This window comes from Phallusia mammillata, chromosome 1 (genome assembly GCF_965637545.1).
Source record: "Phallusia mammillata chromosome 1, kaPhaMamm4.hap1.1, whole genome shotgun sequence".
Classification (NCBI taxonomy): Eukaryota; Metazoa; Chordata; class Ascidiacea; order Phlebobranchia; family Ascidiidae; genus Phallusia; species Phallusia mammillata.
In genome coordinates, this window is record NC_137252.1 from 5,870,610 (window position 1) to 5,921,836 (window position 51,227).

General features: G+C 36.6%; 5 protein-coding genes across 5 annotated transcripts; 2 read left to right on the forward strand and 3 right to left on the reverse strand.

Moving 5' to 3' along the window:
• Positions 1-2,361: 2,361 nt before the first annotated feature.
• LOC145209396 (corticotropin-releasing factor receptor 2-like) lies at positions 2,362-3,709 on the reverse strand. The gene is made up of 2 exons (XM_080079676.1): positions 3,244-3,709; positions 2,362-2,704 (listed from the first exon to the last, which is right to left on the reverse strand). Exons 1-2 carry the CDS (start codon positions 3,689-3,691, stop codon positions 2,445-2,447), a joined length of 708 nt encoding a protein of 235 aa, XP_079935802.1. The 5' UTR covers positions 3,692-3,709; the 3' UTR covers positions 2,362-2,444.
• Positions 3,710-18,928: 15,219 nt separating this feature from the next.
• On the forward strand, positions 18,929-20,216 carry LOC145238688 (uncharacterized). Its single transcript, XM_080101934.1, has 2 exons — positions 18,929-19,166; positions 19,502-20,216. The coding sequence occupies exons 1-2, from the start codon at positions 18,968-18,970 to the stop codon at positions 19,633-19,635; spliced, it is 333 nt and encodes a 110-aa protein (XP_079958060.1). The 5' UTR covers positions 18,929-18,967; the 3' UTR covers positions 19,636-20,216.
• A 140-nt stretch (positions 20,217-20,356) lies between these two features.
• On the forward strand, positions 20,357-30,231 carry LOC145205674 (uncharacterized). The gene is made up of 26 exons (XM_080078411.1): positions 20,357-20,573; positions 20,909-20,984; positions 21,599-21,648; positions 21,729-21,795; positions 22,336-22,494; positions 23,056-23,224; positions 23,704-23,781; positions 23,840-23,896; positions 24,055-24,114; positions 24,191-24,255; positions 24,544-24,649; positions 25,207-25,272; positions 25,351-25,485; positions 25,825-25,927; positions 26,342-26,430; positions 26,507-26,625; positions 26,817-26,848; positions 26,951-26,988; positions 27,051-27,078; positions 27,147-27,226; positions 27,597-27,716; positions 27,880-28,071; positions 28,184-28,285; positions 28,710-28,832; positions 28,896-28,951; positions 29,934-30,231. The coding sequence occupies exons 1-26, from the start codon at positions 20,498-20,500 to the stop codon at positions 30,049-30,051; spliced, it is 2,364 nt and encodes a 787-aa protein (XP_079934537.1). The 5' UTR covers positions 20,357-20,497; the 3' UTR covers positions 30,052-30,231.
• Positions 30,232-31,010: 779 nt separating this feature from the next.
• LOC145238239 (FACT complex subunit SSRP1-like) lies at positions 31,011-43,423 on the reverse strand. The gene is made up of 16 exons (XM_080101353.1): positions 43,225-43,423; positions 42,781-42,966; positions 41,577-41,682; positions 41,123-41,313; positions 40,493-40,587; positions 40,254-40,389; positions 40,076-40,179; positions 39,211-39,339; positions 38,658-38,882; positions 35,610-35,676; positions 35,056-35,232; positions 34,192-34,341; positions 33,822-33,992; positions 32,610-32,707; positions 31,972-32,116; positions 31,011-31,229 (listed from the first exon to the last, which is right to left on the reverse strand). The coding sequence occupies exons 1-16, from the start codon at positions 43,285-43,287 to the stop codon at positions 31,143-31,145; spliced, it is 2,130 nt and encodes a 709-aa protein (XP_079957479.1). The 5' UTR covers positions 43,288-43,423; the 3' UTR covers positions 31,011-31,142.
• Positions 43,424-46,696: 3,273 nt separating this feature from the next.
• Positions 46,697-48,733, reverse strand: LOC145220095 (uncharacterized). Its single transcript, XM_080087418.1, has 5 exons — positions 48,718-48,733; positions 48,581-48,676; positions 47,974-48,101; positions 47,601-47,709; positions 46,697-47,091 (listed from the first exon to the last, which is right to left on the reverse strand). Exons 1-5 carry the CDS (start codon positions 48,731-48,733, stop codon positions 46,697-46,699), a joined length of 744 nt encoding a protein of 247 aa, XP_079943544.1.
• Positions 48,734-51,227: the final 2,494 nt, after the last annotated feature.

The window sequence follows — 51,227 nt, forward strand, 5'->3', positions numbered from 1 at the left end:
GTTGCTCTAAGTCTGGAATGGCGTAAATCGTCATTATTGTTTAACGTATTTCTGAAAACTTATCTAGCAAAATCATAGGCATATCTGGCTTGTGCTTTTTAGTGCAGTATAACATTTGTCATTTGACGACCTTGACGCTGAACCAACATAAAATTTGCTTCCTACGACGTCATACAACGGTCGTCAATTCCTTAAGTAAACTTTCGTTTTCTCCGAGACTGTTCGTTCTTTTCTTAAACGTTGCCATACATGCTTCCGGAAAGTTCACTCGTACTTGTCTGACAAAACGTAAGTATTTCCTACTGCAACGTGTTTAAATAAGAATAGTTTCTACAAACGGTGGTTTCAAATCATCAAGTTTTCATGCTACACGCTTAAAAGCCTTGTACTTCCGTTTGTTTGAATAGTAAGCTATAAAATCGATGTAGAAATGTCAATGGTGGCGGAGAAATATAGTGTCTTTAAATGGCAACACCTCTGGATCTTTTAAATGTACTCCCAACGTCGTACTTTATTGTTGGTAGTCTAAAGTTTGCCTTAGACCAGTGTGTGTGTAAATGACTAAAGTCGCCCTTTAAAAGAAAAGGGATTTCAATTTCACTTATGTTTTTGGCAGACAACTTCACAAGTGACATAGTCCATTTTTCGTCATGCGACAGTCACTGATGAACTAGTGTTTTTTATGCCTAACAAAACAATGTCGACCAGTGTTATATAAATGTGTAGCCCGCACTTATACTGGCTTTAGTAATATTGGTTGTACATCCCTGCCATATTGCATTGCTACCAATTAAAGCTGTGCTGTTTGCGGCAAAATTGTTTCATGTTTCGACAATGCTAAAGTAACTCGTTAGAATGCAAAACAGGGGGATATATGCAAACATACAATTTAGATTAGCCCAAGGGTGCACCACAAAAGTTATGTGGATATGTGGGTACCAGGCCTATATGGGTTCACTAAATTGGTGTAATTATCAGTATGTTTGTATGATAACGTAATACCACCACTTTTAAGCAGTTTTATTTTCAAAAATTTAGACACTGCCCTTTTCTAGTTTGACATTATCTATAATGTCTGCAAACTGGACAAATGATCTTCATTTGGTGCATTATAACAGATACATCATTTTTTTCATTGACAAAGAACAATAACAGCGGTTCAGTGCTGGACCGAATTTGAAACTGTCGTACTCTCTCCAAAAACTGCCGAACTCTCTTTTACTTTATCACGTACCAAACGCATTGAAGTTATCTTTAGGCACTCGTAGCTTCACATTTAGCAAAAAGGCACGACCTCATAAATTTCCAGTTACATGTAACTTATGTTGTAATTTGATACCGATTGGCCTTGGCGTAACCATTCATCAAAATCAACATTTTAGGTTGCGTGATGCAGTGTTTATAACGTGGGTAAAACAGAAAAAAAGCAACTGCAAAAGTGACACCATGCAAGTCAAAATGTTAAAGAGTCAAAATTTATGCAAATTCAATTTAAGTTTTTTTTTTACTGAGATAAAGAAATCATCGCAACACAATTGCACTCATTTACCAAGCCGGAATCAATCTGCGCAACATTGGGAACTACGAGGGAAAATAGTGAAAAATTAAATAATTTCACCAAATACAGGAGTGTCCAAACTTTTTGAGGGCCTATTTTTATCAGATAAAGGCATCCGCGGGCAAAAGTTTTTAAAAGTAGAGTTATAACACAAATACACGGGATTTGAGGAAACATGGGGATTTGGTATGTTAGCACAATGTATACTTCCTTTTGACCGGGAAAAAAAGTTCCATTGAAAGCTTTTGCGTGAAGTTTATCGTCTTCACAAGCAGTAGCTATTTGTGTTACCAATGTAAAAAAACTTGTTGTTTGGAAAATGTTTTAACACGTCGATTAATTTGTTTAGCTTTAACTTTCGAACAGAATCAGTGAAAACCCGTTTCACATGCTAAGCTCGCCAAAAGAGGATTAATTGTTTTGCTAAATGGCAATGATTTCATTGTCTGCGTAAGTGTAGCAGACTTGATAGTGATTGAAAATACGTGCAGTAAGCGAAACACAATAAAATTGCACAAACAAACGCAATACACAATAAAATCTATACACACATGCAGTCACACATAATAAATAGCAAATTTTCAATACAGGAACGATAAGCAGATATTTAAAATATCTTCAAAGTCAAATGACTTCACAAAACAACAGAATTTCATTCATAAATTTCATAAAAATCAAGGTAGTCTATTTCAGTCTTGTATTTGTCTTCATAAAACCGCATGCTTAAATTTGTTGTTTTTTCAAGTTTTTTTTAGTTAATAGACTCGTGTGACCATCGTTAAAAGCCTATACTATGTATAAGTCAGTCTGCATTTCAAAGTACGTTTTAACGCCTTGTAACACAACCGTATAATGTATATATTAAATGTGAAATTCAGTAAACAGTCTATTTAAAGACATTGGTTGAATACGTAGCAATCAGGGAAGTCGCTCGCAGGGAATCGACTCCTTTGCTTACGGTGTCGCTTTTTTGCACTTTTCTCTGGCTGAGCCGTTTTTGCCCAGGCGGTTTCATAAAGGGAAAGAGTTTATCTCTTATAGCGTCGTTTAGGATGCAAAAAAGCACGAATACAATGATGCCCTGGGATCCATTGATGAGGCTGTTCAAGTACATGAATAGAATCTGACTTGTCGTGTTTCCAACCCCTGTAAATAGAAGTGCAGTTACAATTCACTGTTAAATACCATCCTGATAAAGTTTGCTGAAATTTATCTTAGTTTTGTTTGTTTTTTAAATCTTGAGGTTGGGACTTTAGTTTCTACACGGTCCGAAATTTCTTATTCCTATGAGCAGAACTCAAAATTATGGCAATACACTGGCAAGACATTTCCGGATTTGGACGTATTGACCAGCTGCACTCGTCACCAGCTGCACTGATGAGACCTTATAGGTCGAAACAGTGTGCACTGTCTGCAGCTTATCATTTGTTGGCTCTATGCTTTTACATGGACGTATTGAATTTCGGGCATCGTTAGGTGCATAGAGTATAGGAGAAATATAGGAGACAAAACGAAAAAAAAATTGTACTTGAGTACAAAATTAGTATTCTTTCTTCTGGTAAAAAATCATATAACATCTATGCTAAATATGAAAATAGGTTCCCTAAAAAAACTTAGAAATATATGTTTTGCCTAAAATTGGTATCAACAGTTTTTGATTCAAGTAGAATCCTACAATCATTTACCTGTGAAAAAAGCAAGAATCCACGTCCCACCGAGCATCAGAAACAGAAAGAAAAACGACTTTGTGGCTCTTGTCAAATCCTGGTAGCTGTGTCCTCGGTTCCTCTTCGCCTGACGTTTGGATTTCAGCATCACCAAGCTCGTCTGAATCGCTACCACAAAGTTTAAGATCAACATGACAGCAAGAGGCCCGAGCAGAGTTCCATAGAAGACCCATGTTCCCGGCTCCATCCAGCATCTGTTATACTTATTAATTTGGTTATTTGCTTCTCGATATTTGTTGCATCTGGTGTAGAATGGCTGAGGTTTTATGTATTCGCCCTGAGTGATCCCTAGGCTAATGCCGACGACAACAATGATTGCTGGAGAAATCCATCCAATAGTCATGAAAATCTTGAACCTTTTTCGAGGACTTTGAGAGTTGTAACGGATGGGGTTAAGGGTCACCATAAAGATACGGATTCCCTCCACAAACATCCATGTTCCTAAAATAAAAAGGCATAATTAACCTGTGCTTTTGTGTACGTTTGTCATTTGTGTGTGTGTTTTAATCCGTTACTTTGAATATGTGTATCTTTGTGCAGAGTTTAGTTTGTGTTAAAGAAAGTGTAAAATTTGCATTGAAATCAACACTTTTTACTCATAATTCAATTGTTCAGTGTTTGGCACTCGATTTTACATGAACATTAGCTGATGCCAAACCTTAGGCGGAATGCAATTTTCTTTCAAAACATTTCTGTACACCTACTTTGGATTTCTTTACGTAATGATGGTACTATTTTCCGTTAATCCACAGACCGTATTTACAGCGCATCTTTAAGACTGTCGGTATATGCAGATATGCTTGCGTATGTAACTTTCTATATACCTGCTGCCAAGAAGAAATAGTGGATGGAGATGGCAAGGGCAAAGCACATATTGTCTTCAGCAACTACAGAGTCGTGTAGCAGGTTAAGCGCGTGAACGAACAGAAGCACAACAGCAAGGTTAATTTGAATAGGAACCCCGTCTCCCTTGATGAAATTCTTGTACCGATAAACGATTACGATAGTTGCAATGAGAAAAGCCACAGACAATGATTCAGTAACAAAGGTTAATGTCTGAAACAAAACAGTATTTTATGGGGCTTTGTATTTTAAGTGTAACGTATAAACAACAATTTTCAAAGGCTTTGTATTTAGGTAATATCTGACAAGCAAATTGAGGGCTTTGTTTTTAAGTAATATCCGACAAAAATTGGGCCTTTGTATTCACACAATGTCTGACAAACAAATTGAGGACTTTGTATGTAAGTAATATCTGAAAAAAGCATTGTGGGTATTGTGTTTGTGGGTTTTCTAGTGACCTCGTGTTTTAGACTCAGATACAGCTGTTTAAAGACTTGAGCGTGTACAACAACAGCATGGTTTACTTGAGTGTAAACTCTTACGTTCGGATTTGTTTTTTTGGAACTTATGATCTGGTCAGAGTTGTAAGTCGGACTGGGCTTTTCGGGCCGGGTTTGCGACGGGTTTGGGCTTGGGTTGCTAAAAAAAAACGGGCTTGACTCGGGCCTGACATTACACTCTTTGTCAGTATTTTTTTAATAAATTTAACCAGCTAAGTAGCCCGTTGCTGGACCCGACCTTACGTCAAACTGCCCTAAAACGTCTTTTTAGACCAATTGTCTATTATGTTGGTTGTCTTGGTCTTTTCTCAGGCTTTAATGTATACGCCTGTCAATCACACTTTCGGGCCTAAACGGGCGTCCCAAAAACGATTCGGGTTAGGGCCGGGATTCGGGCTTGTACTTTGGGGTTCGGGCTTCAGTTTCAGGCCGGTTTACAACTCTTGTCCTGCTATTTGACATGTTTAAAAATACAGCAAATTTGAAACGGGTTGAAGGAAATGTTGGAATTAAATCTCCATGACTGGAAGGAATGTAGACAAAGGGGCCATGTTTTGTTCCAACTAAAATGTTTAAGGTAATTAAAGTTTTTCCCTTCCTAACTTGTCAGGTCGGAATATTTTATGACTTGAAATCTGTAGGACCAACTTTAATACACGAAATCAATTACAAGAGTGCTTACCTTTACTCCTGGAGGTATGGTAACTTTGGTGACAGCCAAGAGCACAGAAAATAGGGTAGTATGATTGCACGTACATATCGTCGTATCATCGTTTTCTCCTGGTCGAGTGGTGCAACCTCGTGTCAAATATAGCTCGGTTTCGTCAAGAAAAACACACTTGTTGGCCAGTTCCGTCACTTTCGTTGTGGTAGAGTTCAGCAACTCCAAGGTGATGCTCTCGCAGAGGTTTTGCGCCGATACCTTTTTGAACAGAAGTGTAACATTCCCCTGTACGGTCTGTATGTTGTCATCGTTACGTTTCTTTCTGCTACCAACGCCATCGTCTAAAAGAAATCCTTCAGCGTTCCAAGCGGACACTGTGACGAACGGTACTTCGTCTGGCGCCTCTAGTGTGCGCACGTCAAGTGAGCTGCTGTCGGCAACGGTGTCATTTTGAAGTGTGTCGTTAGTGAGTCGGGTGAACCCAACGACTGTGGCCACTATTTCCCTCGCACCGGTTGTGTTAAAGTCCACGCTGGTTTGTGTCACGTCCAAGTCCAAGTCCGGTGGGTGAAAGATGGAGCTGGGTGGCAACTTGTCCTCGATCCTGACCGACATCTGGACGTACGTGAGGTTCAAGATTTCATTCCCTGCTAGAATAGGGTGACGAGATGCTTGCTCGGTCCCATCCTCAATTGCCTGCAGACCTGCTGAACTTGCGTCTGTCGGTTCTCTCTCTATAGTCTGCATATGTTCCACGATTTCTGACTCTTTAACTGAAAACACATCAAAGGAGTTAATATAGTTTTGAGTTTTTGCTTTTACCAAGATGGTGTTAGACATAAAGATGAAGAACGTGGCTTAATATTGGGATCGGTTATATTCCTATTGTCAAGAAACAATATATTGCAATTTTGTAAACCAGTGCTACTTTTTGTGCCTTTCTCTTAACAACTTGATGACTCAACAACGCCGACATAAGATACGAAACCTATAGCGGTTGATGTTAATACACTGACACTATATTATCAGCTGAAGTAGAAATAAATCACTACCAGGTGGTCAGGAACGTGGCCGATCGGTCCATAAAACCCGCATAAAAAAACTAATATCAGAATTCGTTTTCAAAAGCGTTGTGGGTTCGAATTCCACCGCAGGCTATATTTTTTTTACGGCTTGCCACATGCTGGTAAATGCTTGATGGCCAGCTTTTGGGCCTGGTGTACTGTGATTTATATATGAGTGTGGCGTGATCGCTAGGCTGACTCTGAATAGACGCTTCACATTGCTTCCTGTAGCGTTTAATTAATTTCCTGATACAACAATTTACTTTTCCCCCTTGTATTTCAAAACATTCCAACAACTAAATTTACAGATTTTCTACTTCCAAATAAAGCTGATCCTTTTTTGTTTGCAACGCTTTTGGTTTGTTTTCTTTTTCCCTAAAATTATCATGTTTATTTCTAGGCGCAGTAAACATAATAAATAACTATTGATTCGGGACTGATCCCAGTTCATCCTAATAATATTAGTTGATTCCACCGCGTTATGGCTCAATGCACAAATTTCTTTACACTGCTCCAATGTAACGAGTTCTACGTTTAAAATCTTTACTACACAAGGCGGGCAACTCTAATGCGTATCTTTATCTTATTGTTATGCTATTCTGCCACAAGCGTTATTCATTCGCTTACTTTCATATACGCATGCCACATCAATAGGCTTTCCGCAGTCCACATTGATCCAATAAGTCATGTTGACTTTTACATCGATGGCACCACAGACAAAGGCCGTTTCGTTGTTCAAAGGTTCTATCCATTTGTCGTAAGTCAACGACGTGTTGTCACCTTTCCTGTAAGCTTCTTTATGCTCCGGGTAACTTTCGTTAAAGGAACGCACATCTGCGTAAATCAGAAGATTGCATAACTCTAAGTCAACAAACAGTTCAGAGTTGTAAACGGGCCTGAAATTGGAGCCAGAACCCGGCCAGAACCTGAAAGTACAAGCCCAAAACCCGGTCCAAACCCGATTCGTTTTTTCGAAAGCCCGTTTGAGCCCGAAAGTTTGGTTGATAGCCCTATGCATGGAAACCTTGAGAAAAGACCAAGTCAACAAACAAAATCGACGATAATAGACAATTGGTCTTGAACAAGGCGTTTAAGCGCTGTTTGACATTAGGTCATGTCCAGCAACTGGCTACTTAGTTACAACTCACAATTATTTAAGAAATACTGACACAGAGTGTAAAGTCAGGCCCGTGTTTTGAGTAACCTGAGCCCGAACCAGGCCCGAAACCCAAGCCCGAACCTGACCCGAAAAGCCCGGCTTGACTTGGAACTCTGATACAGTTAGCCTACGTAGTTGCTGTAGCACAACCCTAGGACATCTTTGCCAATTGCGCCACCATACAAAACGGCTTTTGGTCAGTTAGTGGGTGCATGGGTAGAGATTAAAGAAAGCTGAAATAGCTGTTGTATTTGGTTAAAATTTTGGTTAAAATACTGTGAATCTCACGTACATCAATACCCGTTTAAACCACGAAAATTCTCCGAATTAGGCGAAGATCCGGATAAACCCATGTCGGTTAGTTAAAAACTTACCACATTACAACTCATTTGTGCCTCAAGCTTTCTTCAAATTAGGCGAGGATCCTGATTAATCGAATCCGTTTTAACTGGCTTTGAAAAGGTTTTTGTAGAGCCTCCTTCCCTTGGTGCCCCATTCGAATATATAACGCTATGCTAACTGGTAGAGCTACTAACACAAGAAGTCACAGTAGAAAAGTTTGCCTAATGCCGATAGATGGCGTAAAGGGAGCTGTTCTTTAAATTTACATTGATACTGGGATAGAGTTAGAGACTAAATTTAACATAAAGAACTAGGTTTTAGGTTGATTTTATTGTCATTATTATCGTGAAACCCCAGATCAATCCTAATTATTCTAACCGTCAGCATTTTTTACACAAATTACTTGTGTTTTTTTTTAGCTAGTTCTATCACAAAAGTCATATTTTCAGTCGGTTCTGTAACAAAAAATGCGTTGAAAGTAACCAGTAGGCTAATTCTAACCGGTTCGCAAATCTCGTGAGACGGTTCTATAAAAACAATGCGAACCGGCTAAATCCCACCAGTGCAAATTACACTTAAAATATTCGCGCTTGCCCTCTACCAGAATTTAGAAAACTTGTCTACTGTGAGTTCTGTGTCTACCAAGCTAACTGCTTAACGACTCACCAATAACTACATAGTCAACCCCAGCGGCGGCTCCCATGCATGTGATCAATTTATTGTCATTTTCTGTTGTTGGAGTTGTAAAACTTTCCTCTTGACTGCTGGGTGCACAAGCTTCTTGATCCACATAAGTGATATTTGTGATGTTCTTGCTCAGGACAAACCCAACTTTCGGAAATGGTAATACGCCTGAAAATAAGCAGTATAATTTTAAAGCATATTTTAGCTGTTAAAGTTGGTTTAAAGCTATAGCCTATAGCAGTAGTTCCGTTTTAGTGTAATTCCCCACTAAAGTCAATCACCAAGTTCGAATTTCTTATTCTGCCACATATATGATGATGTTTTGTGCCGTATATTATCAACAAAGTCCTCTATTCGATTAAATATGCTAAATATTGTGACCAAACAAATGGATTTAGGATCTTGGATATTTGAGTAAAACTTAAAACAGAAAGTTAGTCATCATTGTACCCCTCTGCATGTACATAATTTCCCACGGTTAAGAACCACTGGCTTATCGCCTATATCCTAAAGAAACCAAAAGACAGCAGCTGCAACTTTACCACTGTTATTTCGAAGCAATATAATTGACCTCGCGTTATCAAGTTTATAGAGCTCTTCTGGCAAATGTAATTTTATTCCATCGTTTCGACGTCCTATACTGGTCGTCTTCTTCAGGGCAAATAACACTGAATGCGATCGGTAGAGTGCACGATAAACAAAGGAAAAAAAGAGTAGAGCGCAAGCACTTCACAACGCAACGAAAATACCTTGCGTTATGTCAGGCCGAAATTAATACTGTAAACAGTGTAAAGTTTGACCAATGTATTTTCGCAAAAAACTGTGCGCTGAAAAACCTTTGGTTGCAAATGCCCAAGAACACGGAAAGTTCTTGAGTATTTACTTCGCTTGGTGAAAGGAAACATAAATCACCAAGCCGAAAAATAGCTGCGCAACGTTGACGCAAAATAGTAGAGCACACAATCGGTGGATAATGGCTGAAAGCGCTGCAGCTACACCGTAGACTTTGCAGCAGCAAAGCAATGGATTGTACTTATGTGCATGATACACTAATAATAGCGGGATCTTCACAGAACCAGACGCTGTTTATTATTGTCCATTTGTGTCGGAAGTGACACCGTGTGATGCACGAAATTTACACCGAAGTAACATTACGCGATGTTACGTCATAGTTAGGAAGTCAGGTGATAAACACATCGAGATAAATAAGATGAGTGGATTTTGTAATTAGAACACATTTCGTGTAAACTGTACTTGAGTATTTAAATCAAAAATAATCAAAAAAGCTGTTAAAATTTCAAGACAAATATATATGAAACTTTTCATATATTTGGTGCACATTTAGTGAAGTTTTTTGTCTAACTGGTAAAAAATTATGCCAGATGTTGGTTGAATAATTTAACCGGTAAATTAAATTTAACTTAAATGCGTTACATTTTAGTTCGTTAAGTTATCAATCCTTAATGCTGCTGCATACTGTACAATCGCTCGCAATGATTTTGTTTAATTCTCTGATGATGCCCACCTTCGTGCTGGTAAGCGAAACGGCAGGATTTTTTACAACAAACGAGTCTTTTCGTAATTTTACTCCAGTTCGACCAAAACTCTAAACCAAAGGGGGCCAATGACATGTGGTGTTTTAGCAGACAAGACGAGTATTTTCACATTTTTGCATCAGAGTGAAACTCAAGTACTTCTGTCTTTCAATGACATCAATTCTATGTGTTTTAGTAGACAAACTTACCTACTATCAGGAATCCCAGTTGTACTTCTGCTGTTTCAAGAAGAAACTTGCAAAAACCTGTCACCGACATACTCTTTGCCTCTGAATGATTAAACATGAATTTACTTCCGAATTTACACATTTCGAAGAAGAAGCAAGGCACGAGATAGTTAATTGTTTTGGCCATAGAAATTCACGATTTATCATTCCTTCGCGTGACTCAATTGCATATAAACGGCTGTAACTGATGTTGCCTTCATATCACTGATGACGTGAGGGGCATTTGCCGAAACGTTTGAAATAAAAGCATGTCGCTTTTTTACGTTCATTCAGGCCGTTATTTTCACCATTAGAAATACTCAAGATATTCAAAAACATGACTTAAATACAGCTAGCTTTAAGGCGATTACGGTCAATAAGTACTTTGAAGTTATTGAAATCTATACACTCTCATAGCAGTTCAAATATTTTTAATTTGTTCCTGGTATATTCGAAATTCCTACGGAACGGTATAAGTTCTCATTACATTTAACACAGATAATGACAAGAAGTATTTTTGAAACGTCCACAAGAAAATGCATTAATTATGGCAGCATTTTGAAACTTTAAGTCCGTACCGACTTTTTCTAACTTGTAAGTTAAGAAAGCAAAAATATGTAAAATAATACCCTTACCTTTAGTGTTGCAGCTATCATTTTTGAAACGCTTCCAAATGTCTAAAGCTCTCATGCTTTTGTTCTTGTCAACTTTCTCCAGCAAACACTGGACAAAATCATCACAAGAAATATCACCGCAATGATCTGGGAAAACACAAGTTGTATTTGTAAACGTATAACAGATAGTATTTGAATGGAAACCATTCCTAAAGGTCAGATATCAGATAAAAATATGACCCTCACAACAATACATTAAGATAAGCTACAGATAGTACAAAATCAGTTATTACACTTCTATGACTTTTCTCAAAGGACCTTTGGTAGTTGCTACATTATTTTGGCAGTACATGCTGAGTTTACATGCTTTACATGCTGAGTAAACGTATATGCCACCACCTGCTATAGGCTTTTTATTTGGCATCTATGGACACTTTGGAGGCCTTAGGACAGGGGTGGGCAAACTTTTCAGTGCAAGGGCCGCATTAAAAAGTTTATAATCTTATCGGGCCGCATGGTATTTCACCAACGGCCGCCAATTGCTTGCTTGTTGTTTTGTTTTGAAACAACTGATGCAAAGAATAAGGTTTGTATCATATATATACCATTTAAAGTCGCCTAAGATGCTCTGATTAACAATTTCTAACTTGTGCACAAGTTTAGCTGAACAGAGCTAACTGTTTATGACGTCATAAACTGTATTGTGACGATTGCAGTGCCCTTTTTCGCATTGTTTGCACATAATAAGCGGATAAAAAGCCTGGCGTATATGGTTACTAGACTGGTAATCTTTTTTCCAGTCCCACGAAATCTGTTTTAGCAGTTTGAAAATCAAAATATTTAGCAAAATAGATTGCGGCCGCAGGTTGTGCACCCCTGCGCAAAATTATTACATAGCATATTTTCAGCTTGCAAATACTTTTGTTCATGATTGTACAAACAATGGTTGAAACGCTACAATTGTAATTGTTTTTTTTGAAAAAACAAGCGTTTGTTGCAACAAAGGCTGAACCACGTTTTTTGTTAATGAAGTCCTTGTGTCAAAGTTTGGGCGTCAACAGTGCAAAGTGGGCTGTATTTGAAAACGTGAATCGCTTTTACTTTTATCGAACGAAGAAATTGTGTCAAGTGACGATTTGCATAATAACGTGGCAGGCTAAAGCACGTGAAAAGTATCTGTGTTTGGTTCCAAAGTATCGTGCGCAGTGTTTTTTTTAAAGGTGTTTCGGCCCCCCAAATTTCTACAGCGGTTTCCCAAAATTTGGAAATGGCTATTTTTTGGTATTTAAATGAAACACTTGCGGTCTCTTAAAACTACTTAGCGGTCACCCAAACCAAACCTTAAAAAAAACTGATCGTGCGGGTACAGATACTGCACATGGTATTGGTATCGGCAAGTCACACCCCCGGTATTTTTAAAACTCTGCTCCTGTGCTCATAGTACTATTCAGCGTTACTCGGAAACATTTGGCGGGCCGCATGAACTCCTTTGCCGGGCCGCATGAGGCCCGCGGGCCGTAGTTTGCCCACCCCTGCCTTAGGAGAACCTGTCATGCGGTATGAAATGAGGGAAAGTTTGTGTAATCCTGACTTAAGGCAAGACTGGTCTGACAACACAGCTTACGGGGCGGACTTACTTTCCCCCTCAGTTTCGCGGGTTTCTCTTGGACTGCCTTGGATCATTTTTATTTCCACTTTTCGGGGTTGTACATCGTTGATCAAAAGTCTGGGTTCCGGAGCATTTCCGGCGTTAAAACTTAGAAGGTAAACTGAAAAAGATAAACAGAAATAAGTCAGGTTCCAATATTTGCGATTTAAACCAGTGCTGCTCCCCTTTCAAATCGCCAACCAATTATCTCATCCCCGTACGCTTTCGTATTTATATAGAATAGACCTAACCAACCTTAATGATTCAGCATCCCCGCACCCCCTAAGAACAGCACCCCTGGTTAAAAACCTCTGATTTAAACGATTAGTCCAGTAAGAAATTGATCAAAAAACAAAAAAAAGCAGCCGTCAATCACCAACGGTTCATTTTTGTCAGAAAATCAATTAAAAAACTTTGCGAAGGCCCAAGATATACTTATTTGGTTCGGTTTCAAAAATTGTTTCCAAAACTTAAGTTTTTGCAATACGTTTTTATTTTTTCTACGATGGTCTCCGACTAAACGTTCTAAAATATGCCTTTTCAACTTTTCTACTATTAACTGATTAGCTTAACAAGCAAAAGAAAATAATTAAAGTCAAAAAAATTAATTAAGTTTTACCTGTGTATTGTATGGATACAAAACCGATTAGAAGCAGAAATTTGTAATACATGCCATTACTGTGTGGTTTACCGAACAACAGCATGTTTTTGCTTTTTTTTTTTTTCTACAGTTGTGTAACACATAAATGTCTGTCAAGCAAAACACTTATTATAGCAACGCGTTGCCTGCTGTTAAAATTTACAGAGCTGCACAGCTTCTTGATTATAAGTCTAAATGTCTCTGCCAATTATGATTGGTTTATATATTACTAAACTGAAAACCGTTTTAACGGAACAATATGTATTTTACGTTTCTTGCTACATAAGTTCTTTTTTTTGTACCGATTCTGCTTCCACGCTGCGAAAAGCCTTCGGTTTTCTAAGACATTTATTTATATTACGACACAAAACAATATTACCCTAATACTGTTTTTTCTGAAAACATTTCTCTCTCCTTACCCCCAATTTATTTAACAGACTAAAAATGCATGTGCAAAATACCTTTTGTTTGCTCAAATTATCATGTCAAATTTAACCCTGTCACAACTTTCACACCTTTTAAACAAATTTTATAAGTGTCCTAAAGTGTCCAACCGCGACAGATCCAAATTTAAGATGCTCATTAATTGAGACTTGCGTTGAATAAACAACATCACTCCTTCATCTGTACACCTGATATAAAGATGCGGTATCATATTTCCTGGCATTTGATCGCCAGTGAAATTATCAAGTATTTGACGTCATATCCATGCCATAACAGGAATGGTATGGTGTTGTATTGTTCTGTTGAAGCCAATAATATGACGGTGTATATCTTTCAACCTTGTGACGACTTTGCTTTCTTGATCTCCATAACGTCTTAACCTTGTACGCTAAATACATTCAAACCAATTTGATTAGGAACTGAACTGTGTTTTATTTTATAGCATGTAGTTTTTCTTTTGATTAGTCTCCAGTAGGCTTGTACTTGAAATGAAACACTATGAGCAAACATATGCAACGTGTTGTTGTGTCGTTTATGTAAGTTTCTGACTTTTGTTGTTTTACAAGACTCTTGCAATGTCAAGTCAAATTTGTTTACTTACTTTATCACATCTTCAGACATATCCATGTTGATAAGTTTTGTAAAACAGTACGGACACTTAAAAACCATAAGTTACCGAGTCAAGTGGCCAGTTATTTAAGTGGTGGTTGGGGTGCTCTGGGTATGTTCTGCCGTATAGGATCGCAACCTACCGACATACCTGGCGGGGAATGCCCGGTTGCATATGACGGTGGTTAAAACGTTCCGGCACAAACTATTGTCTTTATAAGTTGTGATTTTTGGTTAGAATAAATTGGTTAGAATCTTATTTCATTAAGAAACTGATAATCCCATAAGGCAAAAAAGTCTTTAATTTGAATACATTGCATTTTATAAACTTAAATTATATAGTCTTTAGCCACTAAGTAACAAGTTGGATGATATATATTCAAAACTTTAAACACAATTATTTGAAAATCAGTCGTGTAGAAAACATGCCAGGTCAATCCAAGACCACAACACGACCTTGCACAGTAAATTTCAATCAAACACTGGAACATATACATACCCTGTGCGGATGTTTTCAGTTATACGATGTCTTAATGGTTCGTGTTTACCGTTTCGTAGACAAGCGTTTCTCCAGGAAATTTAAGCACTATTCTTAGGTCGCCGGGTCAAACATGTTGGAATGAATATAGTGGACCAAAATAGCGACTGTAAAAATGTGAGGTAAAAAGGTCTAATATGTTACGAGGCAACGATGACTGTAATAATAAGTGAACAAATGAAATCACCAGGCACATTAAAGCAGAATACCGAATCAGCGGGGTCCAAGCATTCTGAATGGCAATGCATGGACTAGAAAATCTAGCCAGTGGTGGAATTTGAACCCGCGACAGAAGCCTTTCTAGGACTGTGGTGAACGTCAAAACACAAACGCTCTTGTCAGTCTCATATATTCTGCACATGTCACCTTCGTAGTGGGGAATGCCAGGTCGACCATTGATCAGTTAAGATGAACATAAATTCATAACTGCGATCAGCCCAGAGGCGTTCATGCAAAGCAGTGATCATGGCACTTGCCATATGAGAATGCTTGACGACCGGCTGATGCGGTATAACACCTTCAACCGACCCGGCGTACTGTAATGTATGTATGAGTGTTCCGTGATCGCTGGTCTGCAAGAACGCTTCAGGGCTGATCCCAGTTTGAATATATGTTTATCTTAATAAACAAATGGTTATAAACGTAAACGGTAATTAAATGTATTTTCGTTTTTTTATTTTTCCACCTCTGTGCGTTATGCCACTGGCTTGGCTAGAACTTTATTTATGTTTGTGACGACAAAGAACTGAATAGAACGCTGGTATGCAAATTAGGTTTGTCGTCGGAGCTAAAAGCTGTGCATAAATTAGTTTAACTATAGTTTAAAAATAGAAATCCTCCTTAGTCTTCTGATCTTTTCGCTTTAAAACCCTCGCTTAAGCAATACACAATACCCCAGTGGTCGGCAACCGCCAGTCCGCGCGAGGAGTTCGTTACCGGGTCGTATACTTTTTCAGGTTAAATGCTTTGAAATATTTTGTCCGTGTATCCCGGGAATGCTAAAGTAATTTTTTGCGTTTTATTGCGGTATTTTTGTAGTTTTTAAGGCCGGTCCGCGATTAAATGTCAGGTCTAAAACCGGTCCGCAGTGCAAAAAAGGTTTCCAACCCCTGCTATAGCCTATCGCCGAAATAAGGAAATGCCCTAGGACTGACTAAGGCAAATGATTAATGTGTTTCTGAGACAAGGAAGTAGCATATACTGAGAATACACGAAAGTGGTTGGGCATGGTAGGTTGATTCAGCTGCTGTGTTGGATAGTTTGAGTGTGAAGTATTTAGCTGAAACTTGTAAAACTTGAAAGTATCAGTTAAGACTTTGAAACGCAGTACAAAAGTATAACTTGCAATTAGTTTAGTGGTTTTAAAGTGGAGTGTTTGTCTATTGGGAGTAACATAATTTCTAAGGGGAGAAATTGAACACGATTACTGGGGTCCTGCTCAAAACTGACTTTGGTTTAATCAGTTTGTTCTAATTGTTTGCTTTATTGCAAATTCTTTGTAAAACGGTATATAGAACCAAGATATTGAAGAGTTTGTAAAGTTTTATTTAGCTCACCTAAAGTTAGAGAAGCATACATTTGAATACTTGGTGAATTTGACCGGATGGGTTGTGGGCAAAATGGTAGGGTTTGTTTCTATAATGACTATGATAACTTTTCATACATTTGTAGTCTTCACGATGCGATATATAAGTTCCTTTTCTATAAATGTGTTTGTGCAAAATGATAAACAGTGCATTTTCTTTCATATAAAGCTGCTGATTTGACAAGAAAAAGCCAAGTGGTTCTTTAGGAAACTGATCAATATTTTCTAACCAAACATCATCATGATGAAACACTCCCTTGTGATTCTGCTTGGTTTAGTTTTAATATTTCAACACAACGGTAAGTTTACTAAATTTCTATTACTAGACAGTAGTTAGTTAGATTAAAGTCTAAACAATGTTCTAAATCCGTAGTTTTACCTCATCCTAAGCAGCTAAGCTTTGGAAATTGTTTTTCCAGTTTTCGATTTTTAAACCATCTTATTGCCATATTACTTATGCCAATACGCATTAGTAACATTTTTTCAATGTTAAGTTTAACAAAATTTATCCGCCAAGAATAATGCTTAGAAATATCGGACTTTTACGTTGCATGTTTGCAGGTACAGCTGCGCAGGTTAATATTTCAAGTCAAGTCTTATCGATATCTTCCGGAAATTTCACCAACTTCAATCAAGCTCTGGTCAATTTGGAAACGGCCCTTCCCTTGTTAAACTGGACCCAAATTCCCAAACTGGTGACCACTGGAAATGCTGAGCTAATCATGACTCGGCAAAACTCGCCGATCAATTCAATTTACTTTAACAAGACGACAGTGAATTACACCTCAACCAGCCCTAGCCCATTTCAAGTTGTATATCTATACGAGTTGACGTTATCGGCAAATGTCACAAAGCGAATTGCGCCACAAAAGCTCTCTGGATCCTCAGTTTCTATGGTAACACCCTCTGCGTCGTGGTATATTAGCGTTTCCGTCTTCAGCTCAACGACGGTTGCTACCAGCAACAGCAGCCTTCCAACTCGGGTGACGTACACAGGAAATGTCACAATGGATTTAAACACCTGCAAGCGTTTGCAAAATATTGTTGCAGCAGAAGCCAGCAATCTTCCTGGGCCCCTAAAACTTAAAGTGATGTCCATACAGCCTGTTTGCGCTTATGTAGACCCGCTGACTTACAATTACTCTACGAAGCAATGCACAACCGTCATTCATTCTGCCATTGGATCTGTCACCTGTCACTGTAATCATATGACAGTTTTCACAAGTCTTATTTCAGTTCAGACGGCTACAGTTCCATTGGGCGTAAAAGTGGGTGTTCTATTTTTTTAGTGAACTGTGTTTTTAATATTTAGGCTTTAAAACTTCTAAAACCTCACGTTGGTATTATGAAAAGATGTCTAACTTGAACCACTTTGTCTTTAGATATTGTGGTTTTTAAGCCTAGTTACACATAAATGCTTGACAAATGCAACCCTATCCTAGGCTGATGTAAGTTTTATGGTTGATTGCTTAATTAAAAAAAGGTGTTTGTTTTTTATTTCGCACTATGTACACATGACAATAATGAATTACACCAACTTTTAGTTAAACCTTTAAAGGCAAAATAAGGTTAAAGCGACGAGACTGGCGTTGTTAGAATTACGGTCGCAGAACCTTTCATATTCTAATAATATACCTTAATTATATAATGTCACGTTATTTTTCTTCTTGTCACAGATTATTTCTTACATCCTGGAATCTTTGTCCGTACTATCTCTGGTGGCCACAGTAGCTATTCTCCTCATTCACAAAACCGACGATCGATCTGTCATTCAAATCAACTTATCTCTAGCTTTGTTATTCGTTCATGTCGCCGATCTAGCCGATGACATTGGAGCACGTGATACCAGCTCCTGCGTTTTTGAAGCTTTTGTCTTCCATCTGTTCATTATTGCAACAGGTTTGTGAGCTCGTGCAGTTGTTTGCAGCGTTTGCGCCTTAATTGCCTTTGAAGTTTGAACTATGATGGTGGTACACTGGTCAACACTGATCAAAATCCATGCCTGGGAGTCTAGCAATGAACTCCTTATAGAGGGGGGTGGCAGAAATTGTTTTCCGGAAAGTTAGTTATATTTAGCAGGTAATATGCGACCTGGTCTTACTTAAGTCATTGCTCTTTTCTCGTATTTGTCAGAGGCTGTAGGTTGCGAAAACCAAAAACTGTTTCTGATCATGACTTCTAGTTCCATGGATGTAAATAAGAACGATTAAAAAACACCATAAAAAAGCGTTAAAAATATTTCTATTGCATTTTACCAGTATGGCTCTTTTGTATTTTCTGTTGAATTGTTCATCTCTATCAGGTATGTTTCTTCTGCTGGACGCCATTCGTGTTTGGGCAGCAATCTGGAATCCTCTTGTATTTCGTGTTGGGGACGCAAATTGCAGAAACACTGGATTCATAATCGTCGGATGGTCGGTCTCACTCTTCATCGTTGTGTTAGCTGTCGGTATAGGCGTCCCAAACAACACATACCTTGCGCTGAACCCGCTGTTCACAGCTTGTCAGGCAAACCCAAATACCATTCTAAAATACGACACTTGTCGATGCGCAATCGGTACTGTATCCTTTGGAGCCAGTATCATTATGCCTTTGACACTTTTTATGCTTGCCACTTTTGCTGCTCTCGCTAGAGCGAAGTGGACTCGAGTTTATGGGACTCCAGAAGAAGGAGTGGTAGATGAAGAGAAGATTAGGTTTGCCAGGGATGTGGATGAAGCAATAAGATCAATCTTCATCTTGGCTGTGGTGTTTACGATTGCATGGATCTTTGGATTTGCTTCTGGTGAGTTTGAAAATATTTTCGGGTGTTGAATGTAAGGCCAATGTCGAGCATACAGTCCTTTTGATCCAATACTTGTATTGCTAACTTACACTGTTTACACTTTTAGGCTTTTGATTGAATGGTATAGGTGTTTTTTTTTCTGAAACTTGAAAAGCACATATCTTGACTTTATCATCAACTAATGAGCTCTAAAAAACTTGGCACACAACGATATGACAAACGCGTCCGCAATGCAATATTTTCATTAATCTCAAGCCTTCTGGCTATTTTGTTTTAAATATGCTCTACTAAAGTAGAAGTAAAATTGAGTCTTAAAAACCCTACTTTTGTTTAAGGTTTTGGAAATGTCTCAGCCTCTCCAGTACTTCTTTACTTCTACACAATAGCAACCGGTTTCCAGGGCCTTTCTCTGTTCGTCATATACTGCCTCACTGACAAAACGTTGACATTTAAGTCTCCTGAACAATGAACTTCTACTAGTCTCCTTATTCAATAACAACACATCGTAACCCCGCTTATAAAGTTAACAGACAAAGTGGTATGGTTGGTCCTCATCAGTTATATGTTACAATTACATTGTATTTTCACTGTGCAATCCAAATCCTAATTTGGCCTTTTTTATAGGGTTTGTAGTGCAATATTTATTTGTATCCCTCAAAACTTCGAAAGTTTACCATAAACCCTTTAAAAGATAATTTATTAATGCCATTTATCTATTTATTGTCCTCATGTTTGCTTTGTATTTATACAGGTTGTTTTGTATTACTGTAGTTAACACGGAGCCATTGTAGGCTGTATTATGATCCTGGCGTAGCCACGGATATCATTTTTTACGACTTCCTTTGTGCGATAAATCACTTTCCTAACCTCTTATCCTGACTGTTCTTAATCGTGTGTTACTATCAGCAACATAATGAAGTTCATTAAGACCTTGTTTTTTCCAACGCCAAGAAAAAAATACGTCACAATGACAATAATAACAATTAAATTTCCAGTTTATACCCCGCTGCAATTCTGTATTGTTTAATTTGTATATTACTAAAGTGTACTTTTTATTGTTAGGATTTTAAAATAACAAAAGTTTGAATCAGTGTAAAACGGATATGATGTTTATGTGAACAGAACAGGCCGGGAAAATTGAACTTTATTTTTGTCCCTTAATTATTGTTGATTTACTGCAAAATTGATTTTATTACGCAAAATAAAGTAAACATATTTTAAATAATGACCAATTTCACTGACCACACCACCGGTAGTATGTTTTGTTGTCTAAATTGGTTTGCTTGTTAATCCAGAAAGTAAACAACAAATGAACAGTGAAAATTATTTTAATGGCTCATCCCCCGAGTTTTTCAGCTGATAACGAAGTTTTTACCTCCGATGACATTCAAGGTCGTTTAGTAGATGGTAAGTATTCTGAAGCAATCAATCATTAAAGAATGCAAAACTAATAAATTACAATTGATATACTTTTTTCTTTGGAAATTATAAGGTTTTCCTGTGTATAAATTTTCTACAAAAACTTTTTTTAATTTATTAATTTAGATTCAAAAGCTGAGTGTTTTTACTCTTAAAAATGACTTTACTAGTTTGCCCCACAAACTTAACCACACAGTGAATCAGTTAATTGCAATCCAGTTGATTGTGAACTCTACTTAATTGCATACTGATTTGCAATATATAATCTTATGTACCTTTTGTGGCAAAAGGACTTAAATCAGAGATTTGATTTGAATTTTCAGATTCAGGTGCTTTTGAAATTGTGCCATCCCCACAGGAGCTACATAAAAAATATCAACAGTTTCTTAGGGCTAATGGGTTTGTACTTTTTGTTTCAATGAGTTTTGCAAAAAAAAAGAATAGATTGCTTTTCTCTTGAGCAATGAATGTTGTAAATCTGTGTACACTTCCTAATACTATCACTAATTCTGCTAGTGTAATTGCATGTAGGTTTATTATTTTGTAGCTTATATTGCTTCAACTTTAGACAAAATTGATAAAAACCTAGGGTTTCCTCATGGCAGTGGTACTAGAAAAAAAGAATCTATTTTTTGTATATTCTGAAACTTGTTCATGTTATACAAGATTGCAAATATGGTTTTAATCGACCAAATCATGCCTAATTAGATGCTTCCAGCAAAAATAAACTAATTTTAGCGATTGCAATGACCTAATTACCCACAAAAAATCGGCAAGTTTTTCGTTTGGTTCCTGGGATTCCTGGGAAATGAAAAAAAAAATTTTCCCCAATCCTGGGAATTAAAAAATCCGTGAAATAGATGAACCCTAGTATAAACAATAATAAATAAAGCAACCTATTGTGATGAGTGTACCATATTCGCTGGTCTGCATGGATGCTTCAGTGCTGATCCCAGTTGTGACTTAGTGTTCATGGTCTGTATTTAAAATTTAAAACATGCTTGACTTTGCAGTTCTAGGAACAATAGTGCAGAATGGCAGGATGACGTGATCTTCACTACAGGTTAACAGTTTGAATTGTTGTTGAAATGAATGTGAAATGTGGCACCACCAACAACCAACAATATTTTTGTTTACTTGCAGATGAAGCATGTGATCTCTCTGATGCTACTTGCTCAAGTAATGGCAGTGACTTTTCATTTCATGATGGGTAAGAGCTGGATAAATATATTTAAATAGTTAAAAAAGTGGGGAATAAACGAAGTCTATAATTATGTCGACAATGTGCATTAGCACTGTATTTAGAAAACATATATATTGTGTAAAGGCACGTTTGTAACGTTTTACTTTGCAAAACTGTGTCTTGCCTTAAGCACTGGCCAGACACTGTTTAGTATCAAGGCAAATCAACATTTAAAGCTGTGATGTTCTGACAGGGCTTTCGTTAATTCCTTTTTTATAGAGTGACGTTTGTTTAGAAGGAGAGCAAAGCCAAATCCTTTGATTTTAAACTGCGATGTTTATTACTTTGTGACACAATCACCCAGTGTTTGCATTTAAACAATGTTGTAGTTTTGTGCCATTACAAAGATGCAAGTTTAGGCATTTTACTGCAAACAAAATATCGGATTAAAAATGTGTTTCGGCTTCTTTAATAACTACCGTACAGACTTAATTCCTGACACTTTTTATGAACCAATAACCATTGTTTTTACAGTAGTTTACCATACAAATCACTGTTTATTTTCAGTGACATGGCGGAACTGATCCAAAAAAACAAATCCTACCGACAAAAAAATAATGAACTGCGATCAAAAAACGACCAACTTCTTAGAAACCTTGAAACTTACGAGGATGAGTTGGAAAAACAAAAACTGGAAATAATTGAGCTGGAAAAAGAGATTAAAAGGTTAGCAAGGGTACATACATTATTATGCGTCCCCTTCCCTGAGGGGAAGCATATTGATTTTACTTTTTTTCTTTGGTTTTTCTCTTTTTTTCTTCTCAAAGTTTGTCCGACTCTTTTTTCTATCAAATGTTTGATGGATTTGGATGAAATTTACACAGATGGTAAATATAGTTATGTAGATGTGCATCCCACTTTGTTTGTCCTAAAATCCCAGTATTTACCCCGCTAGCCTCTTATAATAGGTGAGTTTGTAAACAGTGTCAGCATAGGCTGAAATTTGGATAGCTTGTATAGTATGCCATTTATAGGTGTCGATTGTTATGTTCAACCCTGTAGTCCCAACATTTACCCCACTAGCCCCCTGAGTGTACAAGGGCAACCAGTGGTATGTTACTCATGTTTGTGGTTGCTTGGTGGACGATTTTGCGCCCCATGGCAGTTAGGGGTAACAGCCCTATGACGTCAAAAGTATTAACATCATTATGCAGGTATTTTTGACTTGATGTTACAACTGATTAACCAAGCAAAACAAACCATATTCAACTTTTTATCCTTTTTCAGTTGTCACGAGATAAATCGCGAAAGAGAAAATCTGCATCAGGAGATGGAAGGGATGCAATTAGAGATGAAGGAGTCCGATGAAGAGAGGAAGATGTTGGAGGAAGATCTAAAGAGGAAGAAGAATGATGAGGAAGATACTTTGGTTGTACTAAATAGTTTGAGAGATCAGGTACAACATATTATCACCATCCAGAAAGTTGACATATTTTACTTTAATTTTTCAAATGATTTTGTACTAAACTATTATTTTTAAGCAGAAAGTATCTTTTTGTCAAAACAATAAAACACTTATGCATATGTAGGGTTGTGAAGTCGTGTTTATTATTACTATGGACACTGACTCATGCTATTTTTGGCAACTCTAACTTTTGGCAAGTTTTGTTAAAGCTTTTGGGTTTGACTGTAGTTGGAATAAGTTTTTTCTTTAATTTGGTGAAGTCAAAGTCAGAATGAGGTTCAGTAAACCTTGGTTAATCTGGACCTGCTGGGCTCACAAAATTGGTGCTGATTGGGTGAAGATCTGAATTAACCGATGTTTATTAGTTAAAACCTTACCACATTACAAGTCATTTGTACCTTAAGTTTTGTCCCAATTAGGCAAAGATCCGGATTAACCTTACTATAAACTGTTATGTCGCTTTTTTATAGGTGGACACGCTGAGTAATGAAGTGAGATGCCTAAACGAAATAAATCAAATCAATAGAGATGAAACTGCTGAGCTAAAGGTATTTATCTGTTGACAACATAGAGCATATGTCTGCAACAGCTTTTAAATGTTTTCAGGGAAACTGTGAGAAAATGCAAGCAGAAATTGAGTTGAAATCATATTATATTGATCAGGTTTGTCAGTTTGTGACTTTTTCATGTCATGTAAAATTACTAAAATAGAATCACTGAGGGCAGAAGCTTGTTTACAATTGTAATAATCGCCTTGTTTATTTGTGAAACAAGTTTATTTGTGAAACAGAAAATTTGACTTAATGATTTGCTTTTTGCAGAAGGAAGAAGTTATTAAAGGAATGAAATTACGACTGGAGGAATATATCGTCTTGCACAAAGTACAGAATACTAGCTTTTGTTTTAAGCACAAAACATAACCTGCTTACTGTTTCAGCAATGTTGTGTTTTTTGTAGAACTTACAAGAAGAAAAAGAAAAGTTGATGAATGAATTACGAGAAGGTCAACTTGAAGTTTCTTCGTAAGTTTTAGAAAAAAAATGTTTTTTGCGAAAAAATTACAACACTTGTTTATGAAGCCTAATGTTCATGAGTTACATGTAAAAATGCACATAAGAATGTGTCAAAATTCAAAACAAAATCCTGCGAATTCTTTGTTTTTGCATGAAAATATCACTGATGATGGCATGGTCATTTGCTGGAACATTTTAATAATAAAGCATGTCGCTTTTTAAGTCTGTTTGTTTATGTTCCTCATGAGAAAACGAAAATATTAGAGTATTTTAAAACATTTTACCAAATATATTTAGATATCAGAGTTACTTCAAATTTCCTGATGAAATTACGTCAGCCAAATCTCCAAGATCAGGTGACACCATTTGCAATCTTAAGTCTGAACTGGCTGCAGCAGATCAGGTTTGGACTATTTGTATGTTACTATTACTTCCTGTGAATGGAATGAATGGTGCTCCATATAGTGTTTGTCCTGGCACAGGACTTTTGGTGTCAATGTTAAACCTCTCTGTTTGACAGTTTTTAAGGTCACACTCTTTCTTAACATGAGTTTACTGACCCAGTTGACTGTTTTTACCAACATTGTCCCCTAGTCTCAATTTTTTAACAAGTCAACCATCCATCTAATATAGTCTATATGTGAGGAAAGGAATAAATCACACTTGACACAGTTTGCGAATGGATACAACATCTCCACACCCTCAGCCTCAATGCCCTAATCATTAATGCAAGTGGGCCTAACCAGGGAACAATTAAATTACTTTTATTATGGGTACAATATCAAGGGGTAGGATTTGTTTAAGTACAGTATTGCTATAATGCGAGTCCCTTCTCGAAATGCTTTCCAGTAGCAGTGCAGTTGCATTAAGTTACCATTTATCCACTTATTGGACACATAATAAACTTACTTTCATTAACAGATCCTATTGCTTTTTAAACATTTTTTTGTTCTTTTGTAGGATGTAAATGAATCTTTTAATGGAGGTGATCTGGATTTTCGATTACCAAGTTCTCCACCTAATGAGGTTAATTGATGTGTTTTGTTTTCTGAGGCCCCAGTAAGCACAATTTTAACTGATTAACACTTCAACATAATCTGTCAGGTTTTCCACAACTATTTCATGAACCGATCTGGTTTCAACACTTCAATCAACAGTTCAACGCTAGGTACACCAGTTGTTGACCAAAAACAACGACTTTTTGTGAAGAAAGATGAAAACTCTACACAAACTGAACAGGTTTTGACATTTAAGTGTACATCCCCCAGATAGTATGACATCACTCAAATCAATTTTATCTTGATTTGGTGCTTTTAAACTAAAATGGCTTTTGCATAGTGGTAAAGGAGTCACTTAAAAGTCATGGTGTAATTAGTAACTGCAACATATATTTTCTGCCAGGAAATGTACAGCTTTTTTTCTTGGCTTGAAGTTGTAATATGAAAAGAGTTGATACAATTTAGTTTTTTAAATAAAACACAATATTAAAACAAATTAGTTTGAAACAAGTTTTCTGATATATAAAAACCTAACACACACTTAAAAATGTTCAGGATTCATTCTACAATTTTGTTCCAGATTTCTACCACAGATGTTATTTCCCAAACCACTGAACGACCGATTGAGCAAAGTGAAATAGAAACTTTGCTAAATGTACAGGAACATTGCACAGAATTACAGGGTAAGTACAGTCAAATTAAAGTGGGTAGCAGTATCTGATTTAAAGTTGTACCACGACAACATAAAGGCTTTGTTGTAGGTTTAAATTGTAGTCTAAAAATTGTTACCCAACTCCACAACCCAGGTTGCTTGCCCCAATACTGATTTTCTGAAAACTGTCATTTAAAATTACTTGTTTAAATTGGAAAAAAATAAGCATTACCAAAAAAAAGTTGTGACCATAGTAGAAATGGTTCATAAATTTGCAGGTAAACTTAAATGAATTTAACGACTTATTGAAATTTTTCATAGATGTTGTGGAGCTTTTTTTCGCCTATAATAATAAAAATATAGATTAGGTAAAATTATTTGCACATTTTGCAATAAAAAGTTTCATGTCAGTTTTAAATATTCAGACCTGGGTTTACTTTTACAGAACAATTAAAATGGAAAGAAGAAGAAATCGAGTCTTTAAATGAATATTTGGATTTGGAGAAAAGTCAAAAACGTTATTTCACAACTCAGGTGCAAAGATATTGTGTAGAAACAATAAACATGTTGATTTTTTAATAACATTTTATTTTGCTTGTGCAATTTTTAGCTTGAGGCGAGTCGTACAAAATATGGTCAAGTTCAAATTGATCTGGACAAAAAATCTGAAGAAACTCTACAACTTACAGACATTATTTCTAAACTCTGCATAAGCAAATTGCATTTCTGGTGAGCTGTGATCAGACATTTTTAAGTGTGACATAAGTTATGTGATTAAATGTAGTCAAATTTTTAGTTGATGTAACTTTTTTTAACACTGCTTTGTTGTGTTAACAACAACTTTAAAGCATTGCTTTCAGATTTTATAGCATTACTGCATTGTCTTTTAACTCTTTAAGCCTTTAATTTATACTTTACAGGTATCATGAAAATTTTGACCCCAATGTGCCAGGCAAGTCGTTGGTGTAAACCAACTTGCATTTTGTTTCTAATTTTTTGCCAACTATTACCCATATGTACCTGCCAAAAACTTTATTTTATTTTCACTCTACAGAAATAGAAACATCATATTTAATTAATACAGGAGAACAGGTATACAAATTTGTTTATTGTATCATAAAATACAAATATCAGTAACGAATATTTTTTCACAGACTTCTGGTAGCAAAGCAACTTTACTCGGTAAGACTAGGTTGCTGGAATTATGCAATTTATTTTGTTTGCCTCATTGAATAGTATTTTGTTTTTAGATGCATTGGCATTGGAAAGTATATCATTGGATTCTGCAAACAATCATATATCCTGGTTACCCTTAAGAAGCAAATGGGAGGTATAGTTTGGTTTATTACACTTTTCAAAGAAAAATTGTGACAATGCATTAGCAATATAATATTTACCAATGCGGATTAAAAGTTAAAACAACAGAAAAAGGGCCTGTGATTTTTTTCTTCTGAAAGTGTAAAATTGAATTTTATAATTTACAACTTTTGAGTTGTGTGTATTGGTTGTATCGATTCTGGTATAAACTAGTTTCAATTCATCAAGCTCTTACTTTGTTTTTAACTACAATATTTACTCAAAACTAATGATATAACACAGTTTCTTGTGACTAACAAAAATATAATAAGCATTAATGCAAATTGTTTTCAAATGTTGTGTTTATAAAATTCTTGTTCAAATATTTGTATGAGTGTTTGTAGGATTTACGACGTTTGTATCGCAAGATGGCAGTTTGTTTGGAAAGTGACAAATTATCGGCCGAAGCAAGAATCTTTGTGTTGCAGAAATGTCAAAGTTTAATTCTTGACTTAATAGCTGATGTAAGTATGTTGTTGTTGAATACCTGCACACATACTAAAAAATGTTAGCTACCTCATAAAACTAAGGGGAAAGTGCTCTCTGTCTGGTTTTGACACAATGCAAGTGTTTATGGATTTTTCAATGCCTAATTTTTGTTTAAAATATAAATGGTGTGTTTTGCAGAAATTCACTAAACTTACAAGCTTTTTAAAAGACCCTGATATCACTTCCATGTCCTTAAAATGTGATCCGGGGACAACGCAATCATCTTTTGATCACTTGAGGGTGCTACAGAGCCTTGTAGCACGACTTTTGTCATTGTCAAGAAATATTTCAAATGTCAAAGCTGAAATTCCATATTTTACAGCATTCAGGGTGGGTGCAGTTTTGTATTACTTCTTTCTTAGCATGTACTGTTTAAAAATAACTGGGTAAATGTGTAATCACATACATGATACTAATGATGCCAAGATTATTATTTTTTTAGGTTTTTACTCATCACACAGCAGAACTGAAACAAAAAATTCGAGATTTAAAATCAACTCTCGCATCACAACCAAAACAAATCATTCAGAAAACATATGATGAAGTATGATGCCTTGTTTCTTTGTGCATTCTAGTCAACTGTTTTAGCCCTTACTATTACATTTTGATAAGTTGGACCAAATTTGAGCAGTAGTTTAGTCAGCAACAGCTGATTGCAAGATTAAACAACCACACAGCATATGTTCCAACATGTCAATGACTTTTTTACCAGTAAAATTGGTGTGAACATCCTGGTACCTCAATGACAAACTATTTGGGCAAAAAATACTAACTAAGAGCCAGGAAGCCATGTTCCTCTGTCCCTTGCAGGGTTTGCTGATGCTATGTTCTTAGCTAACTGTTACAGAGTCATAAGATACTCAAAAAAAAAAAAATTTTAACATAGTAAATACCCCCAAAAATTAAGTATTCCACTGCTGGGTTGTAGTTCCTGTTAAGAAACAATTGGGATTCATACTATCTTTTAGCCTTTTGAATTGAATGAACTGGGACTTGATGCATCTGTTTATGAAGATCCATCAGTGGATGAAGTTTCAGTTGATCTTTTACACTGTGTTGTGCTTCCAGACATAAAAACTCAGTGGTTTAAGGTATGTTTCCCTTTAACAGTGATAAATTTCCAAAAGGTCACTGCTTTTGTTGTCCTTTTGTAGAAAATCCTTACTCACGATTCTGTATTTCATGCTGCATGTATCTTCTTTTCTGTATGGTAAGTTTGATATCTCAGGTAAAACTAGTACAAGTAGTTTTCTGACTCAATGTTTGGAAATGTATTTCTTTCAACCATCATGGGACAATGTTTAACATTAGCACATCGTACTAATATTTCTTTGTAAACATAATATAGTTCAGGGGGGTGCAACAGGCGACCAGAAGGCCACAATCCAGCCTGCCAAGCTATTTAGTGTGGCCCTCACCAACACACTTGATTCAGAGAAAAATGCTATTCTGCTGGGAATTCAGCAAAACTTTCCACTAGTTTTTGAAAATCTCCTAATTTGAAAAATTATACAGAAAAGTGAAGCTAAACCAGTGTTTTTAACCGGTGGGCCATACAGCAGTTTGCAAGTACTTCACCGAATGTGTTGTAATAATTCCCTTTGTCTAGTAAACAATTATTTTGTTGTAGTCAGTGTTGCAGTGAAACTCTATGGCAGGGGTCGGCAACCTTTTAGGCGACGCGTGCCAATTTGCCAGTTATTTCCATGTGTTAATGACTCGCGTGCCATCGTTTTTCTTAATAATAGTGGTTCGTGCCAGCAGATATCAATAATAAAGACAAAGCAGAGTGTTTTGTGCATGTAAGGCTAAATTTTAAGACAATGGGATGATAAAATCTATAAACAAGCAGTGTAACAAGTTAAATTGTTACTTCAATATAAACACGCGAATCGGTTGGCGTGCCATTAAAAATCACCTCGCGTTCCAACCTTGGCATGCGTGCCAGGGGTTGCCGACCCCTGCTCTATGGTTTAGAAAATAAATGTATTGATGCTATGCTATGGAAGAATTTCAAATTTGTTGTGCACAAAAAATGTATGGCCTTCACTTTATGTCCGAAATTGACTACATGGCCAAACAATGTAAAATGTTGTACACCCCTGCTATAGTTGGTTCTCAGTTGTTTAGCTATCTGTTAATTTATCAATTTAGAAATACATCATTATTTATAATATATTTTTATGTTTTAGTCGTAGATTCCAGAAAGTTGTAAAATCCAATCGCATTTCAAGTCTTGTTCTATTCTTTATGATTTGCGTGTATTTGTCAATATCTCCAATGGACTACAAAGTTGAGCCAATATTTTGATGGAAGATGGACAATATGTTCCAGCAGAAGAACTTTTTTTTTGTTTTTCAAGAATAATTTAAGATATATATTTTATTTTTGTTGCATCATATGTTTTTTTGGTTTCCTTATTTCCTTATAAAAGTATTTATTTTGCGTTTTTCAACCTTTCTCTGTTATAATATGATGCGAAAAATTAAATCCTGATTTATACTATACACACACTAGAGTTTCTTTTCCGGGAATCCAGGACAATTTTAGCAAAAAATTCTACCCCGGTATTTTTCTTTGTCCCGGGACAAAAATTGATTGCTTCTCAAGTTGCACTCCTCAACCATAGGTGCGACATCCACAGGGTTTCCGTAAATTAAAGGGTTCCCCACGTTATAGCTCTCCTCGTTATAGAATTTATGTGTTTTACCCGATACCTGCTCTATTATTTTTGGCGGCATAGCCCCAACCCAGTGGAACCTGATGGGTTGAACTGAATTGAACTCAGCAACTGCCTAAATCTAAAACTGAGTTCAATTTAAAAAAATATTAAACAAAATATGATTCACACATCTAGCCTGTTGCAGCAAGACTTCAACCCCCAACGTTTACTCAAAAGAAAAAAATTGCCTCTCAATTCTCCAAACAAACTTCCATTTGTGGGAAATGGGAATGTGCTGCAATTGGTCGTACAAAAAAAGGTTCCGTCATGTGAGCAAACCCATGAAACAATATGTCCAGCGTCGTGGCATAACGTGGTGTTAAAAATATTTAACAAATTAAGATTCAATTAACTTGGAATATAACAGGCAGCTCAACGACGGACTCGTAAACATAATAAAATTATCCTATGCCCGCCCACTAAAAATGATTAACAAAAATCGAATGAAATCCCGGTTTAAAGTTGTTTTTGTCGCGAGGTAAGTCAGGGTGTCAAATTTGATAAACCCTACAACATACCCTTCTAGGAACACAAAAGTGAACAAATATTTGCAAAAAATCTGTAGTTTTTAATAAAAAATGGAACAAGAAAGCAAGATCAAGTTATTCACAACATCTGTAGTTTAATGGCAGTCGAGTGTTGTGAACGGCATTGCACATCTCACAACTTTTTCGTGGATTTAATCACTTTCTGATTCCTCCTCTGGAGTTTCCTCAGCATCTGATGATACAGGAGTATCCTCTGCTTCTTCTTCCTCACTTTCCTCCTGCAAAGTCAAATTTAGCAACAAACATTAAATGTGTTGAATCACAATCCAGAGCAGTGGTTCTCAAACTTTTTTATTGTCGGGGCCAAATAGTATTTTTTTAAGTGGGTAGGGAGCCGCAAAAAAACAAAACCTTGGGAAAATCGCTGAAGATTATTACTTTGAAAGCTAAAATAGCAATGTTTGGTGGTTTTCTGAGGTCTGGTGCGAGCCGCAGAATAAGTAGTTGGGAGCCGCATGCGGCCCCAAAAACCGAGTTTGAGAACCACTGATCCAGAGGCACAAAAATGACTTAGTAGTAGGGATGGGCTCAAACTGCACATGTTCTGTTTGGTCGAGCACAGAGCATCTCCTGTTCTGTGCTCGGCTGAGCATTCTCTGTGCATTTTGACGTCACAAACATTCCCAATTCCAAGCTAGTTTTCCAACGTTTCTTACATACCAGCGGTGTTTGCTGCACAGGCCCGAGAAATACGCAATTTTCCACTATCTTACACATTAAAAAACAAAATTTTTTGTTCTTGGATACCCCTTCTAACACTAGTTTTCTATGTTAGCAGGGCATGAATATGCAATTTTAATGCTTGGGTTAGTTTGTCCAACTGCTCAGGTCAGGGAAAGTAGTTTTTAAACTGGTATATACAATTTTCGTGGTTAAAAAGGTTGTATTCCAGTTTGTTGGGTAAAAAAGTTGATAAAGGTTTTCCAATGCACCAAATTTACAAAACTATGTTGGTCATACCTTTTGCTTTTTACTCTTTAGTGGCTTATTATCATCATCTGAATCAGAAGATGACATCGAATCACTTTCAGTTATGAACTCTTTACTCTTAAACTTGCTCGGAGAAACAGTTGTTCCTAAGTGCTTGGTTATCTTTCGCTGTTTTCTGTGAAAAAGAATATAAATTAATCAAATTTAAGTATCCCAGGTTTTAAAAGGGAGTTATTTTACATGTCACAATTTAACAGTCGCATTAGCAGATTGTAAATGGGATAGTAGAAAGACCATATCTTGGCACCTCACTAAATTACCTAGCAAGCTAAGTTCTGTAAACTATGCGGCCTGTGCGAATCATTATTTAACTTATCTGACATGCAGTAAAATAACTTCGGTGACACCTGTTGTAGGCCAAAAATGTAAGACTATTACAACACAACGAACTGAAAACAAGCAATGTAACACTGTACATTAATTCAAGTTTATATCCATATGAATGCTAAAGTTGTTTGGCAGGCAAAATAAATGACGTTGTGTACCAGGGGTTATAGACCACAACAAAGGCATTAAACCTCCCATGTTTTAGTGACTTCACCATTTCGCACATGGTCAAATTAAAATTATATTATGGTGATCTCATTTCTGAACGCTATTTTACTTACTTGGGTGGTGAAGACTTGACACTTGGTTCACTTTTAGTGTATGTGCTCATAGCCAGTTTGTACTTCTCCTTTGCTGCAAGATATTCCTTTTCAAATTTCTGTGAAACAACAACATTGACAAATGATAAAAAGTCAGCGAAGTTTTTAAACAGTTGCAGGTTGATAAAATCTTTATGTTTAGGAAGTTATAAAGAAGGTTTCCAAATTTTAAAATAGACAGAAAATTTACTGGCTGAAAAATACATATGTTTTGCTGCATAAAAATGCCCAAGAAGTGCCAACACAGATTTTGGAAACTGTGCCACACCTATTGTATAAAACAGTGGTTCCCAACCTTTTTTTGACGCGACCCAAATACTTACCAAAATTTTGTTTAGTGGTTTCTCGCGACCCATGGACATGCTATTTTAGTTTAATTTTTGTCTGTAAATTCGGAAAGCTTTTCAAAATTACTACGCAAGTTTAGCAAATCAATAACCTTATAACGAACAAATAGTGTTGTTGTTTTCAACCAAACATTTCTATTTAAACAGGACTTAGAGCTGAATCGAAGAATTATTAGCCAGACAACGCTTAACTGTGAGCTAACACATCACTTTATGACGTCACAAACAGTTTTAACCATTATCATGACAAGTTGTGATGAAATTATTGTTGGACAACAATTTCAAGCCCTAGGAAATATATAAAAATAACGCTACAAGGCGAAATCAAAAAGTAGATGTTCTTATTGTCACTAAAACAAGCGACCCAACAGAATATTCAGGCGACCCATAGGTTGGGAAACACTGGTATAAAACATGGGGAAAATGTGTTTTCATAGATTTGTAATTAACCATCGCACAACCAAGCAAAATACTCTTATGACCTTGAGCACAATAGGTAGTAAGCTAAGTTAAGGGAATGGCAACGAACATTGAAAGTGCCAAAGCGAAAAAACAAACAATATCACCAAAGGTCTCTGTGAGCGTAAATATAAAATCTCAAGAATTATCTGAAAAAAAACCTACGACAGTGGTGGGATTCAGCCCGTTTGCACCAGTTCTATAGAATCATCTCATGAAATTTTATGAGATCAGCGAATCGGTTAGCATTAGTGGCTACAGTCAATGAACTTTTTGTAACAGAACAGACTGAAAAAATATGACTTTCGTGACCAAAAAATTGAATTTCACCACTGCCCTAATACCATTTCACAACTTGGTCTCTAACCTCTTTTGTTGAAGAGCTGACTGTTTTCCATTCAACCCCCGCTCGTCTGGTGAGATCAGTAATGCTTATTCCAGGGTTTTCTTTCTTGATTCGCTCACGATTGGCGTTCAACCACAACATGTATGCTGATGCAGGTCGCTTTGGAGCGCTTGGGTCTTTTTTTGACTTTCGCTACAAAAGGTCACAGAAAAATAAAGTTGTGTTAAAGATACAATCCTTCAATACAATACAACTGCACATTTTTGAAAAGGTATCCAAAAACTGTTACAAAGGTAATTTCCTATATTATTTCAAAAATATGTACATTATAACTTTTTTTTCAGCAATAATGTTACTGAGATACTTTGAAAACTAATACATAAAATCCTACTTTCCGTTCTTTTGTAGGTTTTTCCTTTTTCACTTTCTTTTCTTTTTTCACTTTTTTCTTTCGTTCCTGCTCAGAGTCTTCACTTTCTTCTTCACCTCCACTTTTCTCAGAATCACTCGATCCAACATCTGAATCAAATTCCTCGGCAACCTGCATAAAAACCGTAAAAATTTTTTTCCTGTCTTTAGAAAAAGGCAATCTATAAGAAACAAATTTTAAGCCTGGTAAAAATGGAAATGTTGGGGCTCTAGTTGATTAAAATTAAGATTAGTTCCTATAGCTAAGTTTGTTCATTAAAAACTTTTGTTAGGGGGTAAGCCTATGAAGCATTATCAGAAGAAAAAATTTAGGGGAAGAGCACTTGGTCATCCAATCCAATTTGTCCCGTTTAACTTACATAACATATTTACTTGATTGTAAGCCGCCCTCTTTTACAAACCACAATTTCAAACCACAAGTGTGAAAAAAATAATGTAAATTGAACTGTGGGATGTTAAATACTATTGTTTCACAATATACATTTCTGTTGTTACATAGCATTAAACATTTGCCCATATTTCTCTGCTATGTTGATAACTGTACCCAGTATAACATATATCGATGTATACTCAGTGCATGCAAGCGAATTTTGAACGCAAAGTAAATCACCAAGCAGGGGTGTAGAAATAATATCGGTAAAAATTAAAATGCCGCTCTCGATTGGAATCAGCACAAACGTTAACTTTATAAGCCGGGGCTACCAAATGAGCAAATATGGTAAGTAATTACAAACAATCAATTGTTTTTGTTTGCTGCAATGTTTTACACATCATTGTGGGGCAGAAGAAATTTAGTCAAAAATTGTAAAAAAATTCAGTATTTTACCTCAGGTTGATTTTCTTCCGGATTGAAGTCTTCGTCTTCTGACTCGCTGTCGTCATCTCCACCATCATTTTCCTCGTAACGATCAGCTGCTTCTTGTTTCATCCTCGCCAAGTAAGGATCATGGACGTTGTCTTCCTCGTCACTTCCGATCATTGTGTCCTCGTAGTTAACTCCCTCCTGTGATAAATATACAATAAATTTAAGAGGTTGGCTTAGATTTGACCAATGCAAGCACATTTTATTTGCATAAACTACTAGCAGATTCGGTCATACAATTTGTGTTTGTCTCTTTTGAGTAATTTAACTAAGCTCCTTAAAAGTCTGTGTTTAATTTAACTAAGCTCCTTAAAAGTCTGTGAGTTTACACAATGATAAAGGACTGGCAACATGTTAAAAAGCTTTAAAGAGAGACTGTGGTATGGCATTTCACTTTTGATGTGGTCGAGACATTTGGATGGATGTGGGTACAAAAACACATTCTGCATGATGGAGTCAAGGCATTTTACACTATGTTGGAAGATTTGTGACTTTGACATTAATTATAAAACACTCACCTTTCCAGTATTCTTAATCTTCAGTTTTTTGTTGTTCACAAAATCGTACAGCGAAGTATATTGTTGTCTAAAAAAATACAATCATGAAAAATACTACAAACAAAGTTTTGAACACATATTGTTTAAGCTGCAAATGGTAGACACTAGGGATGTGCCAAAATCGCAAATGTTCTGTTTGGCCGAGCACGCTCCGTGCATTAAGAAGTCACAAAAAAATCCCCTTTCTACGTTTTAGCTCTACAAGGTATCTTACGTCACCGGCGGTGTATTAAGCTGTTACAGGCCTCAGAAGTACACGTTTTTCCACAATCAAATACATTTGAAAAATCATTTGTTTTTGTTCATAGACACACTTTTGAACACTAGTTACCTATGTTAGCACTAACTCTAGTTACCTATGCAAATTTAATGCTCGGGTCAGTTTGTGCAACTGCTCGGCCGAGCATCAAAAACAGCGATGCTCGGTACCGAGTGCTCTGGTTCTGGCTCGGCCTGGCCCATCCCTAGTTAATGCTCTGCTGTGCCATAGAACCTACTTCATAAGGTAGAATTTTTAGGCTATTACTCTAATAAACAAACTGATGTGCCCTAATTATGCTATAATAGTTCAATTCATTGGCGCCCACTTACGGGGAGGCGGGGAGGCGCCGCCTCCCCGGGTATTTGCATCCCCAACCACGTCACAAGCAAGATTTGCAATTAAATAAACAATGTCTTTTTTTGTTTGTCCGGCAAGTATGTACAAGTCATCCGACGTTTCGACGTCCCTTACCGGGCGTCTTAATATTCTATAAACAACGTCTATTTTTTTCTTTTACTACCCTCTCTACAATATATTATTTACACGAATGCATAGTGTTACGTCATAGACGCAAGGTAAGTCAATGACCAGACGGTCATTTGCAGTTTATGTTCCAAAGTTTATTCTTTAAAATCAAGCCTTATAACAGAATCATGAGTAAGCAGCCGACAATAAAAAGCTTTTTCCGTCCAACTTCCGAGGTAAATGTTACAGTGGCGCCCGTATGCAGTGACAGAGTGGTAGTAGATAAAGCCGCGCAAGAAATCGTGTTTGAGACAGAGCCAGCTTCACAGCATGGTCGCAAATTCCAACAGTCGTGGATTGAAGAGTTCCACTGGATTGATTATGATTCAGTCAATGACAGTTTGACGTGCAAGGTCTGTAAATGGGGCCTATGAAAACAACCGAGTTGGACCAGCTTCACGAAAATTTTTGGAAGGCCAAGGTATTGTTTGGGTTAAGTGATTTAACAATTGGAAAAAAGGAAAGCCTGGTCTTCTAAAACATCACGAAAGCAAGCACCACAAGGACCTTGCCTCGGTTCAAGCCGGCGATGCAGGTGATGAGGCATTGATGGATCGAATTTCAGTTCGAAGGAAAAAAGTATTAAAAGCTCTGCATGCTATTTTTGAAAGCGTGATTTTTTTAACACGGCAAGGCCTAGCAGTACGTGGTCACTTCCAACATGATGCAACTAATTAGATTTTTAGAAGAAAAAAAAAAACAGAGTTGAAGGATTGGTTGCAATTATGAAAAAATTCTAGATTGGCTTGAAAGTTTGCAATCCGAAACTTCGATAGATGTGGTTACACGTTCAAATGCGCGCTCTCATCTTGCTTCCCTGGAAAAATTTTCGACTTACTTTATGCTGCGTCTAATGGAAAGATTTTTGATTCCCGTTCATCCAGTTCACACTAAAATGCAACTTAGAAATACAACTGTGGCCGAAGTTCAGGAAATGATTGGGAGACTGGTAAACACGTTTTCAGAGGAGAGTGCTTCCGACAAAAATGCGGAAGCCTTTGTACAATCTGTAGTGGATTCAGCGAGGCAACTTAAAATATCTGAACCGGTTGTTGCAAGGAGGCGTCGATGTTCGCAAGATATCGATTTGACTCCCCTTCATTATTACAAAAATATTTACACAGAAATGTACCGCTTGGCAAACTGTGCACTTGTTAACCAATTTTCTAAAGAAAATTTGGCAAAAAGTTCGGTTGATGGAGGACACACTTCTTTGCAAACAAGTTGACCAGGCACAGTTAATTGAAAACTTTCCCGACGTCAACTGCAATCGTCTTTCCTTGGAAGTCCAGTATTTCCAAAATTACCTTCAGCATCTCCACATTTCGAAACCAACAATTGGAAACATTATTGAAATATTTCGCAAAGAACCGACTCTTAAATACGCCCATCCAAACATGATAACTCTTCATCGTTTGTATATGTGTTTGCCATCCACTTCTTGAGAGGCAGAAAGATCTTTTAGCACTCTGCGTCGAATTAAAACGTACTTGCGTTCCACCATGTCACAGGAACGTCTCAACAGCACCTGCATTTTGAGCACCCACAAGGAAATTGATGACTCTCTTGATGTGGATCAACTTGTCACTGAGTTTGCTGCACAGAATCCAATTAGACAAAACACATTTTGTCAATGAGCAATAAGGCATATCTGTTCTTTCCTTGTAAATAAAATCAACATTTCACAATTTACTAGTTTCTATATGAAAAAAGCAGTGTGTAAATAAACTACACGCACGCGGCACGACGTAAGATATAAACTGATTGCAACATATTACAAAGCATTCAGCAAGCAGGCAGTTGACGTCATCCAATAGAATACTAATTGTCTTACGGACTGTTGCGTCACATAACGATTGTTACGTTTAACTGATAAAACTAAATTTACACCGCTTGGTTAAAACGACGTAACAGTAAGTTTAACCTTCCAGTTCCAGTAGTCATGTCGTGTGCGTTGCCAGCGTTTAGCATTAACTTGTGAGTAGTAGTTTTGCAAGTTAAAAATGCTTGCCAAAGTACTTACAAATTGCGTTACCATCACGTGTGGAAATTATTACGTCACCAGTTAATGTTGACCGAGTCGTGTATGGGCGTTTTTGTGTAAAAATCTGGGAGTCGGCGTTTTTTGTACTATGTTAGGTTAGAAAGTTTTGCCTCTGCCTCCCCGCATATTTTTTCAAGTGGGCGCCTATGGTTCAATTATTAGTTTTTAACAACTTCACCTTTCAATGTTGCTGAAAATAAATGTGGTTTTGCTTCTTGTCTCAATTTCAAAATCAAAGAATCGATTGATGTTTGCTTTTCCTCTTGCAAAGTTGACGTAAGCGATCTCGTCAAATCGAATGTGCACAGGTGGTTTATGAACGTACATGAACCCGCGCTCAAGGGGGAACATAAAACCTGAGGAGGCTTTATATGTACAAGTAATGGATTGTGTCCCATTGAATCTGTAACAGAAAATAGTAAAATTATTGACCTGAAAATTTATATCTGTGCTGAAATCCACAGTACAAATTGACAAACAATATTTTTTTTGCAAAAAAGTATCACAAAAAAACAAAAACAAATTGCATCTAATATTTTACAAACATTTAACAGTATATATTTGATAAATGGGATATGAAATTGTCAGAACATTTGCAAAAAGACCCAACTAAAGTTTACTGGTGACAATTATTATCTATCTGTTAAACTTGAAGATATGCCAATTTCAAGTTTATTAAATCAGATATAGAATGACACATTGATACCAAACTAAAAAAGTTTAAAGTTTACCCTTTAAAAGATCCAGGAACAGTAATTTTTCTTTGTACCAGATGTTTCATAACACGACTAACAACTTCATACATAGGCCCTGACATTCGTTTCTGCAATTTTCCATCAAATTTCTCCTGCATTTCATCTCTGCAAAAAAACAGCTGTTAATTTCAAGGCTTTTACATTTCTTAAATATAGCCTACTTAAAGAACTGTAACTCAGGTGTTTTTTTTTTCCAGCTAGGTCAGTAGTTCTTAACGTGTGGTATGTCAGGGCATTTCAGGTGGTACAAGGGGAGCTTTTCATTATACTTAATTCAAGTCAGATAAAGAATTTTTGACCCAACAAATCAGCCCTGGTTTGGGACAAAAGTTGTGTCTTGGACATTGTATTGGAATTGCTAACCTTACTTGGTTTCAGAAATATGCTAGCTTAGACAAGAAAAATATGTCTATTTCTTGGTCAGGATGAACATAAATTCATAACTGGGATCAGCCCTGAAGCGTCTATGCAGACCAGCGATCACGGCACACTCATATATAAATCACAGTATGCCAGGCCCATCAAAGGCGCCCTACCGAATCAGCCGGTCACCAAGCATTCACCACCATATGGCAAGGCATAGGCTAGAAAAAGTCGTCAGGTGGTAAGCGATCAGTACAACGTTGAGAAACACTGAGGTAGATCATAGACAAACATACATTCATTACTAAAATCAGGCTTTTATGCAGACAATGCTTTACCATAGAAAAAATTGGGAGAGTAGCTTTATTTGGTATAATAATTTCAATACACTGGGCAAACTATCATGGAGTATGCTGTTTGGTTCAAGATCGTATCAGTGTTTCAATTAAGACATGGTTTGCTAACAAGCTTTACTTACTCAGATAAGGAAAATTCCACCGAGAGATCATCTTCTTTAAAAAAGAGAAGAATTAAGAAGTGATATCGGGTCTGACCTTGTTTCAATGGAGGATCAAGGCTTACCTAAACAAAAGAAGAATTACGAGTTTCAGCAAATATGGTAAAAAATTTGACAAGCAAAATCCTTATCTGCTTACCACAAAAAATATTTGTCTTTGGTCTTTATGGGGAAGTAGAAAGAGACGCAAAACAGAGGTGTACGTGATTTTGTAATCAAATGTCTTTCCATGGAGTTGGATGAATTTGGGATACATTCGAATGTCATAACGACCTCTGTAAACCAAAAACAATTGCATAACTGAATAGCAACAATGGTATAATTGCTATGTTTTGGTGTAGATGACACAGCCCATTTACATGGAAAAATGTAACAAACCTTGGTGTGAGACATTGAAGGTCTTGAAATGTGCAGATGGCATTGCCTTTAATTTGTAGAACATCAGCTTTGGCCATTACATTGTCATGGAACTCCTGATAAAAAACAAAACAATATATATATACATGTAACTTTCAATTTTGATTCATCAACAAACTAATGTAATCAGAGAGATTTCATCTTCGCATAAATCAAGAGCCAACTTTCAGGTTTATTATTTCTTAAGTAGAAAAAGATTTATTTGGCCTTTATGGATGTGTTAGGACCAAAAAATTCTGGATTAGGCGAAGATCCGGATTAACCGATGTCGATCAGTTTAAGTCTTACCACATTACAAATCATTTGTACCTTAAGTTTTGTCACAATTAGGCAAAGATCTGCATTAACCGAATTCGGTTTAACAGGGTTTACTGTATGTGTATTTTGCTAAATTTAATTTTAAAGTTTTGAAGTGTTTAATTTTAACACTCATTAATTAATACTGATGAAGCTGTTAGGCGAAATATATATATATATGTATTTCTGAAATATTCAGGATGACCAAATTAGTGTTTTCAGGAATGTTAATCTCTTTAATTAAAGCCCAGTTTAATATATATTTGAGTATTATTTAGAAATCATATATATAACCTTGACTTTATCAATGGAATCATCTTGTGAAGGGGGAATGTAAAATCTCATTTCCATCAGCGACAATTCCGAGTCATCGTTTTGATGAAATTCTAACGTCACTTCGTCCCGACTTTGGGCACATTGTGAAACGCTGTTCAAAGGAATTTCAAAGGAAAGTTTTTGTCCCACTTCGAATCGCATTTCATTGCCTGAAACATACACAGATTTGGTTAAGCTTAAAGACTAAGGAATGTAACAAATCTGATTAAAATGTTCACAAATAATGTACTCCTAAAAAGTAAGGAACTATAGGATCAGGGTTACATAAACTACTACAGACAACAGTAAAACTTCATTATTGTATGCAAGTTCACAGTAAAACTAATTTCTATTATGACAATGCAACAAGCCAACAACCTTAACCCATTTTAATAACAACCCTGTAGTTTTAATATTATGACAATGCAACAACCTTCAAAGTCGGTTCTTCCCCAATTCCATCCTTTTCCACTTAAATCTTGTTGTTCAACTTCAACCCCATAATGGTGTTTAACAAAGCTTTGAATCCTTTCAAAATCCTAAGAAACAAATGTATGTATTTAAGTAAAACATTAAGGCCAATGGTCACAACTAAGGTTCCCTCCCGGGAATGTCTGGACGGGAAATTCTTTTTTTTAATTTGCAAAAACGGTACTAGAAAAAAAAGATTTATTTTTCATAATTTCCGAAACTTGTTTACATTAAACAAGGTTGCAAATATGGCTTTATTCGACAAAGCCATGAGTAATTAGATGCCTCCAGCGAAATAAAACTAATTTTGGGCTTGCAATTACATAATTACGCACCAAAATAATCGGCAAACTTTTAGGTCGGGATCCCAGGAAAAAGAGGAACCCTAGTCACAACTCAGACAACACAAATTGTGACAAGCACTTGATTTAAACAAGCAAAACTTTAATAACCAAAATGGCATACATAATGATCATTAAATATTGGCCACAGCATATATAGTGTTTTGCAATTGAACATGTCAAACAAAGTTTAACCTATTTTAAATGCAAGGAGGTAACTTTTATTTATGGTGGCTTAATTAGTGGTCAAATTGTTTTAATGGGGTTTATTATGATTACGGTTCCTCTATTTCCCGGATTTTTTAATTCCCGGGAATCGGGAAATATTTTTTTCATTTCCCGGGATTCCCGACTGAAAAATGTGCCGATTTTTTGTGGGTAATTAAGTCATTGCAATCGCAAAATTAGTTTATTTTCGCTGGAGGCATCTAATTAGCCATGATTTTGTCGATTAAACTGTATTTGCAATCTTGTTTGAAGTTAAACAAGATTCAGAAATTACGAAAAATAAATTTGCTTTTTCTAGTACCGCTGGGTGGCGCATTTTCGCGAAAATAATTTGCCATCTCGTATAAAAACGCTTACTTACTTTATCATTAAAATTACAAAACGCCGTATTTTCGTAACAGCTAGCAGAAATTTAAACATTTCTGTTATTTTTTTACAAAATTAACACGTTTTTGCTTGTTTGTCTGTTTCCCGGGAATTGAAAACAAATTTCCCGGGATTCGGGAACGTAATTTTGCCGGGAAATCCCGGGAATTTCCCGTCGAGACATTCCCGGGAAGGAACCCTAATTATGATGCAAGGTACAATACGTCTTACATGTTCTTTAAAGCCGTCAAATTTGAAATTATTGCCATTTCTTAATGTCAGCTTCAATTCAAATTCACGAGCTACTCTTCTCCACACAGCAGTTTGCAAATCTTTTTTAAGAACTGTGTCGACTTTTCCGGTTCTAGTATTCTTGAAGATTACTTTTTCACTCAGAAGTTGCAGACGGCCATCAATCTGTGACAAAAAACATTGATTAAAGATTTAGAAGTTATTAACATGCATGAACATCTTAAATGGTGATACCTTAAATAAACGCAAAAAACTGGTGTTTGAAATCAAAATATTAATTTTACAAAAACTTAGCAAGAAACTTTAGTAACTATATTTAAATTCAAATCATTGAAAACAGGGAATTGCTTCTTTCTTACTAAAATTATCCAACTTGTTACAAAATAAAACAAAATGCATTTATTACAAATACAGGACAGTTACCATTGCTCCACGGTTTTCTTGAAAAACATCCTTGTACTCCAATAAGTCCCCGTTCATTGCCATATTCAAAAATCGCAGAATAACCAGGCTAAACAAGCAAAATCAGTTCGTAACTCACTAATTTCAACAATTGAACAATTATTCTTTGGAACCGCGCGAAACAAAACAACATGCGATCTTAAATGGATGATTGGTAGGAAACTCATAGAAAACATATTTTGCTGTTTCCATCCAGTAACGCAGTGGTTCCCATACTTTGTGACCCGGCGGCACCCTATCATAGAGATAAATAGTTGCGGCACCCTTGCAAAACTGGATCAATTTTATAAGGTTTCTGTATTTTAACTAACTGTACAAAGACTGAGTTGTAAGTTGCCGCTCTCGAGTAGAATAGAGTAGAACGACGTCGTGTTTCGATTTGGATGCTTTTTTGGGAAGTTGATTGTTCTCTTCAATCAGAAAGTTAAATAAGTTAGTTGATGATGTTGTAGAAAAGCGTGAGTTGCGCGTTGGGGCGAGCACTTTGCTGCTCAGGTGGCGGGAAAAACACAATATGCAAGTAAAAATAGGAATAAAACTTAGTGCTTCGACCGCAGTGGGTGGAAAAAATTATACATATCTACAGGCTTGCTTCGGCAGGGGATTAGCTTGGTTGTGAGCCTTTTGAGTGGGCGATTTGTTAGTTAGATGTATTGCGAGGACACGCAGGTCCAAGGCACTTGAGGGCGTTATATTTGAATGTTTGTTGGTAGGGACAAATTGTAGCATCCGCTTCTGAACCAGCAATATTGGGCGCTGGCGGTTTGTCGTTGGACGGCCGATCGCTAAAAGTGGCGTGACTTTATGCGGTCTTTAGCGTTTCATTGCGCGACAAGGATTCTGTACTGTCCTTAGAAACTCAAGAGGTGGAAGTAGCCATATTGGACTTGCTTTTGTTATATGCTGGGTCTGGTGGTTTATTCGATCTAGGAAGCCGTTCCTTATTTCTTGGGTTTGGGCAATTGTCCCCAGCGTAACTTAGCTTACTTGTTTTGTGTAGTTGGTGGTTCACAGGTGATATTTGTGCGTGGAAAATGTGTGATAGCCTATATTAAACAGCTGAAACCAGGGAATCAATATATATCTTGCAACGCTAGCAGTAAAACATGAACGTTTCCGGCTTGACAAAATCGTTGACATGAAACGTGAAACATAAATTGACGGTTAGACACACTGAAGCACACGTTTAAAGTAGCAAAATATTTACTAATAGCAACTTTTAATTTACTGAAATAGTACATGCACACAGCTAAACATGCAATTTACGTCGATAAACAAACAGTGCAAATTAATCTTGAAAGGTGTTTTTAAGTGAATGAAATATATAGATTTCACACGCGCAGATTTCACACGAACTTACTTAACAGAGGAAAAGATGTCATTCGGAGCGACCGCGTAAATGTCGATTCCGCGATATTGGTAGTGGAATTGTTCCTCCTCTTTTGTTCCTGATTCTAATAGGATCTCGGTGACGTTGTAGGTAACTAAAATGTCTGGTTGTGCTCGAAAAGTCTATGGTAAGTTCCATGGGCGCCGGCAGAAAATTTTACAAGAGGGGGCAAATTTTGGCTGATACTTTACCGCGTCAAGAATTTGTTACATATGAAGCCATAAATCGTGTACTTCACAATTGAGTTGCCTAAAAGCTATAGCATTGAACGATGTCACAAATCCCCACGCTGCCAATTCAATTAGGTTTGCTGCTAAATATGTTAAATTGAGGTACACTGAAATTCCAAGGGGGGGCAAGTGCCCCTACGTGGCGGCGCCCATGGTAAGTTCGATCGAACGTATAGGGCACCAATCTGTAGGTAACCCTGCCTCAGATGACGACTTGTTCGAACGGTTCGGGGCACCACTTTGTGGCTGGACTGCCTCGATGAGAACAAAGGGCGGCTAAAGTGTAAACTATAATAGTCATTACAAATTGTTTGGTAAGTCTGATCTTTGCATCTCAATAACAGCTGATCGACAGCCACATAGGGTGTTTCTTCTTTCTTTGTATTCTTAATAGGCGAATTAACAACACTAAATTTCAACAATTTCACATTCAAAAATATCGCCGAAATATATGGAAATATAATGGAAAATCTCCTTTTTATAGTAATGCAAAATCTACTCTGAACAGTGAACCTTTTTCCCTTTAAGTTATAGAATTTATTTTGTGGCAAATGTGCAATTTTACAATAGCGCCCTTTAACCAAGCTACTATGCTTCTTCTCAAGTACGAGTGGCTGTGTTCTACTTTTAAACTTGAAACGGAAACGACAGTATAAACAATAGGAAGTATTTGCAATACTGAACAAACACCGTATGTTTGTGTAAAACGTTCTAGAACAGTGTATACTCAACCTGGGGTACTACCAAGCACTTTTGAGGGGGTCGCGGAGAAACAACCCAACTCGGAATGATTTTATCCGTATCATAAAAACATTTCCTGTGACTTCTGTTTAGCATAGTAACTGACACAACACAGTTTTAAGGTTTTCTGGAGTACAGCAAAACGCCGAACTATTGCAGCCACGCTAGATTGCAGATGTGTGATGAACACAATTAAACACATTCTGGTAGTTAAACTTCTTGTGTGGGTGTGTAAAGGGGTCGCGTGGTGTTAAAAATTTTTTAAAGGGGGTCGCATAGTAAAAAAGTTTGAGTACCACTGTTGTAGAGGAACAAAATGACTCAATATTTTTTAGCTATTGAATGAACGAAAATGTTATATCTTTAAAAACTTATTGTGACGAGTTAAAACCCATTTCCCGCCGTTCCATGAAAGACTTTTGCACACAAAAATGCAAACGTTAATGTGAACATTGTGCACAATAAAATGATGGCCGCTAAGGCACGAAATATAGGAGACGTCACAATGACTAATTGGGTTTTATCGCGGGTGTCACATAAAAGCTTAATAATTTGGGACCGCCCATTTTAAATTCCTCAAAACCTTCAATCCATTCTGTTGTTCGTTATTAGACCAAACGAAAAATTCACAAAGGGAAAATGAGTGTACTGTCTAATATGGATAGCCACACAGATTTTATTTGAAATACTAGTCATGCACACGATATATTCACAAGCACAACTATAATTCACAATCAAGTTACTACACTACATACAAGTTATTATAGTTTATGTCACAGTAGTAGACGGTCGCAAAGTTAGAGTTTGAACTCGGCCCGAAACCCAATGAGCCAGTTTAGGCGCAAAACCAAGCTAAGTGAAATTGCGACACAACGTGGTGTCAAAGCCAACCCCGAATTAAGCCCGGTTTGTTCAAAAGCAAAAAAGAAAGTGACCGGAAAAATTGGCCCGATTTGGGATTATGGTTAACGTATTTCCAAATATTAAAATATCAAAAACTAGAAAAAAAAACGTTTACTAAAACAACCACGCACGTCGTTATTTTTCTTAATTTTACTTTTCCTATTATAGATCAAGCCTCTATTTTGGCATCGATCTCCGTTTTCCAGTCCCTCTTGACGGTGGAACGTTCCACAAACGTTACAGTGTAGTATTCGCTTAGTTTGGGCTGCATTGGGGAAAAGAGTTTCCATAGACCGCTGGTAAAATGCTCCACAAATTTTCCCTTATTTTTTGTTTTGAACTTTGATCGTATGTCTTCAAACCTTGTTTTGAAAGTTTTTTCATCGGTCCGTACCACATGTTGTTCTCCACACAACCTACAAGTAAGGACTGCGACGCCACTGTCCTCACAAGTCAGGTCGTGAAAAAGTGGAATTATTCCCTGTAAAGTTTGAAGGTGATCTTGCTGCTGTTGTTCCACAGCGGGACACAATGAGCAGTCATAACCGCATCGACTCGATGATCCTACAAACATATCATAAGGGTTTTTTTAAGGTTTGGTTTGGGTGACCGCTAAGTAGTTTGAAGAGACCGCAAGTGTTTCATTTAAATACCAAAAAATAGCCATATCTGCAATTTTGGGAAACCGCTGGAGAAAACGGTCCCCTAAAACACCTTAAAAAAACACTGCGACATCATAATCATTAGGTACCACAATTGTGCTTAGTTTATGTGCCAGATCATCGCATAATAGAATCAGTGTATGGCAGAGACCAAAAAACAGCCGACGTCGTAACGGATATATGTATGTCATGAAAAATAAAATAATGAAGGGAAACCAAATAGAAAACAGTGCATGACTTCATAAACACAAATAACAATGTCGGTACAGGGACATTACGATTGTTTACATCCTGCCATTATTTGAATAATTGCTTCTCATTGGGGTTATTTGGTCTAACTAAAGAAGATTGGGTTAGCTGTGATTTGTGAAAATCACGATTTTTTTTCGTTTGGTGATTGACGATATTAACCTCTTTCTGCTGGTTCCCCACATTGTATCAAGTACTGACGTCTACTTCTTTCTTGATCCCGTTTTATCCAGTCGTCCAAGGCAGTACGCATAACGTCCTTACTACTCATCTGTTATACAGAAAAGTTGTTCTATTCTGCTAATTGGTGCAACCTATTAGCCTCTAAATTAATCTGTAAGTTTAGTAAATTTCAAATTGGTGGGATCCTAATTGTTGGTACAGTTCAACACCATGCAGTATAAAATATGTTAAAAATTAAAGCAACCTATGATGCAATGTCGGTATGTCCTTAAGTCAAAACATAGTGGTTCTGTTTCCTACAAAACCGGGAAACAAAAACAAATTTGTGTACTGAAACTAACAGATTACTTACACAAAGTGGTGTCCTCTTAAAATAGTTTCGCACATCCGTGAAATCAAGATCACCGAAGCCATTGTAGTCATTGCCCTCACAAACCTCGCCAAATGGCGGCAAGACTTTAATGTGGTTGTCACTTTGGCCTAATAGAACAGTATTGTAAAAATGTTATGACACTGTAAAATATAGAAAAGGTGCAAATTGAACAAAGTATTTCATATCATTGCAATCTCTATTTGACCGAATAAGTTTTAATTTATTACTTTTGATTACAGTTGCAATCAGCTCAATGAAATTTACAGATAATACCACCAGAATAAAAAGAATCTACAGAATCCGGCACTTCTTTTACTTTCTGCGAAAGCCCTATAAAATACAGCATACATATTTTATTCTGTCTAAACAGACATTTTGTAAAATACTCTTATAGAGCTAAACGATTCAAAAGTCGAAATTTGAACAAAGAGCGACTAGACGAGGTGCATATAATCGAATAAGTACATCAGTGCAATCTCTATCTCACCGGATCAGTTTGTGTCTCGGTTGAGTTGATTAAAAAATATTTCTTTTGTTTTACACCTGCAATCGATCGCATCATTTAAATTAAATTTACAGATCATACCACTGGGATAAGAAGAACTTTCAGAATCCGGCTCATTTTTCACTTTCGAGTTGCTGGGACTTTTTTCGTTTTTCTTTTCCACTTTGCGCCGTTGATCTATAAAGTACACCACATGTCTTCAACGTGTGAAAACATACATTTTGCAACATCCATTTATTCCCCATAGTTCCAATACATTTTAGAAGTTTGTTGTTGAGACAAAACCTCAATATTTGTTAAAACTAATCTATTAAAGTTGGGTTTTAATACTTGCTTTGCGTTAGAAAATGCGAAAAACAAAAAATGGTATTTTTTATTTGACTTTTTTTCACATGAAGTAATACAAGATTTTAGAAGATTGTATAGTAACATTTTTATGAACTGATTATACCGACAGTTTGAAGAACTAAAATGTTACAAGACTGTGTTAAACTTTGCTTAACATACATTGTTGCAAATTAACGCTGTTGGTGACCCATAAACTTTTATTAAGTTTAAATGCCAAAATGACTTTACCTTGTAAATCACCGCCTTCTGAGCCCTGTATTCTTTTAGTAATGTAATCTGTACATGTTCAAAAATTGAACAACTTTAATATAAACAGAAAAACAATAAGCAAACGTAAAGCAATATAAAATAAGGTAAATGACTTAACATGATAAACGGACAGTTCATAAATCATACTATTCAGAAAGTTGTCCCAAACAAAAGATTTGCTTAGTTTTTATGCAAAGATTAATTGCTTAATTTCCATTGTTTAAAATGCAGGAAATTTAAATGCAACTTATATTCTCAATTGCCTTCGTTAAGCTGTGGCCAACATTGCTCATAACATTGACGTGCACGTTTGCTTGGATCACGATTCTTCCAATCAACCAAAGCCCGAAACATCACTGCTTCCCTCTGTTAAGTAGAAAGTTTTGTTGTTGCCATTCAGTTGTGTTGATGGCTCCAAAGTTTTTATTTTATTAATTCTATTTAATAGGCTGCAGACAGTACACGCTATTTCGACCTAGTGCACACTATTTCGACCTAAGGTCTTATCAGTGCAGCTGGTGACAAGTTAATGCAAAATGTTTCCAATCTGTTTTGGCTGGTTTCTTAATTCATATTTCCCTCACCATCGACCCAAAGACTCAGTTGATATAACACAAGATGCAGCTGTAAATTGAACCTTCACTACATTGTGTCCTGCCTTGGCCCTTTTAGTAATAAAAAAAAACTGTCACGAAAACAGTTGGTGGGTCTAACCCATGCGTCCCTCTCTAAAAAAGAAAATTATAGAATAACTTACCCAAAGCGTTTCCGCCTGTAGATATCTGTTTACATCCTCAAAGGTAAGGTTACCAAAGCTATTGTAGACGACTTGCCCATGGGTAGGCAACGAGACTACATTGTTTTCCTCACCCGGTACATTGTTTTCCTCACCCGGTACATTGTTTTCCTCACCCGGTACATTGTTTTCCTCACCCGGTACATTGTTTTCCTCACCCGGTACATTGTTTTCCTCACCCGGTACATTGTTTTCTTCACCTGCTTAGAGACAGCAATATCGTTAAAAAAGTTCAGTATCCCAAATTTAATACTAATAGTTAATATAAAAATGTTTTTTTAATTAAGCTTATTTTGATCAAGGAAAATAGCACGAATCGCTTGCTGTAGTTTATATCCGGTCTAGTTTGTCCGTATTTAAATTAACCCTACCAGGCCAAAAAACGGTAATTAAATTAATATTATTGCTTTTCATAAACACATTTTTTTACACTTTATATTGCCTTCCAAAAAAACTCCTAGTTAGAATATAATACATCGTTTTTTTTATCAATAAAATAAGCTTGTAACATTTGACTTCACCTCTGTAAATTCTACAAAATTCGACCGGATAATCGATTGCTGGTTAAATGAGATACGATATTCGACGGAGCACTCGTGCTCATTAAACCATGCTGCTTAGTAGCTTAATTACAAAGTCATTCAAGTATTACCGCATGGAAACAATACTTTCTGCTGTTGGACGTTGTGCAGCGGATCGAACAAAATAAAAACTATCATGTTGCAACTTACAATTCGATTAACGTTCCTTAAAACAGTATGCTAGAAAGTAATAATATAATGTACTGTCTAACTGTCTAAGGATTGCTGAAGGTAGGTACCCTGTATAAGCTCAACGTTAAAACAAACAAAACGGCACAGTTTTGTCTTTACCAGTTCTGTCATTAAATTCGCGGACAAAGACAAGACAGCATAGATTGTAACAGTAACGATCACGTTCACTCTGATTGCTATTCCTCCAAATGATTAGAGCGCGAGTCACCACATCTACAGTTCTCATCTGTTGAGATGTAAAGTTTTAAATTTCTTGGAATGTTTGATAAACGTACTGAGAAGCTATTAAATAGCGTTACAAATAAATTTGGTCAGACCGGAAATGAAAATATTTGAACTGGAACGAAATAAACAAATGCTGAGGACAAATAGTGTTGTAGCAATTGAAATACCATTTACTGAAAACCGGAAGTAAAATTGTGCATCATTTTATTTCACCTGGAATGCCAAGTCACTTATAAACTTTGTAATATTTCCTGTCGAAGTTAATTAGGACTTCGGCACTGACCCAGGAAAGAATTTATTCAAAATGTGTTTTGACTAGAGTCATTGTCGTGTAAAT

Excerpts from the sequence above, each read along its gene's own strand:
- LOC145209396 (XM_080079676.1), bottom strand. The coding sequence starts at position 3,691 with ATGGTGACCCTTAACCCCATCCGTTACAACTCTCAAAGTCCTCGAAAA. Across the intron at positions 2,705-3,243 it reads GATTCTTGCTTTTTTCACAG|GGGTTGGAAACACGACAAGT; the intron begins GTAAATGATTGT and ends TTCTATTTACAG.
- LOC145238688 (XM_080101934.1), top strand. The coding sequence starts at position 18,968 with ATGCCTTTGACACTTTTTATGCTTGCCACTTTTGCTGCTCTCGCTAGA. Across the intron at positions 19,167-19,501 it reads GATCTTTGGATTTGCTTCTG|GTTTTGGAAATGTCTCAGCC; the intron begins GTGAGTTTGAAA and ends CTTTTGTTTAAG.
- LOC145205674 (XM_080078411.1), top strand. The coding sequence starts at position 20,498 with ATGGCTCATCCCCCGAGTTTTTCAGCTGATAACGAAGTTTTTACCTCC. Across the intron at positions 25,273-25,350 it reads CAAGTTCTCCACCTAATGAG|GTTTTCCACAACTATTTCAT; the intron begins GTTAATTGATGT and ends ATAATCTGTCAG. Across the intron at positions 27,227-27,596 it reads CCTTAAGAAGCAAATGGGAG|GATTTACGACGTTTGTATCG; the intron begins GTATAGTTTGGT and ends GAGTGTTTGTAG.
- LOC145238239 (XM_080101353.1), bottom strand. The coding sequence starts at position 43,287 with ATGGCAATGAACGGGGACTTATTGGAGTACAAGGATGTTTTTCAAGAA. Across the intron at positions 40,180-40,253 it reads AAAGACAAATATTTTTTGTG|GTAAGCCTTGATCCTCCATT; the intron begins GTAAGCAGATAA and ends TCTTTTGTTTAG. Across the intron at positions 31,230-31,971 it reads TAAAGAGTAAAAAGCAAAAG|GAGGAAAGTGAGGAAGAAGA; the intron begins GTATGACCAACA and ends TTGACTTTGCAG.
- LOC145220095 (XM_080087418.1), bottom strand. Across the intron at positions 48,102-48,580 it reads AAGTTCTTCTTATCCCAGTG|GCCAAAGTGACAACCACATT; the intron begins GTATGATCTGTA and ends CTGTTCTATTAG. Across the intron at positions 47,092-47,600 it reads TGGGGAACCAGCAGAAAGAG|GATCATCGAGTCGATGCGGT; the intron begins GTTAATATCGTC and ends ATATGTTTGTAG.